The sequence below is a fragment of the Vitis vinifera genome, chromosome 19 (assembly GCF_030704535.1).
Source record: "Vitis vinifera cultivar Pinot Noir 40024 chromosome 19, ASM3070453v1".
Classification (NCBI taxonomy): Eukaryota; Viridiplantae; Streptophyta; class Magnoliopsida; order Vitales; family Vitaceae; genus Vitis; species Vitis vinifera.
The window spans coordinates 10,211,980-10,284,068 of NC_081823.1; the positions used below are offsets into that span (position 1 = coordinate 10,211,980).

The 72,089-nt window shown below is 35.5% G+C and overlaps 5 protein-coding genes across 7 annotated transcripts in view; all 5 read right to left on the reverse strand.

Moving 5' to 3' along the window:
- Positions 1 to 483, reverse strand: part of LOC104877638 (uncharacterized) — a 3,196-nt gene extending 2,713 nt beyond the window's left edge. For both annotated transcript variants that reach the window (XM_010646368.1, XM_059735589.1), the window contains exon 1: positions 251 to 483. The gene's annotated coding sequence lies outside the window, so the exon portion shown is untranslated. The remainder of the gene's footprint in view (positions 1 to 250) is intronic.
- Positions 484 to 10,464: 9,981 nt separating this feature from the next.
- Positions 10,465 to 13,954, reverse strand: LOC104877637 (heavy metal-associated isoprenylated plant protein 41-like). Its single transcript, XM_010646367.2, has 4 exons — positions 13,826 to 13,954; positions 13,490 to 13,685; positions 12,567 to 12,765; positions 10,465 to 11,429 (listed from the first exon to the last, which is right to left on the reverse strand). The coding sequence occupies exons 1-4, from the start codon at positions 13,940 to 13,942 to the stop codon at positions 10,727 to 10,729; spliced, it is 1,215 nt and encodes a 404-aa protein (XP_010644669.2). The 5' UTR covers positions 13,943 to 13,954; the 3' UTR covers positions 10,465 to 10,726.
- Positions 13,955 to 30,489: 16,535 nt separating this feature from the next.
- On the reverse strand, positions 30,490 to 33,907 carry LOC104877636 (uncharacterized). 2 transcript variants are annotated; one of them, XM_059735394.1, is made up of 5 exons: positions 33,653 to 33,901; positions 32,337 to 32,712; positions 31,449 to 32,267; positions 31,059 to 31,257; positions 30,490 to 30,948 (listed from the first exon to the last, which is right to left on the reverse strand). In XM_059735394.1, exons 2-5 carry the CDS (start codon positions 32,653 to 32,655, stop codon positions 30,645 to 30,647), a joined length of 1,641 nt encoding a protein of 546 aa, XP_059591377.1. In that variant the 5' UTR covers positions 32,656 to 32,712; positions 33,653 to 33,901; the 3' UTR covers positions 30,490 to 30,644. The 2 variants fall into 2 exon arrangements, with proteins under 2 accessions (XP_059591377.1, XP_010644667.1); XM_010646365.3 differs by having other exon boundaries at positions 31,449 to 32,712; positions 33,653 to 33,907.
- Positions 33,908 to 36,631: 2,724 nt separating this feature from the next.
- LOC132253335 (uncharacterized) lies at positions 36,632 to 37,992 on the reverse strand. Its single transcript, XM_059735118.1, has 2 exons — positions 37,665 to 37,992; positions 36,632 to 36,795 (listed from the first exon to the last, which is right to left on the reverse strand). The coding sequence occupies exons 1-2, from the start codon at positions 37,990 to 37,992 to the stop codon at positions 36,632 to 36,634; spliced, it is 492 nt and encodes a 163-aa protein (XP_059591101.1).
- Positions 37,993 to 47,452: 9,460 nt separating this feature from the next.
- LOC132253470 (heavy metal-associated isoprenylated plant protein 41-like) lies at positions 47,453 to 50,730 on the reverse strand. The gene is made up of 3 exons (XM_059735594.1): positions 50,410 to 50,730; positions 49,454 to 49,652; positions 47,453 to 48,353 (listed from the first exon to the last, which is right to left on the reverse strand). Exons 1-3 carry the CDS (start codon positions 50,594 to 50,596, stop codon positions 47,672 to 47,674), a joined length of 1,068 nt encoding a protein of 355 aa, XP_059591577.1. The 5' UTR covers positions 50,597 to 50,730; the 3' UTR covers positions 47,453 to 47,671.
- Positions 50,731 to 72,089: the final 21,359 nt, after the last annotated feature.

Below are 72,089 nucleotides of genomic sequence, written 5' to 3' on the forward strand. Positions count from 1 at the left end.
CAATATTCATGTTAGAATACAAAGGGATTCAAATTGCCAACAAATAACCAAAAATCATCTTCACAGCCAAATCTACAACTACTAAACATCTTTTCCCTGTAAAACTAGTAAAATTTTCATCCAGACATGTTGATTAACTATAAAAGAACATGCTTCTGCATTCATCCCCATCTAAGTTCAGCATTTTAGCAGAAACCCAATATGAAAAAACAGAATGACAGAAAGGGTAAAAGGGCGCCAATATCAATACCATGCATGCAGATGAGCTTGTGGGTGATGAGAGCTTTGTTGAGACCAGAGATCAAAGCTCCCAAATCAGAGTTTTCCCACCAAAGATCGGACGAGATCAAACACTAGTGATGCTTGGCTTGCAGGAGATCCATCAGTGTTGGGTGTGAGAAATGAGAGTTGTGCTGAGAGTGAAGGGGGAGCAATATCAGAAGGTAAAGAAGCTTCCGATGATTCGTACGTCCAAAGACTTGGTTGGACCTGGCCATTTTTATGCTACGTGGAGGCACTCTATTCGGATTAATAAAGTGATAAAAGAAAAAAATTAGGAAAGATTCGAAAGAAGTCCATTTCATCAAGGAATTTGATACCCAAAGTGATGGAAGTAATTAAAATAGATTGATGATGATGATGATGGCTCCACCAAACAGCATTCCATACCCAACCCACCAATCATAAAATTCAGTGACATGGGAGTGGATAAAGCAAAATAAGATATACTAAAATTATTTTAAAATACTTTGTATTTCCAGATAATTTTTTATTTGGGGATCGGCAAAGGAAACAAAGTTGAAGAATTGTTTTAAAACAATTTATTCATTTTAATTTTTTTTAAATTTTCTTTCACTTGGTAAATATTTCATAATTTTAAAAATTATTATATTATTTAATTCATATTATTTTAATACTTATCATTATAAAAATAAATATGCACTTAAATATTTATAAAAATAAACATTATATAATTTTTGTAAAAATTTTCGTAAAGCCAACAGTTGGTCTAGTGGTAGCAATCTCTTTTTTTTATTGCTGCCTTTTAGGTTTGATTTCTCATACTCCTCTTTTCTACATATACCCATCCCACATTGAAAACTTATACAAGCATTTCCTCCCATAAATTACATATGAGCTTGGCATAGAAATTAGTTACTTATAATGTGGGCCATCAAAATAAATATATTTGGGTTGTACATCTTTTAGGGCTAGGTTGAGATCGTACAACATATTTTTAATTTAACTCAACTTGGAGGCATTGGCATCTTCCTCCAGGTTCACACTATTTATGAAACTCTATGTATTTTTAATAAAGTTAAGATCGTACAACATATTCTTAATTTAACTCGACTTTGAGACATTGGCATCTTCCTTGGGGTTTACATTGAATCAATAAAGAGGTGTTCACATTATCATATGAAGAACTCTATGTGTTTTCAATGAAGTTGAGATCGTACAACATATTCTTAATTTAACTCGACTTGGAGGCATTGGCATCTTCCTTGGGGTTCACATTGAATCAATAAAGAAGGGTTCACATTATCATATGAAGAACTCTATGTATTTTTAATAAAGTTGAGATCGTACAACATATTCTTAATTTAACTCGACTTGGAGGCATTGGTTTCTTCCTCCCAAATTCATTGTATGTGTAAATGACATCTTCCTCTTAAATTCATTGTATGTATGTATAAATGAAAGAAAGTTGATTCGAAGATCCAAACAATCTTCTACTTTTAAAATTTTATGAACCCAATCTATGATTTTCCATTTAAAGAAATCGACAATGAACTAAATTCAACCAAAAATTACATACATATCTATAATATATAATATCCATTAGCTATATTACCAACTTAATTTTATTATAGAGTAGCATACCACATCTATATAGTTTATAATTGAGCTACTTAGTAATGTTATGAGAAGGTTATACCAATAGCTATAAACATTCATCTCCTCGAGTTAGAATAATATGACTTGACATAGATTGCAATAATGTAATTTAAATAGGTCTCTCATCTACTACTGTAGATTTTTTAATCATTTTTCTTTTCTTTTAAGTGAAAGATTGGTAATTGGAGGGTTGGAGTTCACTTATTCTTTCTAAATTTTATGGTTTTGGTTCAAAGACTAATGAAAAGAGTTGAAGGTTCTAGGGGTTTCCATGAATATCAAGTAGAATATGTATCAAATTGATCATGATAAGAATAGCATTATGAATCTTAAATTATTTGACTAATTAAAAAAGAAAAAACAGAGAGAAAATATTTTGAAGCAAAAAAGTAAGAAAGGACTCTAAATTAGTATTATGTATGAATATCGAGTGGTTAGCAAATAAGTTACAAATTATGGTAACAAGAAACCACTGGTGTCACAAAAATATGCAACTTATGAATCTGGGTATTGTTCAAATGATAGTTGAAAAATATAGTTTTGAGTGTTAGAGAAAAAAAAAAAAGACGAAATAAATTTGTTCAATATTATATCTACATATGGATGTAGGGTTGGCATTACTAGTTTTATATATGCTTTCCAATTTGTTTTCTATATTATCAATCACTTGTCCACACCTCTCTTGTCTCACAAATCTTCTTTTGAATAACTAAGTAACACATTACCAAATTACTCTACTATTTGTATCTTTGGTTCTAAACCTTATGCAACACCTATGGCCTCTAGAATCGTGCTCTTTATTAATTAAAGACAGTACTCCTCTCTCGGACCCCACTCTGTATATAAATCTTGTTGGGTTTTATAGTATTGCACCATTACTTGCCTTCACATTTCTTTTAATGTTGATAATTTATGTCAATTCATTCATGCTTTAACTCACATTCACTTTTAGATAGTTAAATGACTTCTTTGGTATCATAAGGGGGTTGTTCATTTCATGGTCTTACTCTTCATGTAGCCTATTTTTTGGATCTTTTGTTTATTTTGATACATGCCGGTATAGTTGCCGGAAGAATCATTGGAGTACAATGGCTATTGTGCTTTCTTTGGAAATAGTTTTGCCTCTTGATATGCTAGTAAACAAAAGGTGGTCTCTCAATCTGGTATTGCATTTGAATAACATAGTTGCATTTGAATACCATGTTATTTACAAATACTACCTCAAAATTGGTTTGAATTCAATTCATGTTTTTCCCTTATTCCATACACCTTTTATATTGTGTGACAATTTAAGTTCAACCTATTTGGCTATGAACCCTATTTCACATTCTCATATCAAATATGAGGATATTGACTTCCCCTTATGCATAATCGAGTACTTCAACAAATCATTAGATGTCAAGTTCGTGTCTTTTACTCATCCATTGGTAGATGCTATAACTAAGCCACTACCTACTCAAATTCTTAGGTCTTTATCCCAAGCTCTTAGTTCTTCCAAGACATTGAGCTTGTAAGGAATGCTAGAATATAGGTCAACTAGCTCAACATTCTTTTTATCTTGTTATAATGAAAATTATAGAATCTTGTTGGAGTAAGTTATGTAATAACCAAAAGTGGTAATAACTAGGGAATGAGCTCTTTGAAAGAGGGCATTCAAAGAAGGAAAAATACCCTCATGTTCTTTATGAGTATGTAGATTGCACATTAATATTAAATACAGATGTGAAGTTATAATTATATATATATATATATATAAAGGAGTACAAGTGCATAGAGATGGCAATGGGACAGTTTGGGATGGGTGACCCATCCCAATCTCATCTCATTTATTCAAAATAATTTTCATTCCTATTGATTCATGCCCAGTTGGTGTATCAGCTGATTCATGTCCAACTGGTGCTCCTTGATGGAGGGAGTAATCAACAATATTTATAACCTATTACACCATGAACTAAGGTAGCAAAGACAAAGCTACTATAGTATAATGGTTCTAGGATTGTTCACTAGGAAGGGTTTCCAAATTACAAATGATACCAATTCAAAGTGAATTGGTGCTGTTTCATTTCAAGGTTAACTTAAGAAATAAAACTCAAACCTTGATTGGTAAAGATTTAGATTCAAACTAACTAACAAAACAAGTAATGGGAATAACTTAGGAAGAAAAACATTCCTTAGAGGGTCAAGTTCACTAGGGTGGTTCCTCGTGCAAAAGACATAGCTCCGGTCAGATGGTTCATTTCCTTGCATTAAAGATTCAACATATAGTCAATTCTCTAACCGGTGTTGTACAGATACATCTTTTAATTAGATTTCAACTTTAATTCTCTCACTGATGCAACTTGCAATGGTTCAAACCTCTCACTAAGCCTTAACCATTCAAGGTGATCTTTAACCTTGGACTTCCCTTCTCAAGCTCGCAAGAGATAACTAATGGATGTCTCCTTGGAGTCCAAAAGCTTACCAAGTGTTGGCAATTCCAGAAAATCCTACCTTAAAGTCACCTCCTAGAGGCTCACAAGGGGTAAACTAGTGCATCTCCTTGGTTGGAGATCACTTGCCTTACCAAGTGTTGGCCCAGGTGACTCTAAGGTGTTTTAAGTTAACTAAAAACATAGAAATCACTAAAGGATTTCACTTCCTCTTCATTAATGGCTGAAACCACAAAGCTTTGCATTCTTGCACTTGGAACCTTCCCCGGCAACCTTAGCTCCAAGGAACTAAAGGTTTAGTTACTCATTCTCTGGGGAAAATTCCTCAGAGAGTGCATAACTTAGTAAGAAATAAAAAATACAAAGTGAGAAGGTAAGGCAAAACAAAGAGCCTGAACTTTACTTGCTTTCAAACTTTTACAAAAAGGTTCCTCCTCCTGAGAACAGGCTCTCGAGAGGTATTTATATAAACATAATACAAAACTAATTATTACATGGATATTTACTCTTTTTCCTAACTTAAAAGCTAAGGAATCTTGTAATTGGTGGCTTACAAGGAGAATTTTGGGATTTAGACAACAAAAATCTGATGGAAAATATCTCCCAATGTTAGTAGCAAATATCGGGACGCACTAAGGACCATTTCGCAAGAGAAAATGATGTCTGCGAGATTTCGCAGACACACAAAAAGGGCTGCGAGATCACTTCGCAACAAAAGGTTATTCTCGCAGGGCTGCGAAGTTGGCTTTCATCTTGAGGTTCTCAGCTTCCAACTTGTCGCATATATCGGGCAACTTCAGGAGGAAATCCACCACACTATACAAAAAGGCTGCGAAATCACTTCGCAACAAAAGGTTATTCTCGCAGGGCTGCGAAGTTGTCTTTCATCTTGAGGTTCTCAGCTTCCAACTTGTCGCATATATCGGGCAACTTCAGGAGGAAATCCACCACACTGTACAAAAAGGCTGCGAAATCACTTCGCAACAAAAGGGTGATTTCGCAACACTTTTTGTAAAATGCTTTCTTCAGCTTAGAGTGATTGACTTGCAGTGACTGTAACTTCTTCGTTTCAACTCCAAAATGTGCACCGTTTGAAGCATTGGATTGTTGACTTCCTGAGCTTTGAAATGACATATAGCATGCATCAATTGGACTTTAGAAAGTGCTCCAAAAGTGGCTGACACGACTGTCATCAAGAATATGCTTCATGGCAGATTCTCTTTACTTCTTCTCCTTGCATTCCGGATTTACTTATGGCAAAGGACTTCAAAGCTTCGGTTCTTCATGTTTCTGAGCTTCCAATTGCTTTGCCCAAGATTCCATATAACTCTCCTCAATCTCGGATTGCTTTGGTGATCAAAAGGCTATCAAAACACCAAAACTTAACATAATTTGATTAGAATTGATTGCAAGGGTCCTTAACATGTTAATTGGGTTAAAAGGCAATAACTACTACTCAAAAGTGTTTAAAAGAGTTTATTATAAGCTATGAAATAGCACTTTTTGAGTAGTAATCACCTATCCCAATTAAAAAATTAAATGGAATGGGTGTGGTATAAATTAAGGTGAGGTGAGATAGGACAAGACAATATTTGAAATCACCTTGAACCTATCTTGGGTTTTTAAAAATCTCAAACTTGTTAATAACCTATTTATTTAAATTTTAAATTCCCTCCATTAAAGGCAAGGCAGAGTAGGTACCCAAAAAAAATCCACCCATTGTCATCCCTACAAGTGCATATTAAATAAATTAAGGGTTAATTGGTTAAAGCGGTCAAAATAACCTCCATATTTGCAAATATAACCCATCAGTCAAAAAGCAAAAAGGTTGACCTGGTTGAGACAAAAATACCCTTCTTTTTTCTCTCCAACACATACAACTTCTCCTCTTCTGCTTCATTTACAGAACGACTCCTCATATTTTCCAAAAAAATTCTCTCATCATCTTCTTCTACTTCATTATCTTCCTTTGGTGCACAAAACGGAAATGTCATCTCCTCTTCCGCTTCATTTATAGAACGAGTTCTCATCTTTCATCATCTTCTTCCTTTGATGCACAAAACGAAAATCTCATATTTCCTTCAAAAACCCTAGAAAATTTCTCGTTTATCCTCTCATCCTTTGTTTCATTCCGAATCCTTGGAAAAATTATTATTCTATTTTTTTTCAAGTTATCTCATATTATATTTTCAAGCACGAAGGAAACAATGAGTTCATTGAAAAGTGATAGGAGAAAAAGATTTTTAAAAGTGGCAAAAAATCAAAAATGGCAATTACGAACAGAAGAAAAAAGTGAAGCAGAAGAAAGTGAAGCAAAGGAAAGCGAAGCTACTTAGCAAAAATCTCAATTACCAATAGAAGAGGCAAGTGATTCTGCTAAACCGGTGAGTGTAGTCTTCACATTTGATAAATTATTGAAATTTTTAGAGATGTTATACAATAATATTTTAGTATGGTTAAGTTTATTAGTTAAATGCACACACAAAAAAAAAAGATTTATTGAATTGTATTCAAAGTATAAAATTGTTATATTTATATATATATATATATATATATTTTAGTTCTCCATTATTATCAGTTATGTATTTTGAGTGAATAAATTTAAGTTTGTTAGCTGACATTTGAAAATATTTGGGAACTATTATAGTGTGTTGAAAAATAATAAATTGCATATTAATATTGTTTTAGTTTTCTGTATTATTATCAATCATGTGTTTAGAGTGAAGTGATATATTCAATATAATAACATCTAATTAGGGATAAGTTTACAGATAATTTATGAAATTTTAGGGATTTTTGGAAATTTTAGGGATATTATACATTGGTGTTTTAGTATGTTTATGTTCCAAATGCAAGCAGATGATATTCTTGTTGACTATGTTAATGGGCTTCACCCAATTCCTTCCATGAAATGGTCTAAGGTGGACATCGTCTATGTCCCTATTAATGTCTGAAGTATGCGTTAGGTATTGGGAGTAATTCACCTTGCTCAGAGGATAATATTTGTGTATGACTCATTGATAGGAATTAATAGTGATAATCGACTAAAAGGTGATATAATACCTTTAGCTAAAGTGTTACTACGTATTTTGCATGCTACATCATATTATGAGAAGAGTGGCAATCCTAAGAGTGAAGAACAGTGGGACATTGAACAATTGCATGATGTTCCTCAACAAGAGTATGAGTAAGTAAACAAATATCCAAACTTCATCTTATCATTTCACCTTTATGCCTTATACAGTAAATTTTTTTTAGTCATCTTAATTTTGATTATTTGTGTTTATGCAATGGTGATTGTGAGATGTTCCTAATTAAATATGAAAAATACTTAAGGCATGCTCATCCATTCAGCTCATTGACCGGTGCCCGCATTAATTGGTTTAGAGAGAAAATGGCAACTGAATTGTTCTACTTCAAAAATTTACCCATGTAGTGGGTTTCATTTTGATTGTGTAAAAGGTTTATATGTTGTTGAGTGTTGACTGTTATTTTGGATGAATTTGACTTGATGCTCAAAGTTACAATTTTTGTAATGTAACTATAATTGTCAACTTAACTATAGTTAAGTTATTTGTTAATGCAATTCAACAATTATTAAGTTCAAGTGAATATTCTGAGTGTGAATTTAACCTCAATTAAGTTCTTTATTAATGCAACTCAACCATTGTTAAGTTCAGGTGATAATTCTAACTGTAAACTTAATTGTGGTTAAGTTTTTTGTAAATACAACTCAACTACTGTTAAATTCAGGTGAAAATTCTAACTATGAACTTAACTGTGGTTAAGTTATTTATTAATGCAACTCAACTACTGTTAAGTTCAGGTGAAAAAATAAACAAAAAACTTAACCACAATTAAGTTCTTTATTAATGCAACTCAACCATTATTAAGTTCAGGTGAAATTTATGACTGTGAATTTTCTTACCATTATTTGACCTTGTCATATGGATAAATCTTTTCAACTTCTTTTAAATGAACTTTTCACTTTTTCATAACTAACAATGGAGTCTCTATTTTTTACCAACAATGTTGAAGTCAGATTTTGAATTTTCAAGAAATAGAAAGAAATAAAATGATAATATAAAAAAGAAATTGTTGGTTGTTTACATTTATTTTTTCATATTTTCGTGACCAAGAATGAAGAATAGATGAAACAATGGTAAGAAGTTAAACTTGTTCTCTGCAAGAAAAGAGAGAGAATGAGCAACCAATGATCGAATAAAAAAATTAGAACCTAATCTGCTATAAAACAAAGGGAAAGGGAAAAGAGAAGTTGTATATGTTAGAGAGAAAAAAGGACATTTTTGTCTCAACTGGGTTAACTATTTTGCTTTTTGACTGATGGGTTATATATGCAAATATGGGGGTTATTTTGACCCATTTAACCAATTAACCCATAAATTAATGTGGTGGCTCTAATGGAGACATGCTTAGAATATGATATGATGGGAGTATGAGTATATATGCAAAACATAGAAGAATATAGAACGTATGAATAAATGTAACTTTTGAGTGTGAGATCATAACAAATTGGGTGCAGCATATAAAAATATATTGCTTTAAGAATTCTGGTGGGCTGAGTGTTTTGGTATAGGAATTATTGGAGAGAATATGGAAGGCAAAAATCTGGAATATTTTGGATAAATGAAAACTCACTTGTTGATACAAACTCACTTGGTGGTCGTAGAATTCCAAATTGAAGTGCAGCACCTTAATATTTTTGGACAAGAGGTATAAATAGGAGTCATACCTAGAACATAGTGTAAATATACAGTGTAAAGTAGTAAATAATCTTAAATATATATACTATATTTGATTATATGTTAAAAAAAATGATTTTCTCATATTTGGTTTCATCATAGAAAATACGGAAAAAATATCAAATATAATTAAAATTAATTAAAAATTTAAACATTTTAAAATTATTTCATATTTACATAGAAGGAGAAAAGGAATGAAACACGTTTGAATTAATATATTAAAATGAATTAATGATTTTAATTTTTTTTTTTTCATTTTTTTTCTTTTCTTTAACTTTTCCTTTATTTTCTTTCTTGTATCTTCCCTTCAATTTTCCAGAAACCAAACATAGTTAAAATAAACATTTAATTTGAATTTCCTAAAATAACCTAATGGGAATTTAATTTATTTTACTATTTTGCATTAATTTATGAAATATCTATTTTTCTGTCCAAATTTAGAAATTTTTTTTTTGTATTTTTGTAAATTTTGTACATGAAATTTATTCATTCAATTACACTAACATTTATAAGACAGTATACATCCTTATCTGTAGCATAAACTTTTCTTTCCATTTTCACTAGTGTTCTTAACAGGCTATGTTCAGACCCAACAAATCCACTCATGGTTCTTCCTTGGCAACTACGGATCATTGAAAACCAAATCTCAATGCTCCATGCATGAACACAATCCCTCCATTCGAGTCAGGTCTCTGATGTGTTTGTGCCCATGGCTGTGGTACCATAAGCACAAATTCATTTCTGAGAATGAAACAAGCAACCAAACGGACCCCAGGATACTTCAGTTTGAGATTTTGACTGGGATTTTTCGGAAGATCATCCCTGATTTGAATTTTCATGGCTCAAAACATTCCCTAGATTACTCAGCCTCCATTAACGCTCATTTCTCAATGAAAGCAAAATGCTGAAGTTTACCAACCCAGGTTCAAACTTAGTACACTTGTCATATGATGCAGGACTGAGCTAATTCAAAACTGTTCCATCTCATGTGGCAATCCTAAAGTCATATTGCTTCCTTCCAGCATTACAGAACAAAACTCAAAAGGTAAAAGCAAAGCAAAACTCATTCTGTGTCGTATCATGCTGAACTTAGGAACTAAAATATCTATGGTTAAACACCTGGAAAGTAATAACTCCATGGTTCCCTAGGATGGGATCAGTCCAAGTCTCAGGAATTTGAAAAAGATTTTATGTGCCAGCATGAAAATAAAATTTAGGCCCAAAGATCCCTGACCAAGTTATCTTGGCCTTCACAACCCTCTCCCAGCACATTATCAAGGGTATCTACTTTGTTTCCCGATGGATATTTAGACCAGCTTTCACTAAAATGGTTTTGGGGATCAAGCAGAAAGTACAAAATAGATTGTATGCCATTCTAAATAGAATGCATGTCACACCAGGACTGCAATTTGATCATGAAAATTGACAGAGATCATCTCACCTAGAAGTATGAATTTCTATAAAATTTACAATAATTCCTGCTCTCCTGCAGACAAGTGTACTGAGACAAAAACCAAAAACAAAAAGAGGAGTATAGTTTTCACCTATAGAACAACACCGGTGCTTAACTTGTATTCACTAGCAAACAAGGCAAAAGGTGCTCACTTCTCAGAAACATGTTCTATTTCTCCTTCTTTACAAGTAGTGATCAGGACCCAATAACATCCTTTGTAGGAATGCTGATCTCAACCTGCTCAAATGTTGAAGCTCTTGCAGAAGGTTTATGTAACCAGTCAAGGTTCTTCCTGGACCTTCAGCCATATATCTTTCAAAGCTAAGCCTAAGTGCTTCATGAATAGTATAGCCCATATCGTAACCAGTTCTTCCAAATGTTTCCACAGCATGATTGAAGTATCCATCAAAGATCCATTCATTGCTGACAGAGATTGTTAAAGGTAACCCCATATGCCTTGGGATGCCATTCATATTTGCTAAAATATTTCTTCCAGGACCTCTGTAATCAGATGAACCTGGACACTGCTGCATTTGCATTAGATTAATTTGCTGAGATCCTCGGTGATTTAAATCAGAGTGGCACACGATTCTGGACATTTTCATAGCAGTGGGGGAGAATCTGAATTTGAAAGTACTGCAAGCTCCCAAACGGAAGGGCTCATCACATCTTGAACCAGCTCCTCTCTTATTGTTATAGCCTGGGTAGTCCTCTTTCTTAAAATCAACACACTCAAACAGCACCAGAGAGTTTTGAGAAGCAAGTTCCTCAAGATTCCAGTGGGAAAATGGAGCTGTGGTTTTGTGATTTACATGAATTTCACCATTGGCTCTTAGCATGCCACTTGCATTCCTGAAGAAACCATGCACAAGATCCCTATGCATACTGTAGCATAAGATGGGATGACAACATAAGTACAATCCACACAGAATTAATAAAGAAATCAGCCATTCTATAAAAGCCTTAGGTACAACTAGATTGAACCATTTGAAATCAGCAGAAAACAATGCATCAAAGATACTCGTATTCCTTTTGATTTTTTTTTTTTTTTTTTGGTTGTCAGACACACTGGTAGAAAATATTATCAGATGATGATGTCTATAATTAATTTACCTGTGATAATGAAAATTTTCTTCTACATATTTGTATCTTTGATATATATTCTACCACTTCAAAAGAGAAACCCAGCACTCCCATCATTTGGAAGCAAAGGCACAATATTTCTGGTGCACCTGTATAGCAGTTAATCTTGTTTTAAGGTTGTAAGTTAGATGCCTAGCATCTGAGCTGAAGACCAGCACATGGGCCAATGCCCATGGTACATGATAGTAACAACTAGAATTCTTGAAAATACTATGAAGACAATAACTGATTCAGTTACATGTAGGGTTCCAAATACCCCACCCCCCCCCCCCCCCCCAGTTCAATCCTTTGCTGCCCTGGCTTTTGTGATGGAGACTTTGTCCATCAACATGTAGAAGCTGAAATTATAACATAATCTCAGTATGGAGGCATTGGAAACCTACACATGACCATGTAGATGTGATTCATTTGCCAATACGATGAATCATACTGCACTTGTGCAGACTCATGGCTATATACTGCAGAAATAGGTAAACATATGACCACAGAATGTGTGTTATGCATCTTCACCACTTTGATAAAGTGGTCAAAATTTCCCCTTATGAGGACTTGAATGGGATCATCAAATGCGTGCTCCAAACCCACGGCTAGCTACCTTGATGGGCATCACCATCTGAACCAATTGAACAAACACACAGTTCTGTGCATAGACAAAAAGGGCATGAAATGTAAATGAACTCACAAACACAAATAAAACATAGGAGAAAAGTAACATTGACCATGACGAGCAACTACAATGTATGGAAGATTTTGCTGTGAAATTCAAGCTACATATCATATCCATAACAACAATACGTTTTCTTCGTACAGAGAGAAGGTAGTTTTGAGGAATTATGAAATTTGCATCACATAGATAAGAAATAAAAGTTGAGGCCTTACTTAATCATAAGCCTGTTGTCTTCCTTTCCATGGAAGCCTGCATGAGGAAAGTTATATATAATGCGGTCGAATTTCCGCATCTTGAGATCAGTATGAAGCTTCATCTTGGTTGCATCCACTCCAAATAAAAGAGATGCTCCCAGCTTCTCTAAAGCTTCCAAATTTGATTTTGCTTTCTTGTACATCTTTATCAGAACATCTAGTTTAAGATTGTGTCAGAAAACAAGTTGTCCAAAAAATAGCATTCCTCATAAAACAGAGAGACTACAACTTAATTTAAAAATTTGTATATTGAACTCAACAAAGACTAAACCTCAACTAAACAAATGAAACATTGGCAAATGTGATAACTCCCCAAATATTGAATATAACAACCTTCAAATTCTTAATTTGCATATCCTGTACCCAAAATGAAAATGACATTTCAATTTCAGAGCATCATAGAAGTCAGAACCCTTGTCAATTTTGATATTTGGAAAGTACAATAACACTGGGGAATTCTTGTCCAACAGGAGGATTTGGAAAAACATAAACCCATAAAAAAACTCACACAATGTTAAAAAATATTTTGTTGATAATAAAATAAAAGCTCTTCAAATTCCACCTCTTGACTCTCCCCAGTTGCTTTCATTTCAAAATAGTCCTTCATCTCCAAACCCAGATGTTTGGTTCTCAGAAACTGAGAAAGAAAAATAACACAAAAGCAAGTTTCACTTATATTCCAAGGTTGACCATTTCTTCAACCCATATTTCTGGCATGCTTCTTTCTCTTCCAGTCATGACAACCAAATAAAGAAAATAATTCCCCTTCTACTGTTTCCCAAAAGTATACAGGGCTAAGGACTACAAGATTAGAGTATAGTACACAAGTAACGAGTTGATTCCAATACATATAAAATACAAGAAAAGGGAAAGAGAGAGACCGTATGGGTCGAGAGAAGAAGCAACGATGTTGGAAGCAGAAGCAAAAGAGTGAGCCAAACACAGAGAGAAAGAGAAGTCTCCTTCACCAACCAAGAGAATTTGATGAAACGAGGAATAATGCATCAACCGTTTCTCTTGTTCTTCCACACCCACTTCATCTTTCACCATTTCCTCCCCGACAGCCATTGACGCTTTCTACAGTTACAGAACCAGAGAGACTCACTGAGAGAGAAAGGTAGTGAAAGTTTGGCCGTGTTTAAAGGGCTTATTTGAAAAATAGAGATTATTTTCAAATAGAAATATTTGGGCTGAATTTACCGAGATGCCACTGTTACCTGGATGCTGCAAGCAGTGGGATTGTCTCGTTTGTGAGCGATGGAGCTTGGGAGGGGCATTTTGGGAATGGAAGATGCATGGCATGGTCGCCCATTAATGGTGGCCTGCCCTAACATTGGGGAGTTCAAGCGTCCTTAAGCTCGGCTCATATGGCTTCTGACGGTGCAGATTAAAAGGGCTGGGGGAATTACTTTCCTTTTTGGGTTTTTTTTTTGGGAAAATTGTGTTTTGGCCTAGCTGGGCCCAAAAATTAATGTATGATTCATATAAGTTTCATATTTAAGCCCAACACCCAATGAAAGAGTGAAAATTAAGAGTAAGGATATTGTCTTTAAAAAATCCCTAAAACGCCCTTAACTATTAAATGAAAAAAGTAACCACTCACCTCACCTTTCTCATTCTCTCTTTGACTCTTTTGCCCTTCTCTCACCTATTTAATAGTGGAACCAACTTGAATTATTTTTCTTCCTCAAATATGAAAGATGGTTAAAAATTATTATTATCAAATATATTTTTGAAGTAAATAACTTTTAAATACCTCATCAAATATTATTATTTTTTTCAAACTTACATAATATATAATAAATATTTTTTAAATATATTGAAAACTTACATAATATATAGTAAATATCATTCTTTATTTCAAACTTATATTATTTCTCATATATATTAAATAATTTTTAAACACCTCATAAAATATTAGTATTATTTGTTTACTCCAACTTGTAAATTAGATATCATCAAATATTATATTTTTTTTAAATTTATAGAACATATAATAAATACTTTTTAAATACCTCATAAAATATTATTAATTTTTTTTTCTAACTTGCAAATTAGACACATGGTGTTTATTATTTTTTCAAAAATTATGTAAACACTCACATGCATATATATAATATTAATCAAGAAAACAATATTTTTAAGACTAATTTACCAACCTTCCAATAATTTTGAAAGTGTAAATAGAGTAATTGGCCGAATTAAAGTCTTCAAAAATATTCAAAATTTCTCCATTCCAAAATTACCTAATTGCTCTCCACACTAATTCTAAATATTTTTGAATAAAGATTTAAATATTTAAAACCATTAAATAAATACTTTCTTATTAAAGCAATTTTTTCAAAGTAATATGATAAAAATCATGAAATCTTCAAAACTATAATTACAACAAATATTTTTTAATTTTAAAACTAATTTCATAATTTAAATTAATGATTTAAAAAAATAAAAATGTTATAAAAATAATTTTTATTTATTTATAATTTCATTTAAATATGATTTTTTTAATCTCTATTGATAACAATGAAATTATGTTTATAAAGGCAAAATAGTAAAAATATATATTTCATTTAGTTTACTTATAATGAACAATTCAAATATGATTGATTTTAATTTTATTTCCTATGTGTTAATTTTTGTAGGGAATGTCTTAATGACATAGTTTGGTAAAAAAAGAAAAAAAAAACTATCAATAATCGTCTTAAAGTCAAATTCAAGTTATTTAAAAATCGTACAAAACCTATTAGGAGCCTTGTACACCCTTGTACACTTAGCACATTTCCCTTGTACAGTTAGTGTAATACCTTTGTACAATGACACAAATTTCATATTTATCTTAAGTTATATGTTCATATAGGTGTATTAATAATATTTTCAATGGTTTGGTTAAGAAAATGATGGATGACTTAGGATCAAATTTTTTTTCCCCAAATATCATAATTAGGGAAAATATTAGAATTTTCATGTGAGAGTTAAATAAAATGCATGACATAGACGTACAATCTTTGGGTGACAAGGAAAATAAAAAAGTGGTTTAGAATTGATTAAAATAATTCACAAAGGGTAATCTTGTACACCTTTGTACAATTAGTACATTTTCCTTGTACAGTTAGTGTAATACCCTTGTACAATGACACAAATTTTATATCCCTCCTAAGTTATGTGTCCACGTAGGAATGTTTAACCATATTTTCAATGATTTAGTTGAGAAGATGGTAGACGATTTAAGGTCAATTTTTTTTTCTCCAAATATTATTATTAGGAAAAATATTGGAATTTCCATGCGGGAATTAAATAAAGTGCATGACATATGTGTACAATTCGTGAGTGATAAAAAAAAATAAAGGAATGACTCATAATCAATTATAATATTTCATAAATGGTAGCTGTCACACCCTCGAAAATCACCCTAAAATTTTCACTTGGTGCGTGGTGCTAAGGACCCTTCCTTAGCCAACCTTCCTGCCCAGCCTTCTCAAAACGCACACAAATAGTGGCAAACCAAAGAAAACAGGGACACAACGAGGTTACAGGAAATCCTTCCCAACTTGTATTAATCTTAACTACAAGATACAAAATTGTTTCCCTGAGTCAGAGAGCAATGCTTACATCCTAAGCATTCAGAGACACTTTCCCTCTTCTCTCCCTCTCTCAAGGTTGCAGGAGCCCTTTTAAACGACTCACCCTGCAGTTTTTCCCTTGGTGGTTATGCAACCGCCCATAACCCTCCCTGAAGCGCTTGCACAACCACCCACTACCCAGATGGTGGTCTCTCTAAAAACTGCCACGTGGCTTCCTCTCTCTTGGACACGCAGACGTCCCCCTTTCGACGCGTGGCATCACTCATTCCACCCGGACGGAAATTCTCCCTCATTCCACCCGAACGGAAACTCTCCCTTATTCCACCCGGATATATCACATCCGAAATCCTGTCCGCTGACATTCCATCCACCCGGATATCTCATATCCGGAATCCTGTCCGTCGACATTCCATCCACCCGGATATCTCACATTCGAAATCCTGTCCACCGACATTTCCATCCACCCGGATATCTCACATCCGGAATCCTGTCCGCCGACATTTCCATCCACCCGGATATCTCACATCCGAAATCCTGTCTGCCGACATTCCATCCACCCGGATATCTCACATCCGGCGCTTGTCACCGGATGGGAGAGGAGGATGATTCAACTTCCCCGGATAGACATGTTCGGATCCTTCGGTAATGCTTATCCGGAGAACATCCGTGGCCAACGATTCAGATTCCCCGGATAGCTTGGCTTGTCAGATACTCGCGACTCGCCAGATCCACCTTAGCTCCTAGGGTTTGAACCACCAAAACTCCAGGCTTTCCTTGCTTTCCGCCTAGGCTCTCATGGGTACAAGGCCTACCCATGAGGCCTATTTCTCCGGGTCTGAATCAAGTGGCTAAGGGGCTGACGGTAGCCTTGTACACCTTTGTACACTTAATACATTTCCCTTATACAGTTAGTATAATACAATTGTACAGTGGCGCAATAAATGAATAAATAAAATTTATTATTTTTTTATTTTCATATAAAAAAATAGTACTAAACAAGGTGTAGACCCCCATTTAGGCATGGGTCACTTTTTCTCTATTTTTGTTTTTGCAGATCACATTTTTAACCAGGTGTCACTATCCCAGTGGGCCACGTGTCACATCCTTAGTGGCCATAAGGAATCAACCTCGCTTTTTGAAGCTGCAATAGGACTTTGACACTTGGAGGAACTTTTTGGAGGGGGGTCCCGCAGGCTGTTGGGTAGCTATAGAAGGAGTGGGACAGGAAAAGGTGGTTGCAGCAGAGATCGTGGGAAAGGCAAATCTGAGAGAGAAAGGAAGAGAAAAGAGGAAAACAGGAAAATGAGGGAAAAGAGAGGAGATATTGGGGAAGCAGTAGAGAGAGTGAGAGGTGTTTTCCATGATCGTTTGAGAAGGATTTTTGAGCAGAGCACCCACAAAATATGAAACAGTGAGTTGGAAGCCTCAAAATATCCAGCAGAGAAAGGGATTTCCAAGTATGTTTATCAATCCTCTATATCTTTTATTGACATTTGAATGCTCAGTGATTTGTTTGGGGTGGATATTAAAGGCCACTTGTTTGTTTGTTGGGATGTAACCATCTGTTTGTGCTTGCTATTGTGAATATAAATTTGGTTTGCCTCTATTGTGATTATGAAATGCCCGAGAATCACGCCCATGGTAGCTTTTGATATGATTTTCCCACCTGCTCAGAGGACTCATTGATGATTCATGAAGTGAAGTCTCTGTAGTTTTATCTATTTATTCGTTTTCTTTGGTGCTCTGTTTTTTTTCCATCTTCCTCTGTTTCTGGCGCCTGTTCATGGAATGGGTTGTTTCTCTGATCCCTGCTTGAAGGGGATCCTAGAAAATCTGGAGTAGTTGTCATGGCAGCAAAGCTCACCTCATCAGCATCCCTATACCCATCGTTCATCTATCCACCTTTCTCTCTAGATCTTCATACCCATTTCCTCACTCAAGCTTGCAGGAATCAGGCATCCTCCACTGCACCCATTTTCCTCTCATTCATTCTCCATCCCACTCCTCCACTTACATGGGGTCTCACGGGTACGTGCTATCCTTCACTCTTTCGCATACCCATTAAAACCACTCACTCAAGCCTCCATATCCATACGGCCCACCAAACCCGTTTCTCTCTTTAAACTTTCACCTATCTGTGGGATCCTCCCTAAAAAAATGCCACATGGCTCTCTCTCCCGTGTGCAAGCAGGCGGCCCCTTTGCGACGCGTGGCATAGCTCATTCCACCCGGACGGAAATCCGCCGCCATTCCATCCGGATGTCTCACATCCGGAATCCTTCTCCGCCGCCATTCCATCCAGATGTCTCACATCCAGAATCCTTCTCCGCCGCCATTCCATCCGGATGTCTTACACCCGGAATCCTTCTCCGCCGCCATTCCATCCGGATGTCTCACACCCAGAATCCTTCTCTGCCGCCATTCCATCCGGATGTCTCACACCCGAAATCCTGTCCCACTGCCATTCCACCTTCTCCGGATGTCTCACATTTTAAATTCTCATCCTTAGGGTTTCAGGTCCTAAAAATCACATTTTTAATAAAAATTGGTTGCCACTTTCTTTCTGGCAAGCCATTTTCACACCTTCTCTGTTTTAAAAAATGTTTTGAAATAAGCAAAGAATCCAATTTTGTAATTCTGAATAATGGAATTTACGGATTTGGTCCATGCAAAAATAAACGAGCTATGGTGGGGGCCCGACATCAAATAAGTTTCCTTTAAAATAAAAACGGAATTGAATGAGATACCATGCATGATATTGGTACTCCTTTATCTAGTTGGATGATATGAGTGATATACTTTATGTTCATTACTATGCACTAACCCTAATTTGTGATAGCGCGTTGTCGTTTGCTGATCAGGTACGCATCCGCTTCCACTTTGGTTATTCTCTATGTATATTCTGATTCTCATATGTGCATGATAGTTTCGGGTACTCATTGATTTCCTCATCAATTGCCATGTTAGCTTCATTTTATTAGTAGAGACCCGACTTTAGGGACTTAGAGGGGTGCTACGGTCTTTACCGTACCTTCCCGATAAGTAACCTGACCCCCGAACCCGATCCGGTTTTTCGCAGATCACCTTTTCCAAATAAGGAGTCACACTTAGGGTTTTCTTTCTTATTTTGTTTACCCTTTAAAAAAATAAAACAAAAATAAGTGGCGACTCCAAGTTATTTTTTTTTAACCGATTAAATCATTTTTTCGAAATAAAAATCAAGAGCTCGCCATTCGAGTGGGAAACACATTGAGCCGAAATGCGGGGTCCACACAAGGTTTTTAATTTTCATTTTAAAAAATACTTTTCATTTTTTAATTAAAAATATTTTCAAAAAGAGACAATATGGAAAATAAAAATTATTTTTAAAAATAAAAAATAAAAACTAGAAAAATATTTTAAAACCAAACTCAAATATAATCTATATAATATTTAACTACTTGTTTTCATCTAAAATAAGTAAATATATCTTTCAACCATTTTATATAAGAAAAATTCAATCTCTATTATGTATTGATATAATCCACTTCTAAAATTAGGTCATATGAAAACATTTTAATTGAGTACTTAAAATAAAAACTTTCTATCCATCCTCTTTCTTTCTTTTTCTTTTTCTTATTTTAATAAATTTTCAATTAATTCAAATCATTAAAATAAATCCTTAATAAACAAATTTGCAACATTTCATATAACTTATTATTAAAAGTCATGTTCAAAAAGTTATTAAAATAAGGAAGAAAGAAGATTAAAAAAAATTAAACTTTTTATTTTATAATAGTAAAAAAAAACTTTAAAATAATTTTTAATATAAAAAAAATAAAATAGTGAATATATTTATTTTAAATAGTATTTTAATCATTAAATTATTTACTTCTAAAATATAAAAGATAAAAATAAATGTAAAATGTAATTTTTATTTATTTAAATTAATTTTTTTCGAAAGTATTTTCCAAAATAGTCTTTGAATCATTAATATAATTTTTGTTTATTTATAATTTAAAAATAAAAAAATAATGTTGATTTTTCAATTATTTATAAAAGAGTTTAAAAAAATAATGAAAAATCTAAAAATGGTTAAATAAGAAAGAATAGTGGCATGTAAAGGGTGGTAGAATAAAGACAAAAGTGAGTCAAATGAATATTTTTGTCTATTCCCATCTCATATCCTTGTAATCGATTATGGGTGTTTGATGGACTCTTTATTAATTATCAAAACCAAATGGGTCTAAAGCCCAATTCTCCCTTTTTTTTTTTTTGGAAAGTATGGTATGTAATTACATAAAATTAATTAGTATAAAATAATCTTTAGAATTGTGAATCTAACTGTTCCATAATTTTATAAAATAACCAATTTTTTTATATAAATATTTTTATTATTTCATGTATTCACTCCTAGATTTTTTTTTTCTTAAATTATTTTTATAAGAAAATAGTGAGGATGTTTTCATCAAAAAACGAGACCAAAAATTGATGAAAGGTTTAGGATCTATTTAATAATTGTTTTTGAAAATTGTTTTAAAAATAGTTTTAAGAACAGTTTTTAAAAACTGTTTTCTAATTTTGTAAAATAAAAATTTGTTTAAAAATTTAAAATATTTTTAATATTTTTAAATATGTTTTAAAAATAACTTTTATGTCTAGTGTTTTACTTTTAATCATTCTATATATTTGTATAACTATATTTTAAAATAATTCTCCAAAAACAAGTGAAAACATAAAAAAATAAATAAAATTTATTATCCGAAAATACCATATTTTTTATTTTTAAAAACAGAAAATAAAAAACAATTTTTTATTATCAAATACATTTTCCTATTTTTTTGCTCTAGATAACAAAAAACTATTCTCCAAAACAGTTATCAAATTGACTCTTAAATTTCTAACGTTGAGTGTTCAGTAACTCTTTTAATCAAATAATCCAAATATATAAATGTTTTTAATTGAAATAAGAAAAAAAAATTATGAATTATTAAGTGTAAAAAATAAAAATTATTTGTTCACATGTGTGAAACATGTCTCGGGAAAAGTTTTGCAAAATAGGGATAATTTGTTGTATAAGTGATCAAGGAAGCAATTTAATGAGATTGGTCTAGAATACATAACCAATGCACTGCGGGTAAGTTCATTTTTCAAGCCACGTGTCCTACGTATTCGTACAATTTAGTGGCATCTACTGAAAGAAATTGTTAGTTTTGTGGACTTAATAATCGTACGCTAAGAGACGCAAGGAGAAATTCATGCAAAATGTGACATTATTGAGCTCTGCTATGAACCCAATGGATAGGACTGTTAAATAGAGGAAGATCAAAGGCTACAAATGGTCGGCCAAGGGAGGAGTTCGAGCCTTAAGAGGGCTATTTTTAGCACATTAGCTATGGGAGGTATGGCTTGGGCATGTGTGGAGACAACTTGCATCCACATGGCCTGAGGCATGTAGTGGAGGTATGTCGAAACTCAAGCATGGTGCTGGGCTTAGAAAACATACTTGTCATAGAGGCTTCAACTTCCGACACGCATAGGTCATAATTTGGCGCAAGTGCAAACAACATTGTCAAGACATGTTGTTTAACTAGAGGCATGGGGTGCGACAATGGCGCCCCGTGGTGGCAAACTCACATGGACTTGAGATAGTAAGTGTTGGATGTTGGTGTGTGTATGATAGGCGGTGAGTGGTACTAGAAGCACATAATATTATCAAGACACGTTGCATAACTAGTGTTGAATGTTGGCATGTGTGTGGGTATGCGCGTGCGTTTTGGGCGAGGAGGGTTGGGCTTGTGGTCTCACTTAGGACAACCTAAGGGTGTGGGCTATGGCATGACACTAGCTCACACAAGGTGCTTTAGGCCTCTCCATTGATAAGTGTAGGGCACCACACCTTTAGAACTTACATACACCCAAGTGCCCAATGGTTTAAGCAGGGTATAGCTGCATGAAGAAAACCTGAGCAAAGCATGACAAATGTTAGATGTGGGTTGTATGGCTGCAACAAATTGGATTAATGTAGGCAACTTGATGCATGGGTTGTTGGCAATTCATAATGCATATAAACAATTCATTCATATGTAACTTATGCCATACTTACCTCCAGCCATTGTTGGGTTGCAAGTCTTTGGTTTCCAAAACTCTATCTCTCCTTATGGATGGTGTAGTTTCTGAAGATTTTCAGCAGCATGAGAGAGGAGCTTGGGAACAAGACCAATATTTAAAATACAAAGAAAACGTGGCTTCCCATCAAAGCCACGTTTCTCTTATTTGCCACACGATGAGCAGTTGAAAGAAACGTGCTCCTTAACAGCAACTACATGATGAAGGACGTGGCCAAGTGTTGGACTACTTCAGGGCAGCGGAACGTGGGTGGTGAACGTCGGTTATTTGATAACATTCTCCCACTTGGTCCACACTTTTAACCTCATGTCCTATCTTAGATCATCATTTTTCCGCATTAAGTAACAAATATATGAATCATGGCGATAAGTACTCTATATAACGAGTGTTATCTTCCATGTATTATAATGTATTCATTTCTTAACATTTTACTTTATGTGGCAATATTGCTTAATGAATAAACCCTATGTTCATTCTTGGTCCAATGAAGTTGAATTTTCTCAAAATTAAATAAAGGTGCACATCAATATGAGAAAACATCATAATAAGAGTTTGTACAATAAAAACTACATAAGAGAACTAAGTCCCATGTTCATTACATGATCCTTGAATTTCAACGGTGGCATGCCCTTAGTCAAAGGATCAGCAATCATCAATTCAGTGCTAATGTGCTCAATAACCACTTTCTTTTCTTTAACACGTTCTCTTATGGCTAGATACTTAATGTCGATGTGCTTGCTTTGACTTCCACTTTTATTGTTCTTTACCATAAAGACTACAGCTGAATTGTCGCAATATATACTCAATGGCCTAGATATTGAATCCATAACTCTAAGCTCGGAAATGAAACTCTTAAGTCATACACCATGTGAAGTAGCCTCAAAACAAGATATGAACTTAGCTTCCATAGTAGAAGTAGCAGTCATGGTCTGCTTAATGCTCCTCTAAGATATAGCTCCACTGGCTAATATAAAAATGTATCCAGATGTTGATTTACGTGAATCAACACAGCCAGCAAAGTCTGAATCTGAGTAGCCAACTACCTCTAAATTGCTTGTTCGTCTATACATAAGCTTGTAATCTTTGGTTCCTTGAAGATATCTCATCACTTTCTTTGCAGCTTTCCAGTGGTCTATACCTGGGTTACTCTGATATCGTCCTAACATTCCAACAGCAAATGCAATGTCAGGCCTTGTGCAGACCTAAGCATACATCAAACTTCCGACTACAGAAGCATATGGAATGTTCTTCATTTGTTCCCTCTCAAGATCGTTTTTCGGGCATTGGTTCAGATTGAACCTATCACCCTTCACTATAGGGGAAACACTAGGTGAACAATTCTTCATCCGAAATCTCTCTAAAACTTTATTGATATAGGTTTCTTGAGACAAACCTAAGATACCTTTAAATCTGTCTCTATGGATCTTAATGCCAATGACATAAGATGCCTCACCCATATCCTTCATGTCAATCTTTTTAGAGAGGAATTGTTTCACCTCATGAAGTAAACCCTTATCATTGGTTGCAAGTAAGATGTCATCCACGTATAAAACAAGAAAACAAACTTTACTCCCACCGACCTTAAGGTATATGCATTGATCCATAACATTTTCAACAAAACCGAATGAAGAAATTATGTTATGGAATTTTAAATATGATTGGCAAGATGCTTGTTTTAAACCGTATATGGATTTCTTAAGCTTACAAACCAATTGCTCACCATCACTAGAGGGGAATCCTTCAGGTTATTTCATGTAAACCTCCTCCTCTAGCTCTCCATTAAGAAATGTTGTTTTCACATCCATTTGTTGCAATTCCAAATCAAAGTGGGCTACTAATGCCAATATAATGCGTAAGGAATCTTTCTTAGATACAGGAGAAAAGGTTTCCGTGTAATCGATTCCTTCTTTCTGAGTGAACCCCTTTGCAAAAAGTTTGGCCTTGTATCTCTCAATGTTGCCTAATGAGTCTTTCTTTGTCTTAAAAACCCATTTACAACCAATGGTTTTTGCACCATTAGGCAACTCAATAAGGTCCCAAACATCGTTGCACTTCATGGAACTCATCTCATCCTTCATGGCATTGTACCATAATTCTGATTCTTTACAATTCATGGCTTGTGAAAATGATTCGGGATCATTTTCGGCTCCTATATTATAGTCAGATTCTTGTAGATACACTACATAATCACTAGGAATTGCTGACCTCTTAGTTCGAGCAGACCTTCTTAAGGTTGCACCAATATCTTCCGAGGAAGTATGAGATTCAACTTGTTGTTCAGAAGTGTTAGGCAAATCCTGATCAACTTGGTCTACTGGAATGTTGTCAACAACTTGTAGAACTTCAATGACTGGTTGAACTTCATCGATTGTTCGTTCAACACCCGTTTGTACTTGAGGGGTGTTATGAACAATAAACAATCTATCGCTTGAAGTGGAAGGTTGAGACTCTGTATGATCAATATCAGAAACTATGTTTCTAAATTGATCGCTCCCATTGACCAAGTCATATTCAAGAAATTTAGCATTTCTTGATTCCACAATCCTAGTGCTGTGAGATGGACAGTAAAACCTATACCCCTTGGACTTTTCAGCATATCCAATGAAATACCCACTAATAGTCCTTGGGTTCAGTTTCTTCTCTTGTGGATTATAAATTCTCACTTCAGACGAGCATCCCCAAACGCGCATATGTCGCAAACTCGGTTTCCAACCTTTCAATAACTCAAATGGCGTTTTTAAGACAACCTTGGTTGGAACTCGGTTTAATATATACACAGCTGTCTTAAGTGCTTCAATCTACAAGAATTTAGGAAGTTTTGAGCTGCTAAGCATACTCCTCACCATGTCCAATAAAGTTCGGTTTCTTTTTTCTGCTACACCATTTTGGTCTGGAGAACCAGGCATGGTGTATTGGGCAACAATCCCATGCTCTTGAAGAAACTTCGCAAATGGCCCAGGTGATTGTCCATCTTCCAAGTATCTATCATAATATTCTCCACCTCTATCTGATCTCACGATCTTAATTTGTTTACCATATTGTTTCTCTACTTCTGCCTTGAAGACTTTAAAGGCATCTAAAGCTTCATTTTTATTATGAAGTATGTAGAGATACATGTATCGTGAGAAATCATCTATGAAAGAGATGAAGTATTTCTGACCATGAGAGTCCATGTCAAGACTACATATATCAGTATGTATGATCTCTAGTGTGGTAGAACTCCTAGTAGCACCTCTCTTTGACTTGTTGGTCTGCTTTCCCTTAATGCAGTCCACACAAGTCTCAAAGTCAGTAAAATCTAGAGTACTAAGTACCCCATCATTCACCAATCTTTTGATTCTATCTATGGAGATATGACCTAATCTCCGGTGCCACAATGTAGAGGAATCCTCTTTTACAACACATCTCTTAATACCAGTTTGGACATGTAATGAATTATGAGCGGTATCATTTTGTAAGAATATACAATAAAGACCATCAGACAAGATACCATTCCCAACACATTCAGATTTATAAATCAAACTGAAAGATGTTTCTGAAAAATGAAAGAAATATCCAAACGGTACAAGTCTAGAAACTGAAATCAGGTTTCGTGAGAAACTTGGTACATAAAAGGTCCTTTGCAATTCCAAAATAAAACCACCATATAAAGTTAAATAACATATCCCTATTGCTTCCACATGCGAGCCCATCTTGTTTCCGGATAAGATGAATTGTTCACTTGTCACTGGCTTCCTTAGGTTTTGCATACCCTACAAGGAATTTGAAATGTGGATTGTAGATCCAGAATCAATCCACCATGTGTTGGTGTTTACATTAACCATATTAGATTCATAACAAACAAATGAGGTAGGGTTACCTTTATTCTCAAGCCAATTCTGAAATTTCAGACATTTCTTCTTCACGTGTCTTTTCTTTTTACAGAAAAAACACTTTTCGTCTTTCTTAATGTCAGATTTAGGAGAAATTTGTTGCTTCCCTTTCTGACTGGCTTGAGATTTTCCTTTCTTTCCTTTCCTTTGCGTCACCAGCATGGCACTTTCTCCTTATTCCATCATTAACCTTCCTTCCTCTTGAACACACATGGTCATCAATTCATTGATAGACCACTTATCCTTATGTGTGTTGTAAGAGATTTTGAAAGGTCCATACTGAGGTGGAAGAGTGTTAAGGATAAAGTGCACCAAGAAGGATTCAGACATTTCTACATTGAGTTTCTTTAATTGAGCCACAATGTCCCTCATGTCCATGATATGTTCACGCACACCTCTTATAGCGGTGAGCTTCAAGGATGTGAACTTCATAATTAGGGTGCTTGTCAAGGCTTTATCTGAAGTGACGAATTGCTCGTCAATAGCCTTTAGCAATTCACGAACATTTTCATGTTGCTCGATTGAACCACGTATACCAACACTGATTTTTGTCTTAATGTACATCACGCTAAGGCGATTAGATTTCTCCCAGCGTTCATACAATAAAATTTGTTCAGGTGTGCTGGTATCAGTGATCTTATGCGGTTCATCTTTCCTTATAGCATAATCTATGTCCATGCACCCTAATTGAAGAAGAATTCTCTCATTCCATATCTTAAAGTTATCTCCTCTAAGTTCGGGAACCTCACAACGAATATCAAATATGCTAGGTAAAACTGCACAAAAGGATTACAAGCTTATTAAAAATTTGAGGCTTTAATATAAATTCATGCTTTACCAATGTAGAACATACTTAAAATTGAATCTAATTTTATTAAAAATTGTCTGTGGGCTAAATCTTTAATTCAATCAGATTAATTATCTTTATGATATACTTTATCAAACTATTTTATTGAATTATGAAATTTATTATGAATATAGTTTGATATTTTCTGTCTATAATCTTTATGATAAACCTATTAAATTAATTATTCCTAACTCCTGTGGGTAAATTAGGAAAAATTAATTTTAATATTTTATCCTAATTAATTATATAAATATAATGAAAACCCTGTGGGGTAAAATCGTCATATTCATATAATTAATTACAATTAATGTCCATAATGTGATCCAGATTTACTTAATATATAATTTTTATATAATTAAGGTTGCTGTGGCTATTCCTTAATTATTAAAAAATTATATTGTTCACTAGACATTAAGATTATAGGATATATATATTTTAATATATCTTATACAATTTAGATAAAATTTGCATGCATCAATAGCTACAACATTTAATTTATCTAACACAAGATTAAGCTACATTTTATACATACAAACAATAAAATTAATGATTTAATATGCATGTATAAAGGATCACATATAATTTAGAATTAACTTGAAAGGATTTCATAATATGAAAGGGTGCCTAAATTCATATAAAAAAACAATTAATTCAAATCCAATAAAATAATTCAAACCGGGCCATTAGAACCTAAACCGACCCAAATATCATATTTAACCCATGGCCCAATACACAAAGACCTTTAATAATTTTATTGGGTCACTGCACATGTAATAAGCCTAATGGGCCCAAAAGTAAAACCCAATCTCTCTCTAGTTTTTTTTTTATTTATTTATTAATTTATGGGTTCCAACATTCAGCACGTTGGCATCATAACCACCCTTAGTCGCATGCAGCCGCATCATCCGCGGCACCAAAACAACATCGAACCGATCTTTAAGCGACGCCGGCAGCGGCGCACCTTACAACCCAAAACAACACCTCAAATGGCACTTCTAGAAAGGCTGAAAATGGTGCCTGCAACGACGCTTGAATAGCTCCTGAATGACGCTTGCAGTGGTGCCTGAATGGCACTCGAAACAGGCACCTGCATCGGCGCTTGAATAGCGCCTGAATGGCGCTCAAAATAAGCGCCTGAATGGCGCTCGAAATAGGCGCCTGCAGCAGCGCTTGAACAGCACCTGAATGAGCTCAAAACGGGCACCTGTACCGGCGCTAAACAATGCTTGAATGGCGATTGTAGTGGTGCTTGAATGTCGTTCCCAACAGACTATGACGCCAAAACGACATCTCTGTCATCCTCTGACGAGCACGGGAGGTGGATGCAGCTGTGTGAAACCAGCCACACGTAGGCTCCTCCACTCTAGGAGCCACGCCACCCAGGCCTTCGCCCGGATGTCGAGACTCATCTCCTAACTTGGAATGGGCAGGCCAACATTTATCCACATTAAGCCTTACCCGCACAAACCATCCACCCACCTTGACACCCCAACCAGAAGTTTCCAGATTTATTTGTTCTTATTTCCAGAAAAAAAAAAAAAAAAAAACAATTATACAAGCTACTAATACCAAGGCAAAGGTAAGATTGCATAGCTCTGATACCAAATGTTGGCAATTCATAATGCATATAAACAATTCATTCATATGTAACTTATGTCATACTTACCTCCAGCCATTGTTGGGTTGCAAGTCTTTGGTTTCCAAAACTCTTATCTCTCCCTATGGATGGTGTAGTTTCTGAAGATTTTCAGCAGCATGAGAGAGAAGCTTGGGACCAAGACCGATATTTAAAATACAAAGAAAACGTGGCTTCCCATCAAAGCCACATTTCTCTGATTTGCCACACGATGAGCAATTGAAAGAAACGTGCTCCTTAACAGCAGCTACATGATGAAGGATGTGGCCAAGTGTTGGACCACTTCAGGGCAGTGGAACGTGGGTGGTGAACGTCGGTTATTTGATAACATGGGCTACATGTGAACAATGCTACATACATGAGCCATGGGTGTGACCGAGATCATGCGACCCTCCAAAATGTGGTGAAAGACTCTAATTCTAGCAACAATGAACTTAGTAAGGCGTACTTGGGCATACGAGTACAAGACATCTGGGTTGGTTGGCTAAAACACACAGGTTCAAGGAAGGGAAACATGCAGAGACACGAGGTTTGTTGGTTTAGGCACAAGACAAAGTCTAGCGAGTAACATCCGGGAGATATAGCCACTCCTAATCTATGAATATAGGGTTGCGTCTAGGAACAACAATGGGGTGAGTTTTTTAAGTACCCGCCTTTAATGAGATAAGTTTAAAATTTAAGGGCTTAAGATTTTTTTTTAAAATCCAAGACGGGTTCAAGGTGAGTTCGTCTCACCCCATCCAGCCCCACCTTAATCATATATAAAATTAATTTAATTTAATTTTAATTTTTTATTTTAATATATATAATAATAATGGTAATAAAATGTTTTTCAATAAAATAAGTTATACAAAACTATAATATTTTAATTATTTATTTTTAAAAAAAGTTAAACAGGATGAGATAAGGTGAGTATGGAAAATTTGTATACTCGTCCCGTCCCACCCCACTCCATTTATTTATTTTTAATGGGACAAATATGTGAATTATTTTGAATAAATGAGACGGGTGGGTTGGGATGAAAGCGATCCGTCCCGAACCCGCCCTATTGCTATCCCTAGTTGTGTTGTAGAAATGCATAAATACATCATCTGAAACAAGGACAAAGTGTTTGGGACACCTGATAGCACCTCAAGAGAAGTTGCAAGCCTTAAGAAACTACTAAGATAGGTGAAAGAGCTTGGGTTGGATCTCTAATACATGGGTAGTTATTGAGATTTTTTGGCTGCCTATTAATACCATGTTGTACAGGTAAAAGATAAAATGTTTCCATGGACTTAAAACTCGTTTTATAGTAATTCTAAGAAGCGATTGTAATATTTATAGTACTTAAATTTTTTTATTTTTCAAGTGTTAGAAGAGATAAAAAAATACTTTATAAAATCACTATCAAACAGACACTTAGAGTTCGTTTAACAATTATTCTAAAAAATGTTTATAATTTAAAAAGTATTTTTTTAAAAATAATAATAATAATAAAGTGTTTAACAAAATTTAGGAAACATTTTTAGAAATCTGAAAAATCACTTTGTAGTATTGAAAAATTAGTTGTAGTGTTATTTAGATAAATACGTGATGAATTATTCTTTTACAAACACTTTCAAAGAAAACATTTGTACTAAAAACAATTCAAGTAGAAACACTGCCAACTAAGAAGCTTTGATTTTTTTTGTGTTGGGCACGGAATTATACAAGTTGAGCTGCTTGTATACTTCGTGTGTCGGTTGCTTCGGTGTGGGCTTGCTAGGTCGATCTTCACAACATCACACAAAAAAAGAATCTTGTGACAGCTAGCACTATGATGCTTAGGATAGTAAGCATCATAAGAGAGTTGCCCTGCCATCACCAGAATTCACCCTTTTTCCTTTTCTACATAAAAACCTTTGCATCTTAAAAGATTACATCTATAGATCACACCCACACATGTTCATTCCACACCAACGTTCATTGTATTAATTACAAAAACAAAGTTTCAAACTCCTCCCACTTGGATCATTTCATAAATCTGTAGCTAGGCTTCTCAGTCGTTTTTTTATGCCCAAATTTGTAAGTTTTGCTAGGACTGCAGTTGAAGTTACTGTCACCCCCAAAGCCATACTTGGTGCGGTACCCTGGGTAGTCCCTAAAATTGAAGGGCACTTCTTCTATAAGTCTTAGCCCAACTCTTGAGGCTAGAAATTCCAAATTCCACTCATAAAAGAAGCCATTGCTTTTGTGAGTAATGTGGATTTCTCCATCTATGTGAATCAACTTCTTCGCATTTTCTAAAAACTGTTGTACCAGCATCCGATGTCGCCTGCAAGAATTAACAATGATATAGAAGGAAAATTTTCATGTAAGAATTGGGAATGCAGGCTATACATAAATTCAATTCATAGGAGCTTTTCAAAGAAAGAATCTACCAACCAGATCTCATCCTCCCTGGGTTCATCGGGAAAAAATCCAGCGAGTGGGAAGTTGTAAACAACTCGATCAAAACGCATGCATTTGAATGGGAAAACGTTTGCCATTTTGGTGGCATCAACATCATGCATGACCTTAGCACCCAAGCTCCGGAGTTTATCGATGTTGGGCAAGGCATGCCTATAGTTTGTGCTCAAAAACTCTGAAAATTGCAGCTGATAGTCATCAGTTAAGGTCATAAGACAAACCCCAAATGGGTGCTGGGGCACATGCTAATCAAGGTTTACTCAGGACTAGAATGAGAAAATACCCAAATCAATCAAAATCATGGCATTCATGAGAAACACTCAAAGAAGATTACCAACTTATAATTCAGGATTTCTTGTTTGTTACCTATAGAATCAAGAGAAGTAGCGGTTATATTTGTAGCAGAAGCAAAAGCCACAGCCAAAGACGCAGAGAATGAGAAGTCCCCTTCACCCACCAGCAATATTTTGTACTCACTGCTGTAGTGCTTTATCCATCTTACTCTAAGCTTTCCTTCCTCTAGGTCTTCTTCACAGCTGCTACAGTCCCACCAATTTTTTCCTACCACTCTGGTTCGTTCTTCGTTTTCTTCAATTATGTTGTAATGGTGGAGCCGTGCAGAAACTTGCTTCTCATCACCTACAACTTGGTTTTTAAATTTTGCAGGAATTAACAGATCCAATGCATCATCAGACCTGGAATTGCTGCGTGGGTCCAAGCTCAGTGGAAAACCCAGAGAGTTTCGCTGCGATGCACCATTGATGCCTGAGTTGCTGCTTGGGACAGAGCTCAGTGGAAGAGTCACTGGATTTGGCTGGAAATGGGATGCACCACTCACGCTAGAGTGGCTGCAGGAGCTAGAGAGTAGTGAAGGATGAGTCTGTATCTTTGGCTGAGCATGAGAAGTACCACTTGGCCTGGATAGGCCACACGAGTTGGAGCTGAGTGGCTGAGGAGTCTGCACTGGTTTTGGGTAAAAATGGGTTGTGCTGGATTGGTTGCATGAGCTAGAACTTAGCTGTTGTTGAGTCTCTAGTTTTGGCTGGACAGGGGATGATACAGTCGTGCTGGAGAGGCCACATGAGCTCAAGTTGAGTGGCTGATGAGTCTGCACTGGTTTTGGGTAAAAATGGGTTGTGCTGGATTGGCTGCATGAGCTAGAACTCAGTTGTTGGTGAGTCTCTAGTTTTGGCTGGACAGGGGATGATACAGTGGCGATAGAGAGGCCACATGAGCTCGAGTTGAGTTGATGATGAGTCTGTAGTGTTGGCTGAAGACGTGATGCACCACTTGTTTTGGAGTGGGTGAATGGGCTAGAGCTAGAGTTAGAGCTAGAGCTCAGTGGAGGCGTAGGATGAGTCCGTAGATTTGTCTGCAATGTGTAGTCCCTACATGATCCTAAGCTCGGTGGAGAAGTAATTGGATTTGGTTGCAACGCAGGCCTTGAGCTTGAAGAGTTGGTGTCTGAGCCCAATTTCGGTGGAGAAATCAGGGGTAGTTTTTCACTTGGCTTCTTTTTATCATCTTTTTCACCCCACAACCAGCGAATAATAATGGAGAGAATTTGACCCATTGAATCACCCGTCCCCCTTCTTTTTCTTCTTTTTCTTCTTCTTCTTCATCTAGGAGCCTGTAAACATAGAAATGTCCCTTGTCATGAAAACCATGCGGGCGTCCACTGCAATGTCAATGGAATTGACAAAGGTCCGACCAACATTGCATTAAATTTTCCTTGTCTGACAAATAAGATAAGGGATGCCTCTGCCACTTACTGTTGAGAAATATAAGAAGATATTTCCCACAAAGCCTATCATGTTAACATTCAAGTCATCCCACATCGAAATAAGCGAGAGGCTTTTCGGTCTCATCTCATGTGGGTTTCCTCGTAAAAAGGGTTTTACCATATAAGCACTTTTGCTCATTGTTCTATTTATTGTTTGATTTTTCTTTTTATTATTATATTTTCAAATTATCGTTATAATATCATTTCATAACACATTAAAAATATATTTGACAATGATTTTAGAAAATATCTTTATTCTTTCTAATACTTGTAAAATAAACATTTTTAAGTATTAGAAAAACCAAAAATACTTTCTAGAATTAGTACCAAACATATTCTAAATCAGGTATCATTTCATATCCCATCATTGTAGCCTGCTCGACTACTTCAACTCCCAAGCCTTTCTCCTCTGTTTTGAATGTTGATTCCATAAATGTCTAGTTTCCAGTGATGTAGGGTTGCGTGAGTCTTTCTCTGCCATATCAGACCGAGACATTAATAGTGGGATTCTTTTTTTCTTTTCAAACCAATATGACTCAAATGCAACATTCATTGTATTCGGGATTCAAATTGTCAACAAATGAACCAAAAATCATCTTCACAGCCAAATCTACAACTACTAAACATCTTTTCCCTGTAAAACTAGTAAAATTTTCATCCAGACATGTTGATTAACTATAGAAGAACATGCTTCTGCATCATCCCCATCTAAGTTCAGCATTTTAGCAGAAACTCAATATGAAAAAACAGAATGACAGAAAGGGTAAAAGGGCGCCAATATCAATACCATGAATGCAGATGAGCTTGTGGATGATGAGAGTTTTGTTGAGACCAGAGATCAAAGCTCCCAAATCAGAGTTTTCCCACCAAAGATCGGACGAGATCAAACACTAGTGATGCTTGGCTTGCAGGAGATCCATCAGTGTTGGGTGTGAGAGATGAGAGTTGTGTTGAGAGTGAAGGGGGAGCAATATCAGAAGGTAAAGAAGTTTCCCATGATTCGTACGTCCAAAGACTTGGTTGGACTTGGCCATTTTTATGCTACGTGGAGGCACTCTATTCGGATTGATAAAATAAAAGAAAAAAATTAGGAAAGAAGTCCATTTCATCAAAGAATTTGATACCCAAAGTCATGGAAGTAATTAAAAGAGACTGATGATGATGATGGTTGTACCAAACAGCATTTGATACCCAGCCCACCAATCATAAAATTCAGTGACATGGGAGTGTATAAAGCAAAATAAGTTATACTAAAATTATTTTAAAATACTTTATATTTCCAAATAATCTTTTATTTGGGGAAATGAAAACAAAGTTGAAGAATTATTCTAAAACAATTTATTCATTTTAAGATTTTTTTTCTTTCACTTGGTAAATATATCATAATTTTAAAAATTATTCTATTATTTAATTTATATTATTTAATACTTATCATTATAAAAATAAATATGCACTTAAATATTTATAAAAATAAACATTACTTATTTTTCGTAAAAATTTTCATAAAGCTTACCGTTGGTCTAGTGATGCCAATCTCTTTGTTTATTGCTGCCTTTTAGGTTTGATTTCTCATACTCCTCTTTTCTACATATACCCATCCCACATTGAAAACTTATACAAACATTTCCTCCCATAGATTACATATGAGCTTGGCATAGAAATTAGTTACTTATAATGTGGCCCATCAAAATAAATGTATTTGGGTTGTACAGCTTTTAGGGCTACAGAAGGTGTTAATTTTGTCGATCCAATTTTGAAAACATTTAGAATCAATAAAGAGGGGTTCACATTTTCCGTACAAAAATATTCTTAATTTTTGTGTATTCTTTGATAAAGAACTCTATGTATTTTCAATGAAGTTGAGATCGTACAACATATTCTTAATTTGAGGCACTGACATATTGTGAACCCTGCATTTCGGCTCATGCGCTTCCACTCGAATGGCGTGACTCGTTTTTCTATTTTGAAAAAATGATTTATTATTATTTATTATTATTTTTTTAGAAAATGACTTGGAGTCGCTATTTATTTTTGTTTTATTTTTAAAGGGTAAACAAAATAAGAAAGAAAAACTCTAAGTGTGACTCATTATTTGGAAAAGGTAGTCTGTGAAAACCAAAAATGGGTTCGAGGGTCAGGTTACTTATCAGGAATGTACGATAAAGACCGTAGCACCCCACTAAGTCCCTAAAAACGGGTTCCTACTAATAAAATGAAGCAAGTATGATAATTGATAAGTAAATCAATGGATACCGAATGAAAATCAAAACAAAATACTCAAATGAATACGAGAGGCCAAGAACATACCTAAGTGAGGAACTGATTTATTTCATGGGAAGCAAAGGTTAGTGAACAAACATAGGATGATTATGTGCATATCATGGAACAAAGTAAATCAATTATGTAAAGCAATCAGATTAATCAATCAATCATAAAATCATGTATGTGGGGCCCCCCACCAAGGCCGGATTTATCTTAGCATAGATTAACTATAAATTTCATTATTTGAAATTATAAGATTATTCATGCTTATTAAAAATGTGAAAATCGAAAAATTATTAAAGATCGAGGAGAATTTATGAAAGGTGACTATCGGGGAGAAATATGGCAACCTAGTTTATTAAGGAGCGGAAAATATTTAAAATCAATGAAAGAAAGTAAAAATAAAATGAAAATAAAATAAAAATAAATAAATAAAGAAAAATAATAATAATAATAAAAGATAAAATAAATGAAATAAAATAAAAATAGAAATGAAAATGAAAATAAAAATAATAATAGTAACAATAATAGGAAATAAATTAGCAAAATGAAAAAGGCACGCCCCTGAGGAAAATGGCAAGAGTTGATTTGTTAAAATTGGATTTATTTAAGATCAAGAAAGAAGGAGAAATGAAGAATTAAAATCAAGTAAAAACGAGATTTTTTTGGAAATCCATTTTTGAAAGTGTGCATGAGAAAAGAGGAGTGTGGGACACGTGGGAATTGGATGGGCAAGTGGTGGAAGTGAATACTGGGGGTTTAATTGAATGCAGATTCATAATCTCAGTACTGATTCCATCCTTTGCAAGAATATCAGCAGCCTTGAGTGCTAGGCCTCCCTACCCATTGTCTTTATAGTCCACCCATGTTGTTTCTCAAATCTGTACCTCTCTGAATTAGTCGCTTTTTGTGCATCGGCTACCCCACTCAGCAAAGGCCGCTTAAAAGTTGTTCTCATCATGTACTCAGCAAAAATTTCTTGGTCAATGGCAGATGGGTTTTTGTAATAATGAGAGGTGGAGATGAGAATGGCGAGGGCGTGAACATGGTTAACACTAACGCTGAATTGATCTTGCAACACTCTCTCTCTCACTGATCACACATGCTCATAGGCACTTCCTCCTTTCTTTCCTTGTTAGCAGAATCCATCTCATTGTAGACGAAGTTACTGGAAACGGCCATCAACATGATCCAGAACACCAGAAATTTTCTTTCTCAGCTAGTTCTCTTCTCCTTGCTCTCCCCTCCTTCTCAGTTTTTCCATTTTTCATCACTCTCTGAAAAGCTCCCTCTAAATCTTCGCCTCTCAAGCAACCTCCTTCCCTTTCTATCTCTTCTTCCTCGCTCAAAAGACCCTCATTCTCCAGCTGATCTCTTCCCTCTCTCTATCTCCTGCTTCAAAATCTGAATAATCATGGATTTCTCAATCAACCCGTGTTTTCAAGGAGTTGAGCACACCATACATGTTCTAAACCTGACCATACTGCCTCAAAAGGGTAATCTCCTACTCCGCCTCGTTCTTCATCTTGGCCCTGTACTGGTAAGGAATGGCAGCAACCCGAGCCCATAGTACAAACATAAACGCATAACTCAAGGCAAAAACAGGGACTGCAAGTCCATTCATGAGGGGAATCGAGTTGTCTGCAATTGATTGAAGCTGTTTAGCCGCTGACCAAGAGCAAGATACACTCCATGAAAGAGATCAAGAATGCCCAGGCGGGTGATGTCGTTGATACTTGCTGGATTGATGATGCCCAAATGACTGGTTACAGGTGTGAAAAAAAAAGACCCAGTTTCCTTCTCAGACGCGAGAAACATGCTCATGTCGATCAACAATTCTTCTTCAAGCTTCGGAACGCAGCATCTGTGCCTGTGTGCGTGAGCAGTAGGCTAAGGAATTCAGACATTATGTGTGTTGTATTATTGATGCCGAGGTGAGACACTACTTTTATTATTGATCATGTGGAATGAAGGTACGTGAATGGGTGAGGTCACTCCGGGGTTATTTTAGGTTGATTGATGGTCATTATCTGAAGAGCATGCTAGTGGGAGAAATGAGAATGACGATCTGGGAGGGAATATGATGGGTTATAAGCTGAGGAAGGGGCATGAGGAGGGACTAGCGGGTATGGAGATGAGGAACGAACAGGTGGTGGCGAGCATGTTAATGGGTATGATAGGTGTATTGGGTATGGGTGTGATCAGTAGAGTGACTTGTGGAGAGTATAGCATGGGGAATGAGTAAAAAAAGAATGGGTATGCCGATGGCTTTGATGGGTATGAATGTTTAGAAGACGGTAAGCTGGTCATGACGTCCTAGGCGAGAATGGTTTGGCCTGGTACTCAAATTTGATGGAATGGATTTTGGATGGAAAAGTTTGTGAAGGTATGTCTAGCCATGCACGGCCATGCATAGGCGCGCCCATTTCATCTCAATGTCCAGAACTGTTCCTGAGATTTCCTGGTATCTCTACCCAATGATGGCGTCACCTACCACATCTGGACAACTCTCCACTATTATTCACTTGAACCAAAACCTTCAAATGCTTTCTTCTCATTATTTACACCTTCAACCATGGCCAGATTGAGGACTGTAGCCAGGAGCTGTTTCATCTTATTGCTCCGCAAATGCTCAATAAAATACCATTCAATGTCTTTTGGAAGCTGTGGTGCTCTTTCATTCATCTCCTGAACGTAGCTTTCGCCAAAACAACGGTGACCAACGTCGTGGACTTGCCAGATGTGAGAGACTGGTTTAGTTCTTGAGACAGCCATAACGCGGACTTGATCGGACCGACGATCTGACCTCTCTGCTGTTTGACGAACACGGAATATGACGGACCGGAGCGGCCTTGCCAGAGTCATTTTACAAGCTGGAACTATATGGTCAATAGACAAATTCTTGAAACTTGGGGAAAAAGAAACAGCTCTGAAATCCAAGTCTCAGACCGATTCCCCAACACTGTTTTCCATAATGATCCTTGCATGCTCTAACAAGATCATGCATAAAGCTGCATGCCCAGTAGGCCGTATCATGATTGCTGAATCCTTTTTGAAGCAGACACATAGCCCGGTGGATGACTGCGTCTGATAGGTCAGATGCTGCTACAGTTCATATACCAATGACCATCATCCTCTTCATCTGAGCTCTCTCAGAAACACTCCGATCAAGACAACCAGACCAAACATGATACCCAACTTTCGAAAAATTTACCAGAAACAGAGGGGAGGGTGAAGAAAAACAGAGCATTTATATAAGAGAGAAAAAAACATGTTGTAAATATAGCTTCATTTCATGATGATCAATGAGCAGGAAGTGGGTGGGAAAATCTCAAGCAGATCCAAAGCAGAAGTGAAAACAATAACTCTAAACACCTCACAGTTAATAAGATAACAAGAAGTTCACCAATTTTTCGAGTCAAATCAAAGAAACAGAGGAAGAATCAGCAACACAGGTGGAAAACCGACAAATAAATCATCGAAGACATCCAGTGAAATGATACCCAGAATCAAAAAAATGTATGGTTCACCGTGAGCTTACCTGAAAATGCACTAGATGTCTTCCCGGCCCCCAGCTTCCTCTCTCTCTCCCCCCGTTTTTTTTCTCTGTAACCTCTGCTTCCTTCTCTCCTAAGCTCCCCCAAAAACGGCAGCAAAAGCACCACCCTCTCTCTCTGTAACCAAAACCAGAATATCCCCCCCGCCTGCTGGCAGCTTGCTCTCCAAGAAAATATCTCTCCCCAAAAACCACCCAGCAAGCTTGCCAAAAACACCTCCTCTCTAACGGCCAAAAGATTCCATAACAGTGTCCATTCTTCATTGCTTCCTCAACCCACTATTGAGATTCACTGACAGCCAGTCCAAAGACAACACGTGGCTCCTTGAGAGCCCTCCACCTGGTAAGAACAAGCTGTAGAAAACCTACCCCAAAATGGGGGTCTACACATACATGTACAAAAATATTCTTAATTTTTGAGTATTCTTCAACGAAGAATTCTATGTATTTTCAATAAAGTTGAGATCGTACAACATATTTTTAATTTGACTCGACTTAGAGGCACATGCATATATTCTCTAGCTATACAAAAATATTCTTAATTTTTGTGTATTCTTCAATAAAGAACTCTATGTATTTTCAATGAAGTTGAGATCGTATAACATATTCTTAATTTGACTCGACTTAGAGGCACTAACATCTTCCTCCCAAATTCATTGTATGTGTAAATGGCATCTTCTTCCCAAACTCAGTGTATGTGTAAATGAAAGAGAGTTGATTCAAAGATCCAAACAATCTTCTACTTTTAAAATTTTATGAACCCAATTTATGATTTTCCATTTAAAGAAATTGACAATAAACTAAATTCAACCAAAAATTACATACATATCTATAATATATAATATCTATTAGTTATATTACCAACTTAAGTTTATTATAGAGTAGCATACCACATCTATATAGTTTATAATTGAGCTACTTAGTAATGCTATGAGAAGGTTATATCAATAGCTATATACATTCATCTCCTCGAGATAGAATAATATGACTTGACATAGATTACAATAATGTAATTTAAATAGGTCTATTATAATAGTATTTTTCAGCTTTTCGGATCATAATGTTTGATAGACTTTTTGGTTTGGGCCAAAATATAACATTTTAAAAAATAATTATTGGTTTTTATTATTAAATTGAATTGAAACCAAATGGGCATTATTGTTACTAAACTGAATTAAATGTTATTCTTAATATTAAAAAAATTAAATATTTTGATTTTTTCTATTTAATGAAAAAAATTAAAAATAAGTAGCAGATTAATAAAAAAAAAATGAACAATTTAAAATCTTAGCAAAAAGTTAAAAAAAAAAAAACAAGACTTAAGTTAATTTTCTTTGAGTGTCGAACGACTCCCCTCTAGATAAGGGATTGGAAGTAGAAGGAATAATTATGAAGCATATACATGCGGGAAAGAGTATTGACAAGGATGTTTTAATCAGTAGCTATGGCTTTTCACCCAGAAATATAGAATTGATTTTCCAAGTGCTTGTGAATGCAAGGATATGTCCTTCCATGTAATACCCCAACCCAAGATTTTGTTAGCTTTGTAAAGTACGAAGAATAACTATTTTATGTTTTTTATTTTTTGTCTGGGCTTATTAATAATTCCCTGATTGGGCTTTTAATTCATGACTGAAAATTTTGGGCCAAAACTTCCAAAGGTTAGTCTCCAACGTTTCAAATTGGGATGGCAACTTTATCCAAATCTTGTCCAGTTTATTTATACCCATTCTCATCCGATCCATACCTAAAAATAAAATAAAATAAAATAAAATAAACACGCAAAAATTAAAAATAAAAAGTAAAAAATAAACTGGACAAGGTAATATTAGGAAATTTTCATATCTGCCCCACTTGATTTTTTTTATTTTGAAAATTTTAATTATATTAAAAATAAATATAATTTATAAAAAAATAAATATTAGAACTTTTGATTATTTATTTATATGAAAAGTATAAGAATTTATTTTTATATGCTAAAAAGAGGTGAAAATGAAAATAAAATAAAATAAAATAAAATAACTTTTTATTTAATATTATGTATAATAATTGGGACATGCAAGACAAAACTTATGTTTTAAAATTTTTTTATCAAACTCATTTCAAATTCATCTTTATCTCAAATTCATCACTTTAAAGAAGGGGTATCCCAAAAACCGTCTCATTGTCATCCCTAGATCCAAATCCCATATATCATGTCAGTTTCCTAATTATACTATAGTGGATATTGAAAAACAAAAACAAAAACAAAGAGAAGGAATGAAAAGTTGCACAACTTATGTGGTTGAGAAAGTTAGACAAAGTAGATAAGATGGTGATCGATTCAACTCACATAGTAGGTCTCTCATCTATACTGTAGATTTTTTAACCATTTTTCTTTTCTTTTAAGTGAAAGATTGGTAATTGGAGGGTTGGAGTTCACTTATTCTTTCTAAATTTTATGGTTTTGGTTCAAAGACTAATGAAAAGAGTTGAAGGTTCTAGGGGTTTCCATGAATATCAAGTAGAATATGTATCAAATTGATGATGATAAGAATAGCATTATGAATCTTAAATTATTTGACTAATTAAAAAAGAAAAAACAGAGAAAATATTTTGAAGCAAAAAAGTAAGAAAGGACTCTAAATTAGTATCATGTATGAATATCGAGTGGTTAGCAAATAAGTTACAAATTATGGTAACAAGAAACCATTGGTGTCACAAAAATATGCAACTTATGAATCTGGGTATTGTTCAAATGATAGTTGAAAAATATAGTTTTGAGTGTTAGAAAAAAAAAAAATAAAGACGAAATAAATTTGTTCAATATTATATATACATATGGATGTAGGGTTGGCATTACTAGTTTTATATATGCTTTCCAATTTGTTTTCTATATTATCAATCACTTGTCCACACCTCTCTTGTCTCACAAATCTTCTTTTGAATAACTAAGTTACACATTACCAAATTACTCTACTATTTGTATCTTTGGTTCTAAACCTTATGCAACACCTATGGCCTCTAGAATCGTGCTCTTTATTAATTAAAGACAATACTCCTCTCTCGAACCCTACTCGGTATATAAATCTTGTTGGGTTTTATAGTATTGCACCATTACTTGCCTTCACATTTCTTTTAATGTTGATAATTTATGTCAATTCATTCATGCTCTAACTCACATTCACTTTTAGATAGTTAAATGACTTCTTTGGTATCATAAGGGGGTTGTTCATTTCATGGTCTTACTCTTCATGTAGCCTATTTTTTGGATCTTTTGTTTATTTTGATACATGCCGGTATAGTTGCCCGAAGAATCATTGGAGTACAATGGCTATTGTGCTTTCTTTGGAAATAGTTTTGCCTCTTGATATGCTAGTAAACAAAAGGTGGTCTCTCAATCTGGTATTGCATTTGAATAACATGGTTGCATTTGAATACCATGTTATTTACAAATACTACCTCAATATTGGTTTGAATTCAATTCATGTTTTTCCCTTATTCCATACACCTTTTATATTGTGTGACAATTTAAGTTCAACCTATTTGGCTATGAACCCTATTTCACATTCTCATATCAAATATGAGGATATTGACTTCCCCTTATGCATAATCGAGTACTTCAACAAATCATTAGATGTCAAGTTTGTGTCTTTTACTCATCCATTGGTAGATGCTATAACTAAGCCACCACCTACTCAGATTCTTAGGTCTTTATCCCAAACTCTTAGTTCTTCCAAGACACTGAGCTTGTAAGGAATGCTAGAATATAGGTCAACTAGCTCAACATTCTTTTTATCTTGTTATAATGAAAATTATAGAATCTTGTTAGAGTAAGTTATGTAATAACCAAAAGTGGTAATAACTAGGGAATGAGCTCTTTGAAAGAGGGCATTCAAAGAAGGAAAAATACCCTCATGTTCTTTATGAGTATGTAGATTGCACATTAATATTATATACAGATGTGAAGTTATATATATATATATATATATATATATATATATATATATATATATATATAAAGGAGTACAAGTGCATAGAGATGGCAATGGGGCAGTTTGGGATGGGTGACCCATCCCAATCTCATCTCATTTATTCAAAATAATTTTCATTCCTATCCCAATTAAAAAATTAAATGGAATGAGTATGGTATAAATTAAGGTGAGGTGAGACAGGACAATACAATATTTGAAATCACCTTGAACCTATCTTGGGTTTTTAAAAATCTCAAACTTGTTAATAACCTATTTATTTAAATTTTAAATTCCCTCCATTAAAGGCAAGGCAGAGTAGGTACCCAAAAAAAATCCACCCATTGTCATCCCTACAAGTGCATATTAAATAAATTAAGGGTTAATTGGTTAAAGGGGTCAAAATAAACTCCATATTTGCAAATATAACCCATCAGTCAAAAAGCAAAAATGTTGACCTGGTTGAGACAAAAATACCCTTCTTTTTTCTCTCCAACACATACAACTTCTCCTCTTCTGCTTCATTTACAGAACGACTCCTCATATTTTCCAAAAAATTTCTCTCATCATCTTCTTCTACTTCATTATCTTCCTTTGGTGCACAAAACGGAAAGGTCATCTCCTCTTCCGCTTCATTTATAGAACGAGTTCTCATCTTTCATCATCTTCTTCTATTTCACTATCTTCCTTTGATGCACAAAACGAAAAATCTCATATTTCCTTCAAAAACCCTAGAAAATTTCTCGTCTATCCTCTCATCCTCTGTTTCATTCCGAATCCTTGGAAAAATTATTATTCTATTTTTTTCAAGTTATCTCATATTATATCTTCAAGCACGAAGGAAACAATGAGTTCATTGAAGAGTGATAGGAGAAAAAGATTTTAAAAAGTGGCAAAAAAACAAAAATGGCAATTGCAACCAGAAGAAAAAAGTGAAGCAGAAGAAAGTGAAGCAAAGGAAAGCGAAGCTACTTAGCAAAAATCTCAATTACCAATAGAAGAGGCAAGTGATTCTACTAAACCGGTGAGTGTAGTCTTCAAATTTGATAAATTATTGAAATTTTTAGAGATGTTATACAATAATATTTGAGTATGGTTAATTTTATTAGTTAAATACACAAAAAAAAAATTAGGATTTATTGAATTGTATTCAAAGCATAAAATTGTTATATTTATAATTTTTTTTTTAGTTCTCCATTGTTATCAGTTATGTATTTTGAGTGAATAAATTTAAGTTTGTTAGCTGATATTTGAAAATATTTGGGAATTATTATAGTGTGTTGAAAAATAATAAATTGCATATTAATACTGTTTTAGTTTTCTGTATTATTATCAATCATGTGTTTAGAGTGAAGTGATATATTCAATGTAATAACATCTAATTAGGGATAAATTTACAGATAATTTATGAAATTTTAGGGATTTTTGGAAATTTTAGGGATATTATACATTGGTGTTTGAGTATGTCTATGTTCCAAATGCAAGCAGATGATATTCTTGTTGACTATGTTAATGGGCTTCACCCAATTCCTTCCATGAAATGGTCTGAGGTGGACATCGTTTATGTCCCTATTAATGTTTGAAGTATGCATTAGGTATTGGGAGTAATTCACCTTGCTCAGAGGAGAATATTTGTGTATGACTCATTGATAGGAATTAATAGTGATAATCGACTAAAAGGTGATATAATACCTTTAGCTAAAGTGTTACTGCGTATTTTGCATGCTACATCCTATTATGAGAAGAGCGGCGATCCTAAGAGTGAAGAACAGTGGGACATTGAACAATTGCATGATGTTCCTCAACAAGTGTATGAGTAAGTAAACAAATATCCAAACTTCATCTTATCATTTCACCTTTATGCCTTATATAGTAAATTTTTTTTAGTCATCTTAATTTTGATTACTTGTGTTTCATGCGATGGTGATTGTGGGATGTTCCTAATTAAATATGAAAAATACTTAATGCATGATCATCCATTCAGCTCATTGACCGGTACCCGCATTGATTGGTTTAGAGAGAAAATGGCAACTAAATTGTTCTACTTCAAAAAATTACCCATGTAGTGGGTTTCATTTTGATTGTGTAAAAGGTTTATATGTTGTTGAGTGTTGACCGTTATTTTGGATGAATTTGACTTGATGCTCAAAGTTACAATTTTTGTAATGTAACTATAACTGTCAACTTAACTATAGTTAAGTTATTTGTTAATGCAATTCAACAATTGTTAAGTTCAAGTGAATATTCTGAGTGTGAATTTAACCTCAATTAAGTTCTTTATTAATGCAACTCAACCATTGTTAAGTTCAGGTGATAATTTTAACTGTAAACTTAATTGTGGTTAAGTTTTTTGTTAATGCAACTCAACTACTGTTAAGCTTAGGTGAAAATTCTAACTATGAACTTAACTGTGGTTAAGTTATTTATTAATGCAACTCAACTACTGTTAAGTTTAGGTGAAAAAATAAACAAAGAACTTAACCACAATTAAGTTCTTTATTAATGCAACTCAACCATTATTAAGTTCAGGTGAAATTTATGACTGTGAATTTTCTTACCATTATTTGACCTTGTCATATGGATAAATCTTTTCAACTTCTTTTGAACGAACTTTTCACTTTTTCATAACTAACAATGGAGTCTCTATTTTTTTACCAATAATGTTGAAGTCAGATTTTGAATTTTCAAGAAACAGAAAGAAATAAAATGATAATATAAAAAAGAAATTGTTGGTTGTTTACATTTTTTTTTTTTTCATATTTTCGTGATCAAGAATGAAGAATAGATGAAACAATGGTAAGAAGTTAAACTTGTTCTCTGCAAGAAAAGAGAGAGAATAAGCAACCAATGACCGAATAAAAAAATTAGAACCTAATCTGCTATAAAACAAAGGGAAAGGGAAAAGAGAAGTTGTATATGTTGGAGAGAAAAAAGAAGAAGGACATTTTTGTCTCAACTGGGTTAACTATTTTGCTTTTTGACTGATGGGTTATATATGTAAATATGGGGGTTATTTTGATCCATTTAACCAATTAACCCATAAATTAATGTGGTGGCTCTAATGGAGAGATGCTTAGAATATGATATAATGGGAGTATGAGTATATATGCAAAACATAGAAGAATATAGAACGTATGAATAAATGTAACTTTTGAGTATGAGATCATAACAAATTGGGTGCAGCATATAAAAATATATTGCTTTAAGAATTCTGGTGGGCTGAATGTTTTGGTATAGGAATTATTGGAGAGAATATGGAATGCAAAAATCTGGAATATTTTGGATAAATGAAAACTCACTTGTTGATACAAACTCACTTGGTGGTTGTAGAATTCCAAATTGAAGTGCAGCACGTTAATATTTTTGGACAAGAGGTATAAATAGGAGTTATACCTAGAACATAGTGTAAATATACAGTGTCAAGTAGTAAATAATCTTAAATATATATACTATATTTGATTATATGTTAAAAAAAATGATTTTCTCATATTTGGTTTCATAATAGAAAATACGGAAAAAATATCAAATATAATTAAAATTAATTAAAAATTTAGACATTTTAAAATTATTTCATATTTACATAAAAGGAGAAAAGGAATGAAACACGTTTGAATTAATATATTAAAATGTATTAATGATTTAAAATTTTTTTTTTCATTTTTTTTCTTTTCTTTAACTTTTCCTTTATTTTCTTTCTCTCGTATCTTCCCTTCAATTTTCCAGAAACCAAACATAGTTAAAATAAACATTTAATTTGAATTTCCTAAAATAACCTAATGGGAATTTAATTTATTTTACTATTTTGCATTAATTTATGAAATATCTATTTTTCTGTCCAAATTTAGAAATTTTTTTTTTGTATTTTTGTAAATTTTGTACATGAAATTTATTCATTCAATTACACTAACATTTATAAGACAGTATACATCCTTATCTGTAGCATAAACTTTTCTTTCCATTTTCACTAGTGTTCTTAACAGGCTATGTTCAGACCCAACAAATCCACTCATGGTTCTTCCTTGGCAACTACGGATCATTGAAAACCAAATCTCAATGCTCCATGCATGAACACAATCCCTCCATTCGAGTCAGGTCTCTGATGTGTTTGTGCCCATGGTTGTGGTACCATAAGCACAAATTCATTTCTGAGAATGAAACAAGCAACCAAACGGACCCCAGGATACTTCAGTTTGAGATTTTGACTGGGATTTTTCGGAAGATCATCCCTGATTTGAATTTTCATGGCTCAAAACATTCCCTAGATTACTCAGCCTCCATTAACGCTCATTTCTCAATGAAAGCAAAATGCTGAAGTTTACCAACCCAGGTTCAAACTTAGTACACTTGTCATATGATGCAGGACTGAGCTAATTCAAAACTGTTCCATCTCATGTGGCAATCCTAAAGTCATATTGCTTCCTTCCAGCATTACAGAACAAAACTCAAAAGGTAAAAGCAAAGCAAAACTCATTCTGTGTCGTATCATGCTGAACTTAGGAACTAAAATATCTATGGTTAAACACCTGGAAAGTAATAACTCCATGGTTCCCTAGGATGGGATCAGTCCAAGTCTCAGGAATTTGAAAAAGTTTTATGTGCCAGCATGAAAATAAAATTTAGGCCCAAAGATCCCTGACCAAGTTATCTTGGCCTTCACAACCCTCTCCCAGCACATTATCAAGGGTATCTACTTTGTTTCCTGATGGATATTTAGACCAGCTTTCACTAAAATGGTTTTGGGGATCAAGCAGAAAGTACAAAATAGATTGTATGCCATTCTAAATAGAATGCATGTCACACCAGGACTGCAATTTGATCATGAAAATTGACAGAGATCATCTCACCTAGAAGTATGAATTTCTATAAAATTTACAATAATTCCTGCTCTCCTGCAGACAAGTGTACTGAGACAAAAACCAAAAACAAAAAGAGGAGTATAGTTTTCACCTATAGAACAACACCGGTGCTTAACTTGTATTCACTAGCAAACAAGGCAAAAGGTGCTCAATTCTCAGAAACATGTTCTATTTCTCCTTCTTTACAAGTAGTGATCAGGACCCAATAACATCCTTTGTAGGAATGCTGATCTCAACCTGCTCAAATGTTGAAGCTCTTGCAGAAGGTTTATGTAACCAGTCAAGGTTCTTCCTGGACCTTCAGCCATATATCTTTCAAAGCCAAGCCTAAATGCTTCATGAACAGTATAGCCCACATCGTAACCATTTCTTCCAAATGTTTCCACAGCATGATTGAAGTATCCATCAAAGATTGTTAAAGGTAACCCCATATGCCTTGGGATGCCATTCATATTTGCTAAAATATTTCTTCCAGGACCTCTGTAATCAGATGAACCTGGCCACTGCTGCATTTGCATTAGATTAATTTGCTGAGATCCTCGGTGATTTAAATCAGAGTGGCACACGATTCTGGACATTTTCATAGCAATGGGGGAGAATCTGAATTTGAAAGTACCGCAAGCTCCCAAACGGAAGGGCTCATCACATCTTGAACCAGCTCCTCTCTTATTGTTATAGCCTGGGTAGTCCTCTTTCTTAAAATCAACACACTCAAACAGCACCAGAGAGTTTTGAGAAGCAAGTTCCTCAAGATTCCAGTGGGAAAATGGAGCTGTGGTTTTGTGATTTACATGAATTTCACCATTGGCTCTTAGCATGCCACTTGCATTCCTGAAGAAACCATGCACAAGATCCCTATGCATACTGTAGCATAAGATGGGATGACAACATAAGTACAATCCACACAGAATTAATAAAGAAATCAGCCATTCTATAAAAGCCTTAGGTACAACTAGATTGAACCATTTGAAATCAGCAGAAAACAATGCATCAAAGATACTCGTATTCCTTTTGATTTTTATTTTTTTTTGGTTGTCAGACACACTGGTAGAAAATATTATCAGATGATGATGTCTATAATTAATTTACCTGTGATAATGAAAATTTTCTTCTACATATTTGTATCTTTGATATATATTCTACCACTTCAAAAGAGAAACCCAGGACTCCCATCATTTGGAAGCAAAGGCATGATATTTCTGGTGCATCTGTATAGCAGCACTCACATCTTGTTTTAAGATTGTAAGTTAGATGCCTAGCATCTGAGCTGAAGACCAGCACATGAGCCAATGCCCATGGTACATGATAGTAACAACTAGAATTCTTAAAAATACTATGAAGACAATAACTGATTCAGTTACATGTAGGGTTCCAAATACCCCCCAGTTCTATCCTTTGCTGCCCTGGCTTTTGTGATGGAGACTTTGTCCATCAACATGTAGAAACTGAAATTATAACGTAATCTCATTATGGAGGCATTGGAAACCTACACATGACCATGCAGATGTGATTCATACTGCACTTGTGCAGACTCATGGCTATATACTGCAGAAATAGGTAAACATATGACCATAGAATGTGTTATGAATCTTCACCACTTTGATAAAGTGGTCAAAATTTCCCCTTATGAGGACTTGAATGGGATCATCCAATGCGTGATCCAAACCCACAGCTAGTTACCTTGATGAGCATCACCATCTGAACCAATTGAACAAACACACAGTTCTGTGCATAGACAAAAAGGGCATGAAATGTAAATGAACTCACAAACACAAATAAAACATAGGAGAAAAGTAACATTGACCATGACGAGCAACTACAGTGTATGGAAGATTTTGCTGTGAAATTCAAGCTACATATCATATCCATAACAACAATACATTTTCTTCGTACAGAGAGAAGGTAGTTTTGAGGAATTATGAAATTTCCATCACATAGATAAGAAATAAAAGATGAGGCCTTACTTAATCATAAGCCTGTTGTCTTCCTTTCCATGGAAGCCTGCATGAGGAAAGTTATATATAATGCGGTCGAATTTCCACATCTTCAGATCAGTATGAAGCTTCATCTTGGTTGCATCCACTCCAAATAAAAGAGATGCTCCCAGCTTCTCTAAAGCTTCCAAATTTGATTTTGCTTTCTTGTACATCTTTATCAGAACATCTAGTTCAAGATTGTGTCAGAAAACAAGTTGTCCAAAAAATAGCCTTCCTCATAAAACAGAGAGACTACACCTTAATTTAAAATTTTGTATATTGAACTCAACAAAGACTAAACCTCAACTAAACAAATGAAACATTCACAAATGTGATAACTCCCCAAATATTGAATATAACAACCTTCAAATTCTTAATTTGCCTATCCTTTTACCCAAAATGAAAATGGCATTTCAATTTCAGAGCATCATAGAAGTCAGAACCCTTGTCAATTTTGATATTTGGAAAGTACAATAACAATGGGGAATTCTTGTCCAACAGGAGGATTTGGAAAAACATAAACCCATAAAAAACTCACACAATGTTAAAAAATATTTTGTTGATAATAAAATAAAAGCTCTCCAAATTCCACCTCGTGACTGTCCCTAGTTGCTTTCCTTTCAAAATAGTCCTTCATCTCCAAACCCAGATGTTTGGTTCTCAGAAACTGAGAAAGAAAAATAACGCAAAAGCAAGTTTCACTTATATTCCAAGGTTGACCATTTCTTCAACCCATAATATGAGTGTCAAAATGTATAAGTTCCTCCATACTTCTGGCATGCTTCTTTCTCTTCCAGTCATGACAACCAAATTAAGAAAATAATTCCCCTTCTACTGTTTCCCAAAAGTATACAGGGCTAAGGACTACAAGATTAGAGTATAGTACACGAGTAACGAGTTGATTCCAATACATATAAAATACGAGAAAAGGGAAAGAGAGAGACCATATGGGTCGAGAGAAGAAGCAACGATGTTGGAAGCAGAAGCAAAAGAGTGAGCCAAACACAGAGAGAAAGAGAAGTCTCCTTCACCAACCAAGAGAATTTGATGAAACGAGGAATAATGCATCAACCGTTTCTCTTGTTCTTCCACACCCACTTCATCTTTCACCATTTCCTCCCCGACAGCCATTGACGCTTTCTACAGTTACAGAACCAGAGAGACTCTTTGAGAGAGAAAGGCAGTGAAAGTTTGGCCGTGTTTAAGGGGCTTATTTGAAAAATAGAGATGACTTTCAAATAGAAATATTTTTTAAGAAAATAGTGAGGATGTTTTTGTCAAAAAAAAGGAGACCAAAAATTGATGGAAGGTTTAGGACCTATTTAATAATTGTTTTTGAAAGTACCGGTTCTAAAAAATAAGTATTAAGAATAGTTTTTAAAAATTGTTCTTTTATTTTGTTAAATAAAAATTTATTCAAAGATTGAAAATGTTTTTAATTTATTTTTAATATTTTTAAATGAATTTTAAAAATAACTTTTATGTTTAGTGCTTTATTTTTAATTATTTTGCATGTTTGTATGATTATTTTTTAAAATAATTATCAATAAACAAGTGAAAATATAAAAAAATAAAAATAAAAAAACAATTAAAATATATTATTCAAAATATTTTTAAAAATAGAAAACATAAAACAATTTTGGACTCTGTGATGATCAGACCCTCATAACCGGACGAATCATAAAAATTTAGTGAAATGGGAGTGTATAAAGCAAGATAAGATGTACTAAAATTATTTTAATTGAGGATTCTAATTGAACTCAAAAACCTTTCAAAAGAAAAATAAGCTTTTTTGTCATAACTTATATTCAGTACTGGTGCTTGAATTGCAGGAGATCCATCAGTCTTGGGTGTGAGAGATGAGAGTTGTGCTGAGAGTGAAGGGAGAGCAATATCAGGAGGTAAAGAAGTTTCCCATGATTCGTACGTCCAAAGACTTGGGTGGACTTGGCCATTTTTTTAATGTGCAAATATGCTACGTGGAGGCACTCTATTCGGATTAATAAAGTGATAAAAGAAAAAAAAGAAAAAAAGAAAAAAGGGAAGTAAAGTCCATTTCATCAAAGCATTTGATACCCGAAGTGATGGAAGTAATTAAAAGAGATTGATGATGATGATAGCTACACCGAACAGCATTTGATACCCAACACATGATCATTTCATCACAGCCCTTCGTTTAGTTTGGACTCTGTGATGATCATACCCTCATAACCTCACGAATCACAAAAATTCAGTGAAATGGGAGTGTATAACGCAAAATAAGATGTACTAAAATTAATTTAATTGAGGATTCTAATTGAACTCAAAAACCTTTCAAAAGAAAAATAAGCTTTTTATTCATAACTTATATTCAGTAGAAACTGACAGTCCAACAACCCAAGAACCAGTACATAAAAGGCAAATGCTTTATCATTTGCAATGAAGCACCTTTTCTTCAAAGAATACTTAATGGTTAAGAAGTTGGAAGATAGAGTCCCAAAATGATAGATGAGTTTGAATGCACCTTTTCTTTTTGGCTAAGACGAAGTAACCCGACCCATTGCAACCCTCAGCCCTAAGAATACTAGTGTCACAAACTCAGGACGACCAATGGTTACTTTGAGTAAAGGAGAGCTTTTTTGTGGACCTGACATGATATGACCACCGACATTAAGTTTTAATGTAAATCCAACTAGGATTCAGCCATCTATTATGCTAATAACATCACTCCCACCTCCCAAAAGGGAAAAAGCCTGTAATAGGAAGAAGAGAGGGTTAAGAATGCCGAGAGCCAATTTCTATCCTAATGATTGTTGCCCTGATCTCAACACGCCACTTTGCAGAGATCTCTAGTTTTGCCATCTGGTCACCATAACATAAATTATGTTATCTTGATCCATAACGTCCAACTTTTTTCAAATACTTTCTTAGTGGGTAAGCATCAATATACCACATAAAACATTGGTATCACAGACCAAGACCAATGTGTGGTTAAACATACAATAAATCATTTCAATGCAAAGAAGAAACCTTCTGTGAGATGGGGAGGGGCAGACAAGTGACCTAGATCAAGAACTTCCTCCTCGCTTATTGATATTACAAGCAAAGAAGAAAGATGTTTCATCTTCTGGATGGATGCACACAAATCCTTCCCATCCTTTCTTTCAAGTTCTGTGATCGCGAGTTTCCTCATTGCAGTCAAATTTCCCAATTCCTTAGCAATTCCCTGGCTTGTTTGCCTTGACAAGTGACAACCTCTGTATTGATGATAAAACCCACCAATTCCTGAAAACAATTCTGCTCCTACACGGGCTTGATCTCCATCTTGCTGATGATCAACCAAAAGTAAGACAAGTTTGTGGAGTTTACGGATAGTTTTGGGCAACTTGGAAACAAAAGTTTGTCTGAGTTCCAAAGTTTCTAGGTTTTGAATCTTCTCCACTGAGCTTGAAACTGCCTTTATCTTGGTATTCCTCAGTTTCAATTACTTTAGTAGGGTGAGATTAACAACCACTTCGGGAAAAGTTTCCAAAACTGCATCTTTCAACTCCAAAACTCTCAATAATCTTAATCTCTAGTGTTTTTCTAAATATGGAAGTAGTGAAATTCTCTCTTCCAAATTTGAACAAGGTGCGAAGACAAGAGAAATCCTTGCTTTGCAATGAATCTGTGAAAGCATCATGGATTGCTATACATCGATGGCTAAAGTGATAATATCGATCTACGTTTTGTATGGTCAAAACTTTGCAGAAGCTTGCATCTTCAGATATTGGAAATAAGGTATTCTCGCACAAGATTCTTAACTTGACACCTTCTTACTACGCCTTGGAAATCCCTTTTGTTTGCGTCAACCAAGCACCCATTGATCAGCTCATCGAGGTAGGCATCCGCCACCTCCTTCAGTGTTTTACCTCTTTTCTCCTCAACAAATCCTTCAGCTATCCACAAGCTAATCAGCCTTCCACTAGCAAAAGAATAATCCTCGGGAAATTTGCAGAAGTGAAAGAAACAGCGCTTAAGATGGAAATATCTTTGCTGTAATACTCTCCGAATAATCCCAAGTTTGGAATTGCTTTAGATGAAAGGGGTGATGAAACGAGAGAGATGAGAGGAAAAGATGCTAATATTATTTATCTCAGTGGTCTTCTACAATAACAGAGCAGACATTATATACAAGCAGAAGATACACATCCTAACCAACTGTACATGTGGAGCTAAAAGACTAGAGAGAAAATAATATCCTAACTAATTACAGCTTTAGGCTTAATATCCCCCCTCAAGCTCATTGGTCTAGTGAGAACAGTGAGTTTGGAACGTAGAGTGATGAAACGTTGGGTGGAAAGAGGCTTGGTCATACAATCAGCAAGTTGATCATCAAAAGGTGTGAACTAGAGAGAGAGAGCATTGAAGAACATGTTCCCGAACAAAGTGGTAGTCGATTTCCACATGTTTGGTTCGGGCATACAAAATAGGATTGGCATCTAAGTATGTTGCACTGATATGGTCACAGAGAATGAGAGGAGGTGAGTGGGAGTAATGGAAAGTTCACGAAGAAGAGATTCAGTCCAAGCAATTTCAGCAACCCCATTTGCTACCCCTCGGTACTCTGATTCGGTGTTGGACCGGGATACCACTTCTTGTTTGGAAGGGCACCAACAAAAATGCGATAATCTGAATCATTTTCAAGAGCCACACCATCATGAAGAGAGAGATTTGTGTTGGAGGACAAGGGAGTGGGACATGGCTTGGCATCCAACATAGCAGCTCAGGTAAAGAGATCAATGATATGCTTTGCTTGGCTGAGGTGAATACCAGTAGGGGTGTGATGAACCTCCAAGCCCAAAAAATAGTGTAGAGGACCAAGATCCTTTAAAAAAAAACTGATGATGCAACTGTTAGATAAGGTGAGTAACCTGAGTAAAGTGGCTAGCTCCCAATGACGATTATATCGTCCACATATACAAGAACAAGAAGTAATCCATGAGAAGAATGACAAATAAATAAGGAAGAGTCATTCTTAGAAGTAACAAATCCCAAGTGTAACTGAGAATTACTGAGCTTAGTATATCAAGCATGGGGTGACTGTTTAAGGTCGTAGAGAGACTTATCTAACTTGCAACCATGAGTAGGATAGAGAGGATAAAAAAATCTAGGTGATTGTTCCATGAAGATGTCTTCAACCAAGTTGCCATGTAAAAAGGCATTATGAGCATCCAGTTGTCTAATACACCAATTTTGTGAAAGAGCAAGGTTGAACACAATACGGATAGTAAGAGGCTTGACAACAAGGCTAAATGTTTTGAAGTAGTCAATACCTTTGGTTTGATGATAACCCTTAGCTATTAAGCGGGCCTTGTATCTCTCAATTTGGCCATCAGGCTGGAGCTTTAGCTTCTAGACCCATTTACAACTGATTACTTTTACTGAGAAAGGTGAAGGAATAATATGCCAGGTCTTGTTGTGCTGAAGGGCAGCAAATTCCAATTACATGGCCTACTTCCATGAAAGATCTTTAATAGCTTGGAGAAAGGAAGTTGGCGCAATGAGAGAACCTGTGGAGACACTCAACAACAGTTTAGGCTTATAGATACCAGCCTTAGACCTGGTCACCATATGATGAATATTGTGAGTGCGAAAAAAAGTAAGTAAATTTGTATCCACATTAGGTACAAGCAAGTCTACACTAGGAGGAAGAGGAAAAAAAAAGTGGAGCAGATGAAGACATAGAGTGTGAAAAAAAGGGAAGGGATGTAAGGGCAATGAGAAGGGAACAAGTACTAGAGGTAGAAGAGGAAGAGGAAAAAGAAGGAGGTATAAATGGAGAAGTAAGAGGAGATGAGGAAATGAGAGGCAAGGGAATGGACAGGGGAATTTATAAAAAAGAGGAAGAAGAAATAGACGAAAAGGGAGAAGATGAAAAATTCTTGAATGGAAAAGAATCCTCATTAAAAATCACATGGCAAGAAATATACACCCTGCCATAATGAATGTCAAGACACAAATAACCTTTATGGTGTGAACTGTAACCAAGAAAAGCACACTCCAATGACCTGTGTAGGAGCTTATGGGTATTATAAAGGTGCAGATATGGAAAACAAGAGAAACCAAAAACCTTAAGATGGGTATAAGCTAGGAGTTTATGATAGAGTACAAAGTAAGGGGATTGATGGTGCAACACAAGGGTGGGAAGACGATTAATAAGGTAAGTGGCAATTTGAAAGGCATAAAGCCAATAAGATAGGGGCATACCCAAGTAAGCAAGAAAGGATAATCCCATTTCAACCACATGGCGATTTTTTTGCTTAACTCGCCCATTTGAGTTGTTATGTGTATAGACAAGATAAACAATGGACAATGCCTTGAGTAGAAAACAGTATGGAGAGAGATCAAAACTCATCTCCGCAATTAGATTGGACAACCTTAATCTTGGTATTAAATTGATTTGCAATGAGAGCTTGAACTTGAGAAAAGTAGGATATGTTTCATATTTTGTTTTGAGCAAATAAAACCAAGCAAAACAAGTATGATCATCAATAAAAAAGTAAAAAATAACTAGCACTAGAAATAAAGCTAATAGGAGAAGGACCCCATAGGTTTGTATGAATTAACTCGAAAGGTTTTATTGCAATGGATGGAAATAAAGAAAAATGAAGCTTGTGGATTTTTTCTAATTGACAAGAATTACAAAATTTAAGACGAATTTTCTGTGTTCGAGCAATATTACAAGAATCCAAGATTTGATTAACAACAGATAAAACTGGGTGGCCTAGTCTCTTAAGCCATAGATTTGGATCCTTGATGTTGGCTATGAAAACTCGAGGAGGAAAGAACGCAGTAGAAGGAGAGCATGATGACTGAACTTTGTATAAGCCATTATCAAGTTGACCCTGAAGGAAAACCCTCTTCGAAACCTGACCCTTGAGAAGAAAATGAGTGGCATAAAATTCAACAAAAACTTTATTATCATAACACAATTTTGTAACACTAATAAGATTATTTGAAATTTTTGGAGTGTGATAGACCTGATGTAGAACAAAAGGAGAATACGAGGATGGTAGTTTTGCAGTACCAAGATGTGAGATATAGAGTTTCTTACCATTCCCAACTACCACTTGATTTGAACCACTAAATGGTGTCACAGTGTCAAGTATGTTGATGTTTAGACTAAAGTGATGTGTAGCACCTGAGTCCATGTACCAATTTGTACCAGGAATAGTGTTATGCATAGTAGTAGGATGAGCCATTGCAGGGTAAGAAAATTCTAGAGGATTAGAGAGCTGGAATTTTTGGTGAAATAGTATTGAAAGATTTAGGAGAAGGTTAGGATGGATAGTTCAAATTTGTGCGATGGAAGCAAATATGAGTAGTGTGTCTAAATTTGGCACTGAGGCTTTTGATTCTGGATTGAAAAATGTGGTTTCCATTGAGGTTAAGGTTGTCGTGGTTGTGGTTTGCCCAAAATGATGGGTTGATATTGACTAGTGGTTGGCTCAAAAGGTGGAGGAGAGGATCTAGGTTGAATGTGAATGTGATTGAATGTAAGTTGAGGAATTGATTTATAAGGTTTCTTGTTCAGATGAGCCATATGGACTTGAGCATAATTGAGAGAAACAGAGTTTTGTTGTTCAAGACGGAAGTCATAGCTAAGTAATAGGCTATGGATTTTCTCAATAGTCGGTTGGTCAGATCGATTTTGAATTGAGGTAACAAAAGGATTATTCTCATGATCTAATCCACTAAACAAATAGATGAGATGGTCTTTCTCAGAAATTGGTTTTCTTATTGTTGCAAGACTGTTGCAAATGAATTTGAGTTGTTGAATATATTCTCCAACTAAGAGTCTATCTTTCCCGAGCGTTTGAAGTTTGGTGCGAAACTTTGTAACCCGTGCCATAGAAAAGGCAAAGTAAATCTGATTAAGGTTATTCCAAATCTCCATAGCTATTGAATACCCAACAATCTAAGCCATTTTATCTTCGAACAAGGATGAGTATAGCCAACTCATCAAAAGTCGATTATATCTTTGCCAGATCAAGTACTTTGGATTGATGATCTGTTGTTACAGATCAAGGAATTGAGGAGGGCAAGGTTGAGATTCGTCAATGAAATCATCAAGTCCTTTAGCGATGATGACATTCAGAAACTAATTCTTCCAGATGAGGTAGTTCCCATTATCTAGCTTTACTATGAGAGGTTGATTCATAAACGGGAGTTGGTGGAGGAAGGTTGTTTGACTGAGATAATGGGTTTTGCACATTCACAATGCTAACAGAAGGTGATTTAGAGGTTTCATTGAAAGAAGCCACGGAAGCTCTGATACCAAGATGAAAGAGGTGATGAAATAGAGGGAAACAAAAAGAGATGAGAGGAAAAGATGCTGATATTATTTATCTCAATGGTCTTCTACAACAACAGAGCAGACATTATATACAAGCAGAAGATACACATCCTGACCAACTGTACATGTGGAACTAAAAGACTAGAGAGAAAATAATATCCTAACTAATTACAGCTTTAGGCTTAATAGCTTTTCATATTAGATCCTAGACTGGTATTCACTTTCTGGAACTCTAATGGTGTTGGTTGTTTAGTTGATAATAGACTAACCAAGGTGACTATTGTAAGTGGCAGCCCTTCAAACCTGCTCAAGAGATCATCAGATATGTTTTTTTAAGTGCTTAGGACATTCAGTGCTATGGAAAGCCTTCTTAAATAAGAGCTCTAAAGCCTCGTTCCCTACTCAAGGATGTAGATTGTAGATATCATCTGAACATTTAGAAGCTAAATCACGCCTACATGTAGATGATTACTACTCAAAAAGTGCTATTTCATAGCTTGTAATTAACTCTTTTAAAAACTTTTGAGTAGTAGTTATTGCCTTTTAACCCAATTAACATGTTAAGGACCCTTGCAATCAATTCTAATCAAATTGTGTTAAGTTTTGGTGTTTTGATATCTTTTTTATCACCAAAGCAATCCAAGAATGAGGGAGAGCTGTATATAGTTATGGCAAAGCTTTTGGAAGCTCAAATTCATGAAGAACCAAGCTTTGGAGCCTCATATTCCTTTGCCTTAGTCGTTCAAAGTATGCAAGGAAAGAGCACTGGAGAGAGGAAAACAGAGTGAAGAAAACAGAGGACAGCAGCTGCAGTCTTCTTGTGCACTTTTGGAGCACTTCCCGAAGTCCATTTTCTACATGCTATATACCATTTCAAATCTCAGGAAGTCAAGAATCCAACGCTTCAAACCGTCTACGATTTGGAGCTGAAATGAGGAAGTTACAGCCTTTGGAAGATGACTGCTCCAAGCTGAAGGAAGGATTCAGCAAAGTGTTGCGAAATCACCCTTTTGTTGCGGAATGATTTCGCAGCCTTTTTGCACAGTGCTTTGGATTTCCCTTGAAGTTTCACGCCGCGATGGAAGCCAAACACCACAAGATGAAAGCCAACTTCGCAGCGGTGCGGAACCAGCCTTTTGCTGCGAAGTAATTTCGCAGCCCTTTTTGGATGTCTGCGAAATCTCGCAGACCTCGTTTTCACCTGCGAAATGGTCCTTAGTGCTTCCCGATATTTGCGACCGACTCTTTTAGATCTTTTCTTCAGATATTTTTGTATAAATTTCCATTTTCTCCTTGTATTCAGCCACTCATGTAATTCCTTAGCTAGGAAGTATCCAAGGAAGGGTAAATTACCTTCCTATATAAACTCTCTTGTAAACACTAAAAAGACGACGCTCGGAGAAGTATGTAATATAGAAAGATATATAGATATATCATATATAGAATCAACGAACAGAGCACTTGCTCTGTTTTTCATATATATTCTTGTTTTCTCTTTAGTTTTCTTTCTAGCTAATCAAACTCTGAGGATTTTTCCTCAGAGGATGAGAGGCTAGGCTCTTTGTCTCTTGGAGTGAGGAAAGCCGGGTAAGTTTCCACATGCATAAATTGGAAGTTTTGTTGTTTTAGTTTTTAATGAAGAGAAAGTGTGACCCGTTAATGGTTTTTATTTTTTTAGTTAACTTAAAATGCCTTTAAATCACCTGGGCCAACACTTGGTAAGGCAAGTGATCTCCGTCCATGGAGATGCACTAGTTTACCGCTTGTGAGCCTTTGGGAGGTGACTTGAAGGTAGGATTTTCTAGAATAGCCAACACTTGGTAAGCTTTTGGACTCCAAGGAGACATCCATTAGTTATCTCTTGCGAGCTTTTGACGGGTAATCCAAGGTTAAAGATCACCTTGAATGGTAAGTGCTAGTGAGAGGCATGAACCATTGCAAAGTGCATCAGTGAGAGGGATTTAGTGTTTGAACCCATTAATGGGAAGCATCTGTACAGCACCGGTTGGAGAAGGAACTATATGTTAATTCTCTAATGCGAGGAAAAGAAACAAGTGACCGGAACTCTCCTTTTTGTATGACGAACCTGAGCCTAGTGATCTGAACTCCAAGAAACATCTTTCTTTGTAAGTAAAATCAGTTACTATTTTTGGTTAGTTTAAAACCAAACCTTTTTCATTCAAACATCTTTATGTTTTCTTTTAAAGCTAACCTTGAAATGAAAAGGCACCAATTCAGCTTTGGATTAATATCATTTGTGAAGTGAAAACCCATCCCAGTGAACGATCCTAGAGCCACTATGCTATAGTAGCTTTGTCTTTGCTACCCTAGTATATGGTGTTATAGGTTATAAATTTTGTTGATTACCCCCTCAATCAAGGAGCACCAGCTGGACACGAATCAGCTGAGACACCAATTGGGCACGAATCAAATGGCGCCGTTGCCGAGGATCGAACCTCGAATCAAATGGTGCCGTTGCCACTACCGCTGCTAGGGACGAATCAAATGGCGCCGTTGCCGGGGATGGTGCCAATTTGCAGTGATATCACCTTTTCAGAGTACTTGTGATCTTCATCACAAGTTTGGTGACTTTTCTTTTCCTTTTACTAACTCTTTTTATTTCTTTATTGTTCATATTTTAGTATACCTTTTCTTTAGTTTTTAGTTTACCTTAATTTTCTTTCTTTGAATTGTTTTTCTTTTATTTTCTTTGTTTTCTCTGTTTTTAATTCACAAATTGCTAGTTGTGCATGCTATATTGATTACGAGATAGCAGAAGAAGCCATGAACTTCTTGAGTTATGTGGCTGAATTTTCAAGAGAATGGGGTGAACCAAATGCTAGAGATATGGAAAGAATGATGTCTCAACCTAAAGCTAAGGATGAGATGTATATTTTGAATGATGGTATGAACATGAAGGCAGAGATTGCAGCTATGGAAAGGAGATTGGAAGAGCTAGAAATGAACCAGATGCAAGAAGTGCAAGCCATCTCTCAAACACCATTGCAAGCTATGCCTTGTGCCATTTGTCTATCTTATGAGCACTTAGTGGATGAGTGTCCTACCATTCCATCCGAGAGGGAAATGTTTGGTGATTGCAACACCTACAATTCTAATTGGAGGGACCATCCAAATTTCTCTTGGAAACCACAGTCACCTCAGTATCAGCAACCTGCTCAAGCACCACAGCAAGCCTCAATCCTTGAACAAGCTATGGTGAATCTTTGCAAGTTCGTGGGAGATTTTGTTGGAAAGCAAGAAGCCACCAATGCTCGAGTCGATCAAAGAATGGATAGAATGGAGAGTATGTTGAATAAAAGGATGGATGAAATGCAAAATGATCTATCTCAGAAGTTAGATATTCTCCAAGATTCAATCTCAAGGCTTGCCAACCTCAACATAGTGCAAGAGAAAGAAAACTCTCCTTCTCAACCTTGTCAAAATTCTATGAGTATCCATGAAATGGAGGCTAAGGAGGGAAAACCTTCATAAAAGAAGGAAGTCAAAGAAGTGATCACTTTGAGGAGTGGTAAAGAGGTTGATCTGCCCACATGCAAGCTAGAGCATAAGGTAGAGAGTGAAACAGAGAAAGAAAAGAGGGAGGAAATCAAAGGAAAGAAAAAGGGGAAAAGCATAGAGAAAGATGGCTATGATGTTAATGTACAGAGAGAACCACAGAGGATAGTCATCAAGGAAGAATTGATGAAGAAACACATGCCTCCACCTTTTCTCCAAGCTTTGTATGAGAAAATCATACAAATCAAGTCTCAAGGGAGGGATGCAAACTTCATATGGGATCCGGGCAAGCTAAATCAGGATCAAATTTTTTGATGGACTTAGTCTTTCTAAAGACTAGCTAGTCCATATCTTTTTGTTTTGTTTTTTTTTACTTGTTTTAATTTTGATTTTAATGTTTTAATTTTGATTTCAATGCTTTAATTCTAGTTTGTTTTGATGTAATATAGGTTTTTGGATGATCAAAATCAAGAGGAATTGTAAAGAAATTGAAGGAAGTCTTTCGGAGCAAAATCGGAGTCAAACGGAGCGAAAACAGGAGAAAAACAAGGGAAAAACAGGGGTCTGCGAAATTTCGCAGCCTCTGCGAAATCGGCACTTTGTTGCGAAACCATTTCGCAACTCAATTGACTCCTCTGCGAAAATTTTCGCAGCTGCGAAACCAACTTTGACACACGAGTGCCACTTCGCAGCACAAGAGCCATCATTTGGCAGCTGCGAAACGCATTGCGAAGTGAAAAAGGCTGATTTCGCAACAAAAGTCCCATTCCGTAGAGGATTTCGCGACTGCGAAGCACATTTTGGCACACGAGTGCCATTTCGCAGCACAGTGACCCTCATTTCGCAGCTGCGAAACGGCTGCGAAGTCCCAAAACGTGAAAAATCCCAATTTCGCAGCTAAAGCTCCATTCCGCAGGGTATTTCGAAGCTGCGAAACCACTTTTTGGCACACGAGTGCCATTTGGAAGCCCTGTACACTCATTTCGCAGCTGCGAAATGGCTACGAAACCTCAACACCTTAAAATCCTTTAGCGCACACACCATGAGCTGTCATGTCACAGCCGCACCCCCATTTCGGCAATTGTTGGACACATATCGATCACTTTCTGAAGTTCAAATTATGCATGCAATATCTCGTTTCAAAGCTTGGGAAGTCAGAAGTCCATATATTCAAACGGTACTTGATTTGGATTTGAAACGGAAAAGTTATGGCCATTTGAAGATGACTGTGCAAACCATGAGCGGAAATGTCGCACCTCCATTTCGCTACTGTTGGACACATTTTTGAAGCACTTCCTGGAGCTCAAATTATGCATACCATATCTCGTTTCAAAGCTTGGGAAGTCAGGAGTCCAACGCTTCAAACGGTATGCGATTTGGAGGTGAAACGAAGAAGTTATGGTCGTTTGAAGACAAGCGCGCAAAGCTAAGCGGGAATTTCGCAGCCAAGACACCATTTGGAAGGGTGTTTCGCAGCTGCGAAACCACTTTTTGGCACACGAGTGCCATTTGCAGCATAGTTCCCCTCATTTCGAAGCTGCGATACAGCTGCAAAACCACTTTTTGGCACATGAGAGCCATTTCGAAGCCCCGTACACTCATTTTGCAGCTGCAAAATGAGCTGCGAAATCAATTTTGGGCTACGAAATCACTTTTGAGCTGCAAAATGGCTATGAAATGATCTCCAAACTTTGAAATGGCTGCGAAATCTCCTCCAAGCTTAGAAATGGCCTTCAAATTGCAAAATTGACTTGCAAAATGGAGGGAGGTTTGCAAAAACACCTTGCAAAGCCAAGAGAAGTTGCTAAAATACCAACAGAGCCTCACGACCATGCATATGAAGAGGGGAGCCCTGCGTACCCTGGGATCACACACACCAAGCCTCTCACTCCATTTCTAACCTCCTAAAACCATCAAATCCCATAGCTACCAACTGAAAGCTCCAGTTGAGAAGACTATGCCATCCAAGGAGATTACCAAAACAGAGGTCAAAGTCCTGATCCAACCCATTCAAGAGGCCACCACAGACGCATCAGCTCCACAGAACCTTACCATTACTTGATCATCTTTTTATTTTTTGTATTTACTTATTATATTAGTATAGATAATTCCATGCTTTGATGTCTTACATTTTGGGATTGGATGTATTACTGATGATACATCATACATAGACATCATTTTTTGTTTAAACTTGGCATTTTTTTTATTTTCTCTACTCACTAACTCTTTTGTGTTTTTTTTTAAACATGTGGTTTCTCCTATACGACTCAGACTCCATGTTACTTAAGAGGTACCACTTCCTTCCTATTTTTCAATCGTTTTTGTCACATTGAGGACAATGTTCAGCTTGGTTGGGGGGAGAGTTGAGGAAGTAAGTATTGTTAATAATGCTAAGTTATTTTGGTAATTTAGTTACTTTTTGCTTAAATTTTAAAATTTTTGCTTTAAACTCCATGGATATTAAGGATTAACTCTCAAAATTAAATGAGAGAAGTCGAGTTTCAACTTGATTACATGAGTCTTAGAGTTTGTATTATGCTCTTCTAAAAGTTGATGAATTGTTGAAACTCCCATTGCTGCAAACTTATCTCTTCCACCTTAAGCTATTCGCACACATACATTAGATTCCGGTTATAAGATGTGAAACTATCTCACCCTCTAAGCTTGAGAAATCATAATTTGACACCTTTAACCTCTCTTTAATAGTGTTGGGACACCTCATAAAGACCAATGAGTCTTTGTAGAAAAAGAAAAAGAAAAAGAAAAAGAAAAAAAAAATAAATAAACTTCTTTACTTGCCTTGAAACCTGAGCATGGTTCAAAGGGGTGGCGAAAGCCTTTAAAGCCTGGTGCCCTAAGCCTTTATTGGTTGGGAGTCACCGATCCTCTGCTTGTTACATGGGTGAATTGGTTAAGTTTAGTAAGTGAAAAGAATTGTGAATAAGAGGTGCGTTCCTAGCCTATCAAGAGATGGTTAATTTTGCTAAGCTAATCACATTAACACTTAGCTTTTAGTGGAAGAATTTGATTTGGATCTTTTGAGAGTGGAAATTCTTTTGATGCTTAAACTTGCATAATATCCATTCTTTGTACTCTATGATCAAGTGAATGCTTTGACAACTCTTATTATAGGTTGATTTTCACATCTTTATTGATCCATGGATGTCCGTCATGCCACTCAATTATTTTTTGGAGTGATTTGCATGACCTCTTTTATGTATATTATTATGTTTGCTTAGTTTTTCTCTCCTTCATTGCTAAGGGACTAGCAATATGTCGGTTGGGGGGAGTGATTACTACTCAAAAAGTGCTATTTCATAGCTTGTAATTAACTCTTTTAAACACTTTTGAGTAGTAGTTATTGCCTTTTAACCCAATTAACATGTTAAGGACCCTTGCAATCAATTCTAATCAAATTGTGTTAAGTTTTGGTGTTTTGATAGCTTTTTTATCACCAAAGCAATCCAAGAATGAGGGAGAGCTGTATATAGTTATGGCAAAGCTTTTGAAAGCTCAAATTCATGAAGAACCAAGCTTTGGAGCCTCATATTCCTTTGCCTTAGTCGTTCAAAGTATGCAAGGAAAGAACACTGGAGAGAGGAAAATAGAGTGAAGAAAATAGAGGACAGCAGCTACAGTCTTCTTGCGCACTTTTTGAGCACTTCCCGAAGTTCATTTTCTACATGCTATATACCATTTCAAAGCTCAGGAAGTCAAGAATCCAACGCTTCAAACCGTCTACGATTTGGAGCTGAAATGAGGAAGTTACAGCCTTTGGAAGATGACTGCTCCAAGCTGAAGGAAGGATTCAGCAAAGTGTTGCGAAATCACCCTTTTGTTGCGGAATGATTTCGCAGCCTTTTTGCACAGTGCTTTGGATTTCCCTTGAAGTTTCACGCCGCGATGGAAGCCAAACACCACAAGATGAAAGCCAACTTCGCAGCGGTGCGGAACCAGCCTTTTGCTGCGAAGTAATTTCGCAGCCCTTTTTGGATGTCTGCGAAATCTCGCAGACCTCGTTTTCACCTGCGAAATGGTCCTTAGTGCTTCCCGATATTTGCGACCGACTCTTTTAGATCTTTTCTTCAGATATTTTTGTATAAATTTCCATTTTCTCCTTGTATTCAGCCACTCATGTAATTCCTTAGCTAGGAAGTATCCAAGGAAGGGTAAATTACCTTCCTATATAAACTCTCTTGTAAACACTAAAAAGACGACGCTCGGAGAAGTATGTAATATAGAAAGATATATAGATATATCATATATAGAATCAACGAACAGAGCACTTGCTCTGTTTTTCATATATATTCTTGTTTTCTCTTTAGTTTTCTTTCTAGCTAATCAAACTCTGAGGATTTTTCCTCAGAGGATGAGAGGCTAGGCTCTTTGTCTCTTGGAGTGAGGAAAGCCGGGTAAGTTTCCACATGCATAAATTGGAAGTTTTGTTGTTTTAGTTTTTAATGAAGAGAAAGTGTGACCCGTTAATGGTTTTTATCTTTTTAGTTAACTTAAAATGCCTTTAAATCACCTGGGCCAACACTTGGTAAGGCAAGTGATCTCCGTCCATGGAGATGCACTAGTTTACCCCTTGTGAGCCTTTGGGAGGTGACTTGAAGGTAGGATTTTCTAGAATAGCCAACACTTGGTAAGCTTTTGGACTCCAAGGAGACATCCATTAGTTATCTCTTGCGAGCTTTTGACGGGTAATCCAAGGTTAAAGATCACCTTGAATGGTAAGTGCTAGTGAGAGGCATGAACCATTGCAAAGTGCATCAGTGAGAGGGATTTAGTGTTTGAACCCATTAATGGGAAGCATCTGTATAGCATCGGTTAGAGAAGGAACTATAGTTAATTCTCTAATGCGAGGAAAAGAAATAAGTGATCGGAACTCTCCTTTTTGTATGACGAACCTGAGCCTAGTGATCTGAACTCCAAGAAACATATTTCTTTGTACGTAAAATCAGTTACTATTTTTGGTTAGTTTAAAACCAAACCTTTTTCATTCAAACATCTTTATGTTTTCTTTTAAAGCTAACCTTGAAGTGAAAAGGCACCAATTCAGCTTTGGATTAATATCATTTGTGAAGTGAAAACCCATCCCAGTGAACGATCCTAGAGCCACTATGCTATAGTAGCTTTGTCTTTGCTACCCTAGTATATGGTGTTATAGGTTATAAATTTTTTTGATTACCCCCTCAATCAAGGAGCACCAGCTGGACACGAATCAGCTGAGACACCAATTGGGCACGAATCAAAAGGCACCGTTGCCGGGGACCGAACCTCGAATCAAATGGTGCCGTTGCCACTGCCGCTGCTAGGGACGAATCAGTAGAGAAGATTATTCTACTGTTATTGCCATTGTCGGGTAATTTTTTAATGTTGTTGCACCAACCATGGTTCCAAACTCCCTTTAAAACCATTAGGTACCTTCTTTGTTGCAAGTAACTGACCAAATTTTGTTCAAAATTTCCTCCTGGGGAAATTGGTACTCCCATTTCTTTTCAATTTTTTTCCCAGGAATCTTTACAAGAGGTTAAGTGAGGAACCCAAGCATGACATTCAAAATGGCCCTTCACCCTTTCATTCTCGCAAACTTTTTTTTATCAGAATGGTCTTACCAGAGCTAGTGGATCCAACTACTGAAATCACCAGATGCCTTAATTCTTTCTTGATAAGAGATCAATTGTATGTCTCTCCATTCCTATGAGCTCATCATTGCTAAGGACGGGATAAGCCATGTCAGGGACCTCTCCTGCAATGGAACTTGAGGCTACTCCAAAGGAAGATTTTCGAAATGGATCTAACTCTTTGAAAATTTTGATCTTGGCTTGAATAACATATGTATAGGAGGATAATATATGGAATGCTCTCTAGTCCATGACCTTGTGGGAAATGTTATGAAGAGCTATGGAGATTTTATGTTCATGGAAGTGTTCGAGCACATCAACCATGAACTATTCAAGAGCATCCTCAATCTCATATGCAATCTCCCATACTTTGTTTTGCGTCGATCTTTAGCACCTTCAGTGCCTTGTTCTCGTTGCATGGTGTCTTTGAGGTAGGCTTGCATGGTTTCCAAATCTTCTTCAATAATGACGATTTTTAGCTTCGACTTTGGGTTTCTTTAACTAAAGAAGGTCTGTACAACACCAAGTGTTGTTGCAACTGCTATTTCTGCCATGATCTAGTCCTCTCTGTCAAGTCCCTACCTTCTTAATCCCAATTTTATCTCTTTAACCAACAACGACCTTGCTTATTTTTGTGAAAAGACCTCCACCCCAATTTATTAAAGCAATTGGGATTAAAAACTTCCTACTTACTTGTTGATAACTGACTGCTGAATTTTCAATTGTTCCTGTCAATTAAGCTTTTGTCTTGAATTTTCCTACGTTCATTTAGAAGATTGTTGATATATGTATTGTAACTTGCAACACTATGTATAACGACCCATACCCAACCGTATAACATGGATCAAAATCTAGTTCGGATATCATTTGTAACAACTTATACCCAACCATATAGATATTTGTTAGCCTGAGGGTTCTCCTAATCGGGTTTTGATGATAACACACCATGGTTAAATGACTAATTGGTTTAAATGTTTAAGAATCTCAGGTATAAACTCGAAAATTCATCAAAGGACCAAATGGATACAAGATCGAGATGCTTGGAAGACTTGTGATCATAGGAAACTAATGTAAGATGAATGCTTGAGTGCACTTAAGATTTTCATACATTTCATGCATCTTAAGAAACTCGGTTTATTCTTTAAAACTTTGATTTCATTAAAACCCGAGTTTCTAACTAATGTACCTTAGGCAAAATGTTTTATAATTGGCTTAATAATTTACCTAAAGACCTTGCCTAAGTGTTAGAAAAGAAAGGAATAAAAAAATAGGTTTTCAGGGCCAAAAAGGCTCAACCAGTCGAGACTATGGCCAACCGGTTGAGGAACCGGTCGACCAGTTATGCTCATTCAGGTCGAGGACCGATCGAGGGAGGTAAAAAATCTTCTCTTTCTCCCAGTAGCTTTCTCTTCCCAGTCGAGGGATTTCTCTTACTGGTTGAGGTCCGGTTGAGGCAACGGTAACTTGTCATGCCCTAAATGCTCCAATGGCTAGTGAACCGATCGACCCTTAGCTCGACTGAACGAGGTTACCTTTTGCTGTTTTTGACTCCCAAGCTTAGAAACCTATAAATTGAGAGCTCCACTTAATTTATTAACAAAAGAACACTTGCATTCAATAGCCTACTTACCTGTTCTTGATAAAAAAGCTTTCATTTCTTTCATAGTGCATTAAATCACCACTTGCATATCCTTTAGTGCACTCTTGTGTGTCATCCTAGCTTTGTCTTGTATTTGAGCTATCCTTAAGCTAAGTTGAGGGATTATATCTTGTAAAATCTGAGTGTTAAAGCCTTCAAGAGGGTTGAATCTTGAAGAGGTTGTGTAAGAGCCAATTGGAGTCGGAATCCAAGTGTAAGAAGATTGGAAGCTTGGTTGAAGCTTTAAGTTAGTGGAACCCTCACTCGGTTAGGAGGTTGAAGAGAGTGGATGTAGGCAAGGAAGTGTCGAACCACTATAAACCCGAGTTTGAATTCTCTAAACTCTATCTCTTTACTTTACTTATATTGTGTTTGAATTTGTTGTGATTGAAAAGATTTTAAAAACCCAATTCACCCCCCTCTCCTCCTCCCCCCCCCCCTCCTTTTGGGTGTTTTTATTAACTAAGCATAGTCTTTGCTTTCTCAATTGGTATTAGAGCTAGACTTCTTTTTAAGACTTAATTGTTTAAGAGGTAATGACTATTCCATCAAGCTTATCCCAAGCTGAAAATTTTTCAAAACATAGAGCTCCATTCTTTACGGGAACCGACTATCCCTATTGGAAAATTAGAATGACTTGGTATTTACAATCTATTGATTTAGATGTATGGGATGTCATTAAAGATGACCCAACTTTTCCCAATAAACTAGTTGATGGAGTTTTGGTTCCAAAACCCAAGCAAGAATGGAATGAGCTTGATAGAAGAAACTTTCAATTAAATGCTAAAGCCGTTTTTACTTTGCAATGTGCTATGGATAGAAATGAATATAATAGAATATGTCAATGCAAATCGGCTAAATAAATTTGGAGGTTGCTTGAAATAACTCATAAAGGAACTAATAAAGTGAAAGAGTCAAAAATCAATTTACTTGTTCATAACTATGAATTGTTTTCAATGAAAGAAACTGAGACTATTGTTGAGATGATTACTAGGTTCACCGACATTGTCAATGGTCTTGAAGCTTTGGGAAAAACCTACAAGGAATCCGAGAAGGTGATGAAGATATTGAGGTCTCTCCCATCAAAGTGGCATACCAAGGTCACCGCAATTCAAGAAGCAAAAGACTTGACTAAGCTACCTATGGAAGAGCTCATAGGGTCATTAATGACATATGAGATCAATTTGACAAAGAAGTTACAAGAGAGTGAAGACAAAAAGAAGAAGAGCATAGCCCTCAAAGCTACAACTAAGGAAGAAGAAGATGTTGAAGAAGAAAAGCCAAGTGATGAAGATGATGATCTAGCCCTCATCATAAGAAAGCTCAACAAATACATGAGATGTGAAAGGTTTAGAGGAAGGAAATTTACCTCTAGAAGGGATCTTTCTAAAAAGGAATCTTCATCCCATGGTGACAAGAAGAAATGGGAAGAGAAAAGAGATTTGACATGCTTCAAGTGCAAAAAACTGGGACACATCAAATATGATTGTCCTCTTTACAAGAGTGAAGCCAAGAGAAGAATGAAGAAGGCAATGATGGCCACTTGGAGTGAAAGTGAAGAATCCTCCAAAGAAGAAAATGAGAAAGAAGTGGCAAACATGTGCTTCATGGCAATAGATGATCTAAATGAGGTAAACTCTAACTTTAGTGATGAAGATATGCATGATGTTTTTGAAGAATTATATGAGGATTTTGAAAAACTTAGTTTGAAAAATAATTCTCTTCAAAAGAAAATTCAAGAACTTGAAAATGAACTTGAAGAAGTGAAAGAAAAATTTTCAATTGTTGAAATATCTAAAACTCATCTTGAAAAAGAAAATGAGATTTTGAAAAAGAAAAATGAACAGTTAACCTCCTCTCTTTCAATTTTCTCTTGTGGACAAAAATCTTTTGAAATGATCTTAGCTAGCCAAAAAATGTGTTTTTGACAAACAAGGGCTAGGATTCAAATCATCAAAAAATCAAAAGTATTTTAAAAACTACTTTGTAAAAGAATCCGCAAGTGCAAGTCCTTCCACCACTTGCAACTTTTGTGGAAAAGGAGGGCACATTAATAGTACATGTCCCTTAAGAAATGGTTCTCAAAAGACTTCAAATTCTAAAACTAAAAAGGTTTGGGTTGAGAAATCCAAGGTTATTAACCTTCAAGGACCCAAAAATATATGGGTACCTAAATCAACTTAAATTTTATTTTGTAGGGATCAAAGAATGATAAGTGGTTCTTGGATAGTGGATGCTCAAGACACATGACCAGGGATGAATCCAAGTTTGCTTTCCTTACAAAGAGAAAAGGAGGATACGTTACCTTTAGAGACAATTCAAAAGGAAGGATCATTGGTCAAGACAACATTGGTAATGGCACATCTTCTCTTATTGAAAGTGTTTTATTAGTGGATGGTTTAAAACATAATCTTTTAAGCATAAGTCAACTTTGTGACAAAGGTTTTAAAGTGATTTTTGAAGCATCTCATTGCATCATCAAAGATATTCAAAATGATAAAACCATCTTCATGGGCCATAGATGTGATAATGTTTATGCAATAAATATTTCAAAATATGATGGCCATGATAGATGCTTTTCAAGCATGCATGATCAAAGTTGGTTGTGGCATAGGAGGTTGAGACATGCTAACATGGACCTCATTTCCCAACTCAACAAAGATGAACTTGTTAGACGCCTTCCCAAAATAAATTTTCAAAAAGACAAAGTTTGTGAAGCTTGTCAAATGGGAAAGCAAATAAAAAACTCTTTTAAAAACAAAAATTTCATTTCAACAACTAGACCTCTTGAATTGTTGCATATGGATTTATTTGGTCACTCTAGGATACCAAGCCTTGGAGGAAAATCTTATGCTTTTGTTATTGTGGATGACTTCTCTAGATACACTTGGGTCTTATTTTTAAGTCAAAAGAATGAAGCCTTTTATAAGTTTTCAAAGTTTTGCAACAAGGTTCAAAATGAAAAAGGTTTTACAATTACTTGTATAAGAAGTGATCATAGGAGAGAATTTGAAAATATTGAATTTGAAGACTATTGCAATGAGCATGGTATTAACCACAACTTTTTGGCTCCTCGAACTCCTCAACAAAATGGGGTAGTTGAAAGGAAAAATAGAACTCTTCAAGAAATGGCTAAAACCATGCTAAATGAAAACAATTTACCAAAATACTTTTAGGTCGAAGCGGTTAACACTTCTTGTTATGTTTTAAATAGAATTTTATTAAGGCCTATTCTTAAGAAAACTCCCTATGAGCTTTGGAAAAACAAGAAACCTAACATTAACTATTTCAAAGTATTTTGGTGCAAATGCTTTATATTAAACACCAAAGACAATCTTGGAAAATTTGATGCAAAATCGGATGTTGGAATTTTTCTTGGCTACTCAACTTCAAGTAAAGCCTTTAGAGTTTTTAACAAAAGAACCATGGTTGTTGTGGAGTCCATCCATGTTATTTTTTATGAATCTAACAATTCTCTCCAAGAAAGAGAGAGCTTTGATGATGATTTAGGCTTGGAGACCTCCA

What these genes read in the sequence shown, in the direction of transcription:
- LOC104877636 (XM_010646365.3), bottom strand. Translation starts at nt 32,655, where the DNA reads ATGGGTCAAATTCTCTCCATTATTATTCGCTGGTTGTGGGGTGAAAAA. An exon ending in TACTTCTCTTGATTCTATAG is followed by an intron (nt 31,258 to 31,448) that starts GTAACAAACAAG and finishes TGCAATTTTCAG; the next exon opens with AGTTTTTGAGCACAAACTAT. An exon ending in CCCAGGGAGGATGAGATCTG is followed by an intron (nt 30,949 to 31,058) that starts GTTGGTAGATTC and finishes TAATTCTTGCAG; the next exon opens with GCGACATCGGATGCTGGTAC.
- LOC132253470 (XM_059735594.1), bottom strand. Translation starts at nt 50,596, where the DNA reads ATGGCTGTCGGGGAGGAAATGGTGAAAGATGAAGTGGGTGTGGAAGAA. An exon ending in TTCTTCTCTCGACCCATATG is followed by an intron (nt 49,653 to 50,409) that starts GTCTCTCTCTTT and finishes ATCTTGAACTAG; the next exon opens with ATGTTCTGATAAAGATGTAC. An exon ending in GACAACAGGCTTATGATTAA is followed by an intron (nt 48,354 to 49,453) that starts GTAAGGCCTCAT and finishes CTTATGCTACAG; the next exon opens with TATGCATAGGGATCTTGTGC.
- LOC104877637 (XM_010646367.2), bottom strand. Translation starts at nt 13,942, where the DNA reads ATGTTAGGGCAGGCCACCATTAATGGGCGACCATGCCATGCATCTTCC. An exon ending in CCACTGCTTGCAGCATCCAG is followed by an intron (nt 13,686 to 13,825) that starts GTAACAGTGGCA and finishes CTGTAACTGTAG; the next exon opens with AAAGCGTCAATGGCTGTCGG. An exon ending in GACAACAGGCTTATGATTAA is followed by an intron (nt 11,430 to 12,566) that starts GTAAGGCCTCAA and finishes CTTATGCTACAG; the next exon opens with TATGCATAGGGATCTTGTGC.
- LOC132253335 (XM_059735118.1), bottom strand. Translation starts at nt 37,992, where the DNA reads ATGACTCTGGCAAGGCCGCTCCGGTCCGTCATATTCCGTGTTCGTCAA. An exon ending in TGAGAAGAAAGCATTTGAAG is followed by an intron (nt 36,796 to 37,664) that starts GTTTTGGTTCAA and finishes GCTCTTGGTCAG; the next exon opens with CGGCTAAACAGCTTCAATCA.